Here is a 70,386-nt window from a genome sequence, read left to right on the forward strand (position 1 = left end):
GAAGTGCTGGAGTACCTGGTGGCATGAAATAAGGGGCTGACAGTGGGAGGAGGGAACAGTGGTTGTTTACTGGGGCTAGAAACGCTCGTACGAGGTGCAAACCTCATCCAGCAGCAGGAATACTTGCTACATGAACAAGATTTACTGCCAGACTCCATCTGTGCCTTCCCACCAAACAAGGTCACTCAGTCAGATCCTAGGAAGCCTGATGAGCAAAGCTGCCAAGTGTCTGCAGTGATAATGGAGGCTTGCTCTGACTTAGGCCTCAGGCACTTGCAATGTTTTTAGTACTGGAAAACAAAATAGGGTAGAGGAAAAAAGGTCATAATTTTTATCAAACCAGTCCCCCTTGAGAAATATCAGTGTGCGTGCCTGTGCATGAACATACCTGGGTATTTTTTCTTTCTTTTCCTGGTGATTTGCAGTTTACTTTACTCTTGAGGCACTCCTTCATCTTGGCCTTCATCTTGGCCATTCATCTCACATCTGCACCTTGGTTATGGAAACATCACTGTGGTGGTACCATGCCCCTTCCTTACAAAAGGCTGTATCAACAGCTTGTGTGGTGGCTCCAGAGCTGAGGGAGAGGCTTTAGCCATGGATTTTTGATGTTCATCAATTTTCTGCCTGGAGTTTCTGTGATGCAGTCTGGTCAACTTACAGGAAATATTGTGGTAGGGGACAAAAATAAATTTAGAGCATTGCACAGGCCCAGAAAAAAAGTCTCTGCTAAGAACTTTTAGTATTCACAGCTGATTTGTTCCTGTAGACAAGCTGATAGTTAAACCAAAACAACTGAACCGCAAGTACCCTGAATCCCTTGTTTTGTCTAGAATCTATTCGTGTTTATCTGTATTCCTTGGGTAAAGCAACATCCACCCATGGGCCAGCACTTTAGCTTGGATGACAATGCAGACAAAATTGCTGCCCCTTCCTGCTGCTGTAGCTGACTCCAAATCATGAGAAATGTGCCAACTCTGCCAAAGACAGGCAGACCTGGTGAGATAAAAAGAGCCAGTCTGCTGAAAAGGAGACCAAATGAATGTTTTCTAATGCCCCCTTTTCATCCTTTCCCCAGGCAAGACAGAGCAATGTCCTTCCTCCCTGTCACCGATGGTGACCCAGGCACGGGATGCAGCGCAGGGACAGAGCCCGCCGCTGCTCTCAGTGCCCTGCCCTGCCCTCCCTGCCTGCCTTGCCCGCCGAGTCCTGCTGTAACCTGCCCTTCCCTGCCGTGCCGTGCGGAGCCCGGCCAGCCCCAGGAGCCGCCCCGCCAAGCTGTGGTGCCTGGTGAACAGCCCCCGCGTCCGCTCCGTGCGCTGGGACAGCCGGGCCCAGGGGCTGCTCGTCGACCGCTCCCTCTCTGAGCGGGAGCTGCTCAGCCCGGGTCCCGCCCGCGGGGGCGGTGGCACTGGGGCGGGTCCGGTGCCGCGCCCCTTCAGGGCCGCGCAGTTCCGCAGCTTCGTCCACCAGCTCTACCGCTACAGCTTCCGCAAGGTGCCGGGCTGGCTCGGCACGGCTGCGCCGGGCGATGCCGGGGGCTGGCTGCACTACAGCAGCCCCTGCTTCCGCCGCGACCGCCCCGACCTCCTGCTCCGCGTCAGGCGCCGGAGCGCGGCCGACAGGCGGCGGCCGGCGGCGGGCCGGGAGGGCCGCAGGCACCCGCCCTGCGGCTCCCGGCAGCTCCCCGGGGCGCGGCCGCTGCCGGACGAGCGGGACCGGTGCAGGCGCTTCCAGTCGCTGCCCCGGGAGCGGCCGCTGCTCGCCCGGTGCCCGCCCTGCGGCTTCCTGCTGCTGCACAGGGACCAGCCAGTGCCGGCCCGGCGGGAGGGGCCGAGCCGCTTCCAGGAGCTCTACGGGGAACGGCCACCGCCCGCCCAGCGGGAGGTGCTCAGGGTCCAGCCCTGCAGCTTCCAGCAGCTCCACAGGGAGCAGCAGCCCCCAGCCTTCAACCCACGAGGCAGGAAAAGAGTTGTAGCCTTGTTTTTCCAAAACGTAATGAAAAGTGACGTTTGAAGTATTTTTCCACAAGGCTCTGTCATTCTCAGCCAGAAATTGTCAAGCCTATTAGGAAGAGGAACCTAGAAGGCCAAAAAATTCTCTGCCTGTTTTTTTTCCTGCATGCTTCCTGTGATGTTTGATCCAAGGCAGCAATAGAGATCTGTGTCCCAGAGCCACATTGTGGAGCCTGACCAATATGTTTGGATTCTTGCAGCCCCCCCAGGCACTTTAGCGTCCAGCACTCCAGCTGGCAGTGCTGGTTGTGCAGCATTGACAGTGTCCAGCTCCACACAGAACACACCTGGGGAAGAGCAGTCACCAGTGGATCTTGGCTTTGCCATTGAGCAAATGATCCGGGAGATCCCTGCCTGAAAGGTCTCCCTCTGCACAGGTAACTCCATTGGAGGGGAAAGTAAGAGGCTGAGCTGAGAGCTTACATGGAGAAGAAGAGAAACTGTATCCCTGATATGATTCCAAGAAAATACCAAATGATCTTGAGTTTTCTTTCTTTCCATTGTTCTTTCAAGGGCAATATTAATGTTGTGCCTGAGTCTTCTGGAGGCGAGCCTGTGAACCAGGCTGCAGCAGAGGAAGCCTCATCTGGCACTGAGAAGAACAGTTTGCCAGAGCCTGAGGAGCTTGGTAAGGACAGAGCCCCCATTGGTTTAGAGAGGTGTGAGATGGCTGCTCTGAGCCTGCCTCTGGCAGCAAGGGAGATGAGCAGAGTTGAGTTCCTGTCTGCAGGGCTGGTGCTGCCTGGTGCCTTTAGTTCAAATCCTGCACTGGCACAACCTCCCCAAGCCCTGCCCTCCACGCTTCTCCAGAGGCTCTGACACTGAGTCCACTGCTGTGGCAAGAGAGCAGGGAATAAAGCTGACCTTGTGGCAGTTGTGTCACCAAGCTGGGTGTCCCAGTTTGGTTCATAACTCAGCTCCCAGCAGCTTCAGCTTCGGCCACTTCAGTGAGGACTGAGGTCTCTCTGTCACTGAGACTGTCTGTGTTTCAAGCTCAAGCCTTTGCTGAGACTTTATCAGGATACTTAAATGCTTTACACAATTCAGTTTTGAACACTTGGAAGGATCCCTGTTCTTTAAAGAGCAGGCTTCAAATTGCCAAGTGAGAGTTTGCCTTTCGGGCCATCTTTGACAGTCCCTCATAGAAGGACAATTGGTGCTCAAGGAACACGTGCACAAGGGCCAATATTGACTCAGTGTTTCCTTTGCTTCCCAGATCCTGTGTGATCGACCTCTGCAGGAGGGCTGCCCTGTGTGGCAGGAAGAGACAGAGGGAGAGGCTGTGACCATCGGGCAGGTAGAATTCCTCTGTCTCTAGTTATATTTATAGATGCGCATAGTTATGTTTATTTATCTAGGTAGTTGTATTTATAGATTTATGTAATTATATTTATCTATATAGGTAGAGATCTGTACAGTTAATTTTTTTTTTGTTTTAGATGTATATCGTTATAGCTTTAGATGTGTTGGTGTAGTTATAGATGTGCACAGTTGCACTTATACCTGTGTATAGTTACATTTATATATATACATTTGTAAATGCATATTTATATTTGTATATGGGGGTTTAGCTAAATAGATTGATATCTGTAGACGCCTCTTTTTAACCTCTTGCCCTGCTCTGCTTCCTCCCTCACTCGTGCTTTTCCCCCTGTGCCCCCTCTGTCCCCTCTCCCTGGGCTGGGTCCAAGCTGGCGGCCGGGCCGGGCGCAGCAGCAGCTCCAGCCCCGGGTGTCCCTGGAGCGCTGGGAGCTGCCGGTGGCCCCAGGCACTGTCCCCTGAGGAGCTGCTGAAGGACGGTGAGACTGAGGGGGCTGAGGGGGCTGAGGGGGCGGTGGCGCTGAAGGGACGCTGACCCTGAGCTGCTGCTGAGGCTGAGGGCTGTGGGGCAGCCCAGGGCCATGGTGGCACTGAGGTGACAGGCAAGTGGCACAGGCTGAGGGGCTGGCGGGTCTAAGGGGATGGGATGGGTCAGAAGGGACTGAGGGAGGTGAGAGGACTGTGAGGGGCTGAAGAAGCTGAAGGGGGCTGGGGGTTTGGCGAGAGCATGGGTGGGGCTGAGGGGATGGAGGGGCCAGCAGGGAGCACAGAGGGCTCTGGGACTGCAGCTCTGCCAGGTCTTGGAACCAATTCCAGAGCCTCCACTTTTGCCACAGCTGTAAGGAAGACTACGAGGACAGCCGGAGACTGCCAGGAGCCAGCAGGGAGAAGCTGAGTGCCAGCAGCAGGAGCAGTGAGCAGGGCCCTGCTGCTGCCAGCCTGGAGAGAGCCCGGGTGAGGCCCCATGGCCGGGGAGGCAGGGTGGGCTGAGGCTGGCGTGGGCTGTGGCCGTGGGCCCTGCCCGTGCTGGGGCTGCTCAGCGCAGCTGCCCCGGCTGGCACAGGGGCTGTCCTTGGGCAAGGCAGCTGTGCCGGCAGGGCCCGGGAGCTGTGCCGGCTCTGCCGGGCTGCCGGGGCTGCGGGACGGTCCCGCCGCGGCTGTGCTCGCCACAGCCCAGCCCGCTCGGCTGCTTTCTCTTTCTGACCCTCCTGGGGAGGCTCTGACATTTCCTCTTCCCTGATGGAAGTGCAGCTGCTGCCAAGGGAAACGTCCCCATACTGACTCAGTGTTCCCTTTGCTTCCCAGATGTCCCATCTGCTGTCCCTGTCCAGGAGATGTGCCGAACTTCATCTGCAGGATCAGAAGAACCAGTGTCCTTTGGCCTCCCCCAGTTCCCACTGAGGACGAGAGCACCTGCAGAGCAGAGGAGACCAGCTGCAGCTCCAGGCCCAGGTCTTGCTGGTCACAGCTGAGCCTGTGTGAAAAGGTTTCTTAAGTTATAGGTTAAAATTCAACACATAATTCTACAAGCTAAAATTTAAATGCTGAATTCATATTGCTAACTCAAGGGAGCTCCAAAAATCTCTATTTCAAAAGCAACAAACCTTTGAAAGGTTAAACCTCAACAGAGCTGTGATCCTCCATCAATACCTCCTTCTTCCACTTGCTTAAAATCTCTTTGTTCTGGGCACTCACTAAGGCCTTTTTCCTGGAAGCTCTCTGGCTGTCTTGAATGCTTATGGAGTAACAGGTAACCCCTGATCTATTTTCAACTCTCTGCCCAGAGACTTCTGGAAGGGAGGTAGGACTGGTACTGGGGACCTGGCAGCTTGTCCAGGAATCAAAATTATTGAAATAATGGTAATGTGGACAAGGCATGCAAGTCCAGGTGGTGAGCTCAAATATGCAAGTACTTGCAGTTTCCCCTCAGCACTTGACAGCTAAGGGGTATGGTCTCTTCTTATTTCTGTCTCTTAATCCTCAATCCTTGCCACACTCCTTCAACATCTTTTGCATTGTCATCTTCCCTGTTTTCTCCCTCCCTTCTTCTTTCTGTGACTTTCTGTACACGACAGACTATCTGTCACACTCTGTCAGCTTGCTCAGTCACCCGAGCAGTGATAATGATGGTGTAGAAATTGTAGGTGCACAGGAGGCAAAGGTGTCATGCTTCTGTGTGCCCTCTGCAGGCAAAGCTGCTTCCCGAAGCTTCAGTCAAACTTGGAACAAAGGCTTGTCCCCACTGCAGGGACAAGAGAGGTAGGAAACTGGGCTCATAAAACATGCTTCTTCTGCTTCAACAAAAAACCGTGACTTCCCTTCACAGAGAAGGATGTAAACTTTTTCTTGAAGGGAATAAACAAATCTCTTTATGTCCTGATCTTTTACCAGTCTGAAATTATTTAAAAATGTCGTAAATTTTGTTTGTTTGTTTGTTTCTTTGTGGTGTTTTTTTTTGTTTGTTTTGGGGGTTTTTTGGGTTTGTTTTTTTTTTGTTTGTTTGTTTGTTTTGTTTTGTCTTGTTTTGGTTTTTTTGGGGGTTTTTTTGGTTGTTTTTGGTTTTTTGGGTTTTTTTTTTTTTGTTGTTGTTGTTCTGGGGTTGGGTCTGCATTTCAAGCCTGTTCTCCCAGCAGTCAGGGACCTGCACAGCTGCTGTGGGTGGGGCAGGTGCTCAGGTAATTACCAACAGGTAATTACTAACAGCCAGGTGAGAAGTTGGCTTGTGCCTGGTTGAGGGCTTGAGGACTGTGCTGAGAGAAGGGCTAGGGAGTGGAGTGGAAAATACAATTTACACAAGCAGGTATAGGTGGATGTCTGGGGTGTAGGTGGGAGTTAACTGGTTTAGGTACTGCATTTATGAAGAATTGAACATTTAACTCTGAGATAGGACTATTTAGTTGCTACTCTAAGTGCTGCATTTACTAACACGTAATGTAATTTCTGCTGCTGTGGCAGAACCTGCTGTCCCCTGCGCTCGGAACAGGCGTGGAGGGTCCCCAAGGCATCCTCAGAATGGGCTTTGCCCTCACCTTGGCTTGTGCTGCTGCAGATTTTGGAGACAATTGTGCATAAGAACGGGCACTAGAACCAGACTTGGGGCTGGCATGCTCTGCATTTCCAGAATGGCTCATGGACAGGGTAAGGTGGTATCAGTGCACTCTGGGTGAAGCTGTGATTCTATGGATACTTCAGTAAGAGAGGTTTTTTCAGGGTGATTAAACTTTCGTCCTTGCTGTGCTTTCTATGACATTTGCATCTCTATTTTGTAAAACTTCAGAAATCTGAATCCTCTTTGGCCCTGTGAAATGTTAAAAACGTCAGCAAAAGCCATCATAGTTTGCATGCGAAAATACATAATTTTTTACATTTGGGAATTGGAAATTCTAAAAATTTAAAACTGATTTCTGTTGCTGATGATACAGAAAGGGGGCACGTTGGTGCCCTGGGGCTTATGTCTGCTACTGTTGACTGAAAAAAATAATTTGAAGTAGCACCCTATGACTGTGGATGGCCAGAACGGAGGTCCAGGAGGCTTGACAGGTGTTTACTACTGAGTCCTTGACCTTTCCTGCCAAGCAAAAATTATAATTTCTTAGAACTATGTATTTATAAAAGAAAAGTATAAAGGAGAGATGTTGTACACTCTGTGTGTGTCCCATCTTGAACATATGACATTATAAAAACACACTCTCCAAACATCCATTCTTTTGTATGACCAGGTACATGCCAGGTAAAAGTGATTTCTTTGTTCAGAAGTATCTCACCTACTGACAACAATTAGAATTGCTTACAGGGCCTCAGTTGCAAATGCAAAACATTCAAAACTCAAACTAACTGGTTACATTAGAAAGCACGTTTTGCTTTTCTCAAGGGGCTGATTGTGAGCTATTTGATGAGCTATTCATGAACATATCCTGGGGCTGTTTGCATCAAACACTGGGATTTTGTTAGCAGTAAAAGAGGGAAAGTGCACCATGTGTGGGAAAGTAATTCCTTCCCAAAATATGTGCTTGGAGGCTACTTGGGTCAAAAGAATTTATTTTTAATTCAGTGGGCTGAAGAACTGCCCACCATCTGCTTTTTCAGAAAAAGAGGGTTAAGTCTTTGGCCCCTTTCAGAGCGTTAAATTACCAAAGCCGAAGGGATTTGCCCCAAAAAGCAAGGAGTGTGTGAGGCTCATGGCCATAGCTGTCTGCAGAAGTGAGCATGGGCCAAGGGAAGGTCCTGCTGCAGAGCCAGCCCGAGGTGTCCCTGAGGATGTGTCACATCCTCTGCCTCCTCTGGCAGTGCTGCCACAGAGCACAGCAGGAGGGATTCCAGGGATTTGTCAGCACGGGGAGGCAGAGCATGAGCTCCTGCTGACATTTCCATCCAGGGCTGGCACTTTCAGGCCAGCAGTGACAAATTCTGCGGCTCTGGCTGCACAGTTGCTGTTGGCAGTGCTGTGACAGCCTCTGCCACCAAGCCAGAGCCTCTGCAGGGGTTCCCATGACGTGCTTGGCATTTGGTTTCATCTGGGCACAATGCTCCTTCTTCCTTGATGTATCTGTTTGAGGACAGCACATGGTCTGTCTTGTTCTGGGGACAGTACAGAGTAACTCTGTAAACTGCAGGCCAGGTTGTCCAGTTCCCACAGGAGAATGTCATGGCATTGTTCAGCCAGCAATCTTTCTACAGTTTAGTGGACCCATTTTCTGCATGGCCAGAGGATTTTCCTTGTCACAAAAAAAACAAAACAAAAAAAAAAAAACAAAAAACAAAAAAAAAAAAACAAACCAAACAAAAAACCCCAAAACAACAACAACAAGAAGCCTAAATAATTACCTCAAGTAATAATAAGAGAAAAACTACTAAGATTCGGAATTCCCTGATTCCTTTTGGAATGTCATCAGATACAGATCTTCATTTCATAGCTGAAACTGCAAAAGTTATGTAAAACACTCCCAGTTAAATGGGACCTACTCAGCCCATGGAGGTCATTCCCAGCAGCAAGGCTGAGAGAACAAAGCAGAGTCTAAAAGCAGAAATTAGTAAATATGGCCAGGAAAACTCACTGAAGTGCCCACCAGTGCTTCCCCTTGCACTCTTGAGGTTCAGAATTCCAGTGGCTTCTAAAGAAAAAGTGAGCCCATCGGAAATGCCCTGTGGAAGGCACTACAAATTCCAATCCTTTCTAGAGAAAGTCTTATGATAGGAATAATTTCAGTCCCTTTTTATCTTCTTTGTGGAAAGTGCTCTCATCTTTCCACAAATTTCTGACCATCCCTGGTGCCTCAGGCACTTCCTCATCAACCTGGGGACTGTGTCTTATGTCAGAAAGCAGAGTAAAAAGGCACTTAAAGAAAAGTGGAAAGGACCATTTGAAGTGTTCCTAAGCACTCCTGCAGCAATAAAAGGGGATGGGATCAGTACATTGATACATCTGCCCCCAAGGGAAGCCAGCCCCAACACATAAGGGACTGGAGGGGAAAATATAGATGAGAATTTGAAGCTTCAATTTGTTAAAGCATGGAAATAAAATTTTCTAATGCAGTGTAGAGTGAGTTAGAAGAAATCCCATCAAGGGAAAGATATGTCATGAAGGGGTAACTATGAAAAGTCCTCAGTGTCAGCCCACCCTGGGCAGCAGCACTCTGGCACGCTCTGTCAAGCAGCAGCAGCCAGCAAACCCAGGGGAGGCAGCCCAGCACAATTCACCCCATGCCCCCCACGGCAGCGCCCCTGGGGCTGCTGCACTGCAGAGCTGGAGGAGCACCCCTGAGCCAGGCAAAAATGGACCCAAGTCTCAGGGTTTAGGAGGTGACATTTCTTGAACTTGGCTTGAAGGAGAACAGAAGGGCAACAACGGCTCAGGTGTTCAATCACAAAACACCCCAAGGGCTCTCACATACAGGGACTCAATATCGTTGTCTTGGGGACAATGGAGGAATTTGTAGAATACTCTGCAAGGAAGAAAGGGGCATTCCCAGCCACCTTTGAGTGTTCCCAAATATTATCCTCCCTCAGACAATTTCATATCCTTTCCCAAGAGAAGATTATGGTCTTGTTGCTAACATGTCCTCTTTTTCAGCTGAATAAATAAATGGCAGGAAATTTAGGAAAAGAACTAGACATCAAAGTCCCCATTGGTCTGTGCAGGAATCAACATCTGTGTCTCTCTAGAAAGACAGGTTGTGACTGACTAGTTTGGAGAAATCTACAAAACTGATAGCGATCCTGAAGGGACACTTGAACGGAATTTCTCTTTTTAAACCAATTGATGTACCTTGCCTCCAACGCTTTTCCATGTCTTTTACAAAACCCTTACAGAGATCTGGATCTTCCCCGGCTCATGACAAGGTGAGGCCATGATCTGCCAGCAGTCCTGAGAGCTGCTTCAGCTGACAGCTTAGAGCAGCCCATGTGCACTCCTCTGCAACCCTCCACAACAAGGTCATTTGGGGTGGAGGTTGTCCTCTACCCTTTCCATCCCTTAAGGCAAAGATTTTAAATTAACAAGTAAATCAGAAAACAGGCTTATTCTTGTCATAAAGAAATTCCATTTGCTACAATATTTTCTTAATATGTGCACAATTTTATAATAAAGGTACTGGGCTTCCATTCTCTACTGATAAGTTTCATTCAGTGGACAGAGCTAAGTCTTGAAGAGAAGAATTGACCAGAAGAAAGACTCTCCAAATATGATAAAACTGATGATAAGAGAAGGAGTTAACAATAATGCAACTTTTTTATTGCTAAAGTTCAATACTAAAGTCTCTAATCGTAGACTAACTAATCCTACATTTTAAACAAATAATCATCTCCTTATTACTAACTTGAAGAAACCTAAAAAGCTAATCATCTTTTAAAATAAAACAGCTGGAGCTCATAGATGATCCTTTGCTGAAGCAGAAGACTGGTGCCAGGACTCCAGGACTTGCTGCTTGCCAAATTCAGATACTCATTGCTGAATGTGGGACAGCTTTTTGTGGAGCTACTGCTCCTGTGGCACCTGCTCTTCATCTCGGAGTAGCTGGGGCTACCCTATGAAGGAGAAATCAAAAGAAAATCAGTGCATGCCAACATTTCTGCAGAGTTTAGAATTTCCTGACCTTTCCTACAAAATAGCCTTGAGGCACACTCAGCTAGTCCAGTCTGGCTTTATTCATGTAAAACAGAAAATATACACTGAGTTTATCTTTTGAGCTATTTTTCTCTGTGAGCACCACTCTTGAGGGAACATGGCAAACTGAGGCAGTTATAATGCAGACCAAAAAACAAACTCTAGACAAGTCAGAAACTACAACAACAAAAACCCAAAGCGCGTCAGCTCCTCAGGAGGGCAAAACTCATTAATGCTCAAAGCCACCGATGGGAGTCAAACCTTCTTCATTCCCTTCTCCCTCAAATCAACAGGTGTGAGGTTTATCAAGCTCATGATACAAATCCAAGATGAAGTGGCAATGAGAATAATAGATGCCACTTCCCAGCACTCTCACACCAATGCTTCTGCTCCTCTAGGCCTTAAGGTCTGGTTCTTATTGGATGAAAAAAACTCCCTCCACATCAGGCAGTTTTTCCTTCAATTCCTTCAAACCACCCTGAGATTAATATTTACAAGCAGTAAATTGCTAACAAGTTGAAATTCAGTAGCAGGACAGACAACAACTTGTGCCAAGGATGCATGCCAGGCCTGATACACCTCAGTAGTATGCAGGATAGTTTTGAAAAGAAAACCACAGATGCCTTTCCACATTTTGGGTGGTCCCGGAGCAATGTGAGCCGGGGCCCTGCCGCGCCTGCTCCAAAGGCCGCAGCTGCCCCAGAGCCCCAGAGCTGCAGGAGGCCTGGCTGCCCCTGCCAACACCACTGCCCTGACACAAGCTGTGAGCAATTTCCAGGGCTTTAGACCACACACACACTTCTCCCTCCCCTCCTGCAAATGCCATGAGGGGATGCAGCAGCACTGCTGCAGCTGAGCCTGTGCAGCTGCACTGCAGGAAGGGAGGGCCCGTCCGGGCCTCACCCACCTCGGTGTTCATCTCTGCACTTCCCCCCACCTGGCCCATCTCCTCCTTTACCTTTCTAGCTCCCTAGTTCACATTTACTTGTAAACAACATCTGTAGTATTAACTCTGAAATATGGTCTTGGTTGCACCAAAATTCGGGCAGAGGCTTCTCTTAATAATCAAATTTTACTCCATCATTGTCCACACTGGAGTTGGGAAAAGCAGCACATTAATACCTTCATTGAAATCCAAGGGACACTACTGCTTCAGCCTCCCCAGCTCTCTTCACATCTTTTTGGACATGCTAGTCCTCTACACAACTGCTGGCATTCTAGAACTCCAACATTTGTCTTTTTCTTGAACCTAAAGGGTGCAGGGGAAATGGAGCCCAGACTTGGAGACAAGGTGCTGGCTTTGACATCCCATTCTACAGGGATGGCTTTGACATCCCCATAGAATGGAATGTTAAAGCCAGCACCCAGGAAGAAGAGTGGCCACCAGCTGCTGCCTGGATGTAACTGGGCTACTGCTCAGTTCTCTGCTTCTTGCTCCTGACAGGACTGATAAAGCCAGAAGCCCAAGGCCGTATCTGCAACAACAACAAAATAATTCATTCTTCTATGATCACAATCAGGTTTTGCTCTCCATTCTAAAAAAGCAGCATCTGTGAATTGGCAAAGTTTTAAAATGCACTATTTTTAATTAAAAATAACTGTCAAACCTGGAAGACCTGCAGGTAAATATCTGCTCTTCTGCATTCCTACTTTCTCATCTTAGCACTTAGCAAGACCTTCTCCAAGTCTACTGCTAAAAGGCTTTGGGAAGTAGACGCTCCCTTCAGCAGCTCCAGCAAAGCTTCCCCAAAATGGGGATGCCAGGTAACTTTTGTCTAGGTCCCAATTACTGCTTGCACACACCAGGAAAAGACTCAGCTTTTGCTATCAAACACCCACATAATTTATTACAGAGGAACCTGGCTGTTTTGGAGTTTTATGCATTAAAAACAAGATTAATGCTTCACTATTACAACCCATGAGTACAGGATGTTGTGGTTGGTTGTGAATTCTCATCAGGATGAACACAGACACCAGTCACATGTCCAGAAACTCTTGTGCATTTAGGTACAGCTGTCTTAAATCCAGCAGGCTCACCCACTCCGCAGACTCAAAAGCTGTTGGCTAACAAGCCTTTAAACTTGTACAAGAGAGTTTCACAAGTGGTTACCAAGGAGCCCTTGCTGTTGCTCAGGGCCCTTCAGTCATCTCTCAGCTCCTCCCAAGGAGCTTCTCAAAGGTGCTGCCTCACGAGCCACAACACACGGCCACAGCTCCCCACAGGCACAGCAAACCTCAGGGCCAGGGATGGAGTAGAACAGGACAGCCGTGCTGTGCCCAGGCAGAGGGAGGGAGGAGAGAAATTAAGGCAGAGGAGGGAGTGAGGGAATAGCACCATTCTGTAGGTGCTGTGTTTTGTCCAGCCATGTGGATAGTGCAGAGCTGGGGTCAACAATGAGAGTGACAGAGAGACAGAGGGAGAAGAGAGCAAGAGGGCCCCATCTGCCCCAGCCTGGTGCAGCCTCTTATGCACAGGAGATTTCTCATGCAGTTCTGTCACACAAGCAGAGCCAGCCATTTGAGCCCTTCTCCAGGGAATGAGTTGAGGGTGGGGACTGAGCTCAAGTCTCCAGGCAGAGCAGAAAGTTGGATCAGGACAATGCTGCTCCACCCCTGCTGGATCCTCTCTTCTTATCATAACCTTGAGGTCACAGCAGTGTGTGGCAAAACATGCCTAGGCCTGATCCTGCACATTCCCATCACAGCTTCTACATCACCAGCAAGTCTGCTAAAATTTACTATACAATGCAGAATATTAAAAATGCACAAAATACCTGAGCAGGTCTTGCTGGAGCATCTGTCTCAGAAGGCCTTGGAGATGTTGCTTGGCTGCTGCTGGTGGGGTTCTGAGATGGAGCTGATTTTCTGTATGGATGGTCCAAGAGTTCATGTTACAAAGCCTAAATATCAACTGTCATAGTTCTTTCCTTGCAGGGAAAACAGACCTTCAGTGTCAGGACTCAAGGAAAAAACATGAAGCAGAGTTGAGGGAACTTTAGGCAGGACATCAGGAAAACATTCATGGCCCAGAGGGTGCTTGAGCACTGCAACAGGCTCCCCAGGCCAGTGATCACTGCAGCAAGGGCTCAAGAACAGTTTGGACAACTCTCTTGGGCACAGGGTGTGATTCTCGTGGTGTCTGTGCAGGGCCAGGAGTTGGATTCCATGACCCTGATGGGCCTCTGCTGGTGCAGCATATTCTAAGAATCTAGGCTTCATTTCCCAGGGCTTTTTTTCTAAAAAGGCTCTTTTCCTTCCCCAAGAGACTGAACTTACCTAGAAAGTATTGACTTCAAACTCTTTCTTTCGATTTTACTGTAGCCAGGCCAATCACTCTGAAGGGTTTGAAACAGATGTTCCTTCAGACTAAAGGAATTCTCCTTTGCATTCACGTTGGCTACCTACAGGCAGACGTTTAGGAAAACAAATCTTCATTATACCTATATGCAAACTATAGAAATCTAAAGGAGCTACTTCAGCTGGGATGGCAGAACATGGCTCTCATTATGTTGTGAATGTCTGCAGCGTGAAAAAGCCCTGCCACTACCCTGGGCAAACACAGCAACAAACTTTGCAGGTTCAGGGAATGAGTTCTTAAAAGTCACTGTGGGATCAACTAAAACTGTATCGACGTTGAATTTGAGTCCTTTGCCTAGGCTCCAAAACTATTTTCTTAGCTAAAGAGGAAATAATCCAATTTAATATAATAATGCTTGCATAATTCAGCAACAGCACCATTCAGGTGCATGGGGAATATTTAAAAAGGAAAGAAGGAGCTACTGCATCTTTCCATGGGTGTGCCTCTGATGAAAGCCTATCAGAAAGAAATACCAGTGGAACTTACCTTGAAGGAGTATTGGGAAAGTCTCTAATTTGAACAGGTGAGGAAGTAGTAAAATTATGAACAGCAGAACAGCATGATGGAAGAATTGGTGGTACAAGCTCCATGATCTCACCTGCTGAAGGATCTTTCCAAGGGAATCCTTGTCCTTTGGCCTGACTCCATCTCTCTGCAGCCGAGCAAGTAACTCTGGCTCCTTGTAATCCCTCAGAGCAAGCAGATGAATCACCCTGTCCCTGTAGGGTCGGCTGTAAACAGCAGCGCAGCTGCTCCAGTCGATGTCTGCAAGTCTCATAGGCACCATCCTCTTCTTCTCAGGCACAGGACCTGGATTGTTTTGTTGGGCTCCTCTGACCTCTGCTTCTTCTCCTAAAGTGAGGGAAAACCAGAAACAGAGAGTTCAAATTGCAGGTTTGCAGAAGGCAAGGTAGTTGATTCCAAAGGATGCACCAAGAATGTTGAACCTCCATTGGCTGGGCATTTACAAATATAAAAGAATCCAAATAGTAAAGCATTAAAAAGAAACAGTTAGTAAAATGCCTGGTAAAGGAGTGATACTGGATGGGAGGTTTTAATGAAAACTTCTTTTTATGCATGGTGCTTTTATATGATTTCCCCAGTTTGTAAGCTCAAGCGTTGGCTATGTCAAGAATGGCATGGACAGTGGGAATATGTGCACTCTCAGCAAGTTTGCCAGCACCAGAGGCATGGGATGCCATCCACAGGGACCAGGACAAGCTTGGGAATTGGGGCCCTGGGAACCTCATTGGTTTCAACTAGGCCAAGTGCAAAGTGCTGCATCTCTGGGGTTGGGACATGCCCTGGCACCGAGGCCCGCCTGGGGATGAAGGTGGGGAGGACTTGGAGGTGCTGGTGGATGAGAGGCTGGATATGGGCATAAAAACATATAGATATCCAGTAAAAAAATGAAATGGAAGCATATCTGAAAGGAGTCCATCAGTTTAATACCCTTTGCACTTGGATTGTGTGACTCCTTTTCTGCCTGGGTCCTGAGCTCTCTGCTCTTCTCTTTGGCTTTGAGCATGGCAAGCATTTCATAAAAATCCAAAGGATGGGATTTTTTTACCCTCTCTCATTCTGTTTACTCACCTTTGGACTTGGGAGTCTTCCCCTGCACCCTGGCAGACACTGGGAATCCAGAATGTGTCAGAACCTTATTTTTCAGTTGTACTTCGGTGGAAACGGAAATGGATCTGACACTTGGAGACATGTTCAAAATTGAACAGGATCTGGAAGGCAGGTCCAAGAAAGAAGGAGAGTGGCCACCAGCTGCTGGCTGGACATCACTGGGCTCTTGGTCAATCCTCTGCTTCTTGCCCATCACAGGACTGAGAAAGTCAGAATCCAGAGGCCGTTTCTGCAAAGATGATCCCGATTAGTTTTCCTCCCATTCTGAACAAACAGCATTTCTGAACTGGCGATGGTTGAAAACACACCTTTCTTACCTAAAACAGCCTTTCAAACAAGGAGTGCTGCAGCTAAATATGTTCTCTATTTCATCCCTACTTTCTCACCCCAGTATTCAGCAAGTCTTTCTCCTAGTCTGTAGCTCAAAGGCTTTGGGACAAAGACACTCCCTTCAGCACCTCTATCAAAGGCTTCCCCAAAATGGGGAGCTCAAGTTGGTTTTATCTTGCTCCCTGTTTCTCCTTAGACACACCAGGAAAACACTCAGCTCTTGCTGTCACACACCCACATGATTCCCTAAAGCAGCCCCAAGGAGCCACCGGTGTGGTGCCGATCACAGCGTGTCCAAAGCAGAGATGATAACAACAGAGGGAAGGCCCAGTCTGGCTGCAGGTCTCATTCCTGCTGTTCTCCAGAGGAAACCCTGGATCACAGCCTCTTCCCTACCGAGCAAACACTGCTCCTATCCGTGCACATCAGCAGCTCAGAACAGGAGTGCCAGACACAGCTCTGTGCCTGCCTGCTGACAGAAATCCTGTGGGCAAGGAGGCAGGACTTAAGAGGATGCTGGGCCCTGCAACATTTCCTACTGTGGCTGGGAAAAGAGTAGGGAAAAACAGAGCTGTGTCCTCCCTCCTCTATTTAAAGAGTATTTTTAATCTTTAGGAAACTAACCTTTTCATGCAATGTTTTCCAAGATTCTTTCAAAAAGACCATGCTCTGATTTTAAGCCTAACAAGTCCGAGCTATTCCATGATGATTCAGAGTTCCCTCCTCTCACATGGGATAGTCTGAATCAAAATGGGAGCCTAAATGCTGCTTAGGACAGAAAAACAAGTTTCCTACAAATGCCTTACTACTGGAATTTGTCCTTATTCTAGACTTCCCTTAGATTTCTCTTCAAACAGTAGCACTGGCATGACCGTGCATGTTTTAAGTACTAGAGCTGCCATATCATCAAGAACCCTGCACAGACACAGCCAGGTACCAGAAACATGTCCACATCTTGTCCTTAGCAGAGTTTCCTACGCACCATGAGAAACAAGTCATGTGTGCAAGCTTGTTGCAGGCTTTGACATTGCAACCATCTGGAAAACTATACAGGAATCCCATTGGAAGTACACGCCTCAGGTTCATACAATATAAAGAGAGCACTACTGCTTCATATCACAGCTTGGACACCAGGAGCAAGTGGGATAAAACATCATTCATAGTAGAGAATGTTTAAAAAATTCACAAAATACCTGAGCAGTTCTGGGTGGAGTATCTCCTTCAGAAGGTCCCAGAGATGGTGACTGGCTGGTGCTGGTGGAATTCTGAGATGGAGTTGGTTTTCTGTAAGGATGGTCCAACATTTCAGGTTACAAAGCAAAACTATCAACAGTTATCGTTCTTTTCTCACAGGGAAAACAGACCTTCATTTCCCAGAGGGTTTTTTGAAATGGTTGTTGTCCTGACTGAACTTACTGAGAAAGGGTCACCTCCAATGTCTGTCTATCTCTTTCAGTGTAGCCAGGCCAATCTTCCTGGATGTCTTTAAAGAAATGTTCCTTCAGGCTGAAAGAATTCTCATTTGCATCCAGGTTGGCTACCTAAGGACAGACATTTAAAACATAAATGTTCATTTCACCTAAAGGCAGACTATAGATGTCAAACTGATACTGCAAAGCTAAAGCAAAGGTGAAAAGAAATCATGCACCAGTTTTCCTGGACTTTTGTTCAATGTGAAGAACAATGCAGCTGACATGTAAGAGGTAACAATATTAAAGAGGTGTGGTCCATTTGGGCTCTAGAAATTGGGAGGTAAATAAATGCCAAAGTGCTGCAAGCATGGAGGAAATGGATGCTATGAAAACCTCTCCCTGCAGCAGGGATCCAGGTTTTTTGGTCTTTAACACAGCTTTGAGAGTCAAAGTCCCCTATGCCACAGCTCTCAATCTTCACCATTTGAAATACAAGGAGAGGCCAGGCTTTTCCTTTCTGTTTCCTTATCTTTTGAGTAAGACCTGAAGAACATCATCTCCATGGGCAAATCCATATTTTTCCACCCTCAGGAACACATTGGCTACCCTCTTGTTTCACCCAGCTGCATTGCCATGGCAGAGCACAGCCTGGGCCTCTAACGGGGCATGCTTTCACCATCCCATGAAGCTCCACAGGATGCTGGCATTTGTCTCTGCAAACAGAACTGCTTTTCTTTCTCAAGTGCTTGCTCAGAGGAAACTACAGGTTCCTATGGAACACTTGTGGGAGATAACCTACCTAGAGCTACACTTCAACAGCTAAAAAGTAACCAAGATACCCAGAATCAGGAATTTACTTCTTAAAAGCACAACTAAGTCTGTGTTGGAAGAGAAGGAAGGCTGTGAGTGTAAGAGCTCAGCAAATTCACCCTACTGGTTTTTCATCTATACCCAAAAACAATGCCACCTGCTGCGAAGTTAAGAAAAATGTGAATAATAGTTTTCAGGATGAAGTGCTGTTCACACAGCCCTTTCAGAATGCAAACTAGTACCTTGAGGCAGTTCACACTGCAAACATGAAACTACTCCTTCAAAATCTCCTTAAACATTGACAAGAAGAAAAGGGAAAGGAGATTTTTCCACCTCTTACCTTCTAAGGAGCTGAGCTTTGAAATCCTATAATCCCTTCTTTCATAGCTAAAAAGGAAATATTGCTGCATGATATGCTATTTAATGATAGCATAATTCAGTAACAGCCTACATGGACGGGGAATATGGAAAAGGAAGGAAACAGCCACTGAATCCTTCCATAAATGTGAATTGTAGGAATGATAAAGAAATACCAGTGGAACTAAACAAACACCTGGAAAAGTTACTGAATAATAATAGGTGCCAAGGAATTTGAAGACTTGATACACAGGACAACAAAGAACCCCTGTGCTCAAAGCTGGGAACCATCTCTATCATGGAGGATTTTCCTGGAACACCCTCCCCTGGAAAGCAATCCCCACAGATCCCAGCAGCAGTCAAGTACCATCGAGTGGCCACCAAATCCCTTCAAGTGAAATACTGCCCTAGGCAGCTACCAAAATTCTCTCCTCTGAAACTTGTCCCAGGATTTTAAGGACCTCAACTAAGTGTTTCATCCAGTTGAGACTTTCACCCTCTGAAGTTCCTCCATGAAGCAGTTAAAGAGTCCAAGGAAAAGAGAGAGGATTACAAAAAGGCACGAGAAGCAAGCATGTTACAAAGAATTTATCATTGCCAGCCATTCTAGAAAAACAACAATGCCTCCCAAGTTTGGAAGGTTTCTTTCTTTCCTCACATGGGCTTGCCATTGGGGGGAACTGGGTAAAGCTGATGGAAAAATCTAAACCAGGAGCATTTCCCAAGCCTCTCATTAGTTTCTAATTGAAACCCTGAAGTAAGACAGCTGAGAGTTAGCATTGCTGGCAGCGACTCCAGGATCTCACCTCCTGAAGGATCTTTCCAAGAGATTCCTTGTCCTTTTGCACAACTCCCTCTCTTTCTAAGTGGGAAAGTAGCTCTGGCTTCTTGTAATTCTTGAGAGCCAGTAAATGAATCACCCTGTCTCTGATGGGTCGTTGGGAAACAGTCCTGGAAAGTCTCTGGAAGAATTTGGCAGGGTTCGTGGGCATCGTTCTCTTCCTCTCAGGCACAAGATCTGGAGAGCTGCATGGGGCTCTCCTGAGCTCTGGTATTTTCACTTCAGTAAAGGAAAAACAGAAAAAGAGTTGTCAAATGGGGGGTTGGGAGAAGGCAAGGAAGTTGATTCAAAAGGATGTACCGAGACTGCTGAAATTCTGTTTGTTCAGCATTGATAGATCAGTAAGAATCCAAACAGTAAAGCATTGGGAAGAAACAATCCTTAAAAATACCTGGTAAACGAATGATATTGGAGGGATGGTATTAATGAAAAATTACTTTTATGCATGGTGCTTTTGTATGATTTTCCCAGTTTGTAAGCTCAAGCAGTGAGCTATGTCAGGAATGGCATGGACAGTTGGATTAAATGCAAGCTTGGCAAGTTTGCCAACACCAGAGGCATGGGATGCCATCCAGAAGGACCAGGACAAGCTTGGGAAGTGGGGCCCTGGGAACCTCCTGCGATTCAACAAAGCCAAGTGCAAAGTGCTGCATCTTTGGGGTTGGGACATACCCTGGCACTGAGACATGCTTGGGGATGAAGGTGGGGAGGACTTGGAGGTGCTGGTGGATGAGAGGCCGGGCATGAGCTGGCACCGTGTGCCGGCAGCCCAGAAAGGCAACCGTGTGCTGGGCTGCACCAGGGGAAGCGTGGCCAGCAGGTCGAGGGAGGGGATATGACACACCAGGCACTGCTTTGAAACCAGGAACTCGTGCTTGGTGTCTGATGGAGACTCTCTGAGTCCTGGTGAGACATCCGGGAGCTTTGTCTCTCCCATCACACACACACAGACTGACCTTTCTTTACACGCTCCTTCAATCTTTCAATGTAGGTCAAACTTTTAATGCCTTTCTCCACTTCCTGTTCTTTGGACCATGCCTCTCTGATATGTGCCTGCAAACCTAATGACACAAACATCACACACTTCAATTACTTAGAACAAGGTAAACATGCCAGTTATTGAGTGGGGGCACTGCTGGTGTTTTGAGAAGCTCAATCCGATGTAGGTACAGAGACTTCCCACAGCATTCAAGCAAAAGACCTCCCAAAATGATACCCCTGAATGACTTCTAATGAAAATTACCTGAAACCATAACCAAGCATCAGGATGAAAAGTAGGTAAGAGTTCTTCACCACAGGGTAGTCAGGCATTGGGACAGGCTCCCTTAGTGGGCTCAGGGCACCAAGTCCAGCAGAGCTCATGAAGCATTTGGACAAGGTCCACAGGTACCTGGTGGGATTCTTGGGGACAGAGCTGCACTTGCATGTCCTTGTGGATCCCTTCCAAATCACATATTCTCTGATTCTGTGACAAACACCAGTCCCAAACTGATACTGCATGGAGCACGTTGCAAAGGCACGCTCTACCCTATCAGCAACCAGAGCTGTCTCACCTGAGATTCTCTGTGCCAGCCCAAAGTAGAAGTGGCCCCAAGTTCCACAATCGTCTCACTACTGCCAGTCCTCAGACCCCAGTTACTGAATGTTAAATATTCCCTTAGGATTTATGTAGACCACCACCAAGAATCACACAAATCTTCATTCACATGTGAAACAGAATGTCCTGAATGAGGAATTCAGAAGTTTAGCGTTGTCTCTCCAAAAAGCCACCAAGGGTGCTGCCTTAAAATGCTCTGCACTAGGCTAAGGCAGAGCAAGAGCTGCATGTGCAGGGGCAGAGATGTCCCTGCAGGCAGGTGACTGCAGCCACAGCCAGGTGAGAGCCTGTTTTTCTCAGGGCAGCTGGCTGTACCTGGCTCAGGTAGCACCTCACTGCTGCAGGCAGCACCACAGAGTGCCTGCAAGGAGAATGTGCACCTGGTGTCTGCCTGGAGCCAGGCTCCTTGGGGAAACAGCACTCAGAACAGGTTAACAACAAATGGCAGCCCCTAAGCACATTGTGCTTTGTGGGAAGTGATGGAATCCACTGGGAAGATGACACCAATGCCTTCCTTCCAATTTCCTTGAAAAGAACCCAACACAGTAATATGATAACAGTGACTTATTAATGACCAAGACCAAAAAAATTAAATCAAGCATGGTTCTCCACAATGACTTTATGGAAATTCTCCATGCGACTTCCTCTCAGTCATTTTTTCTTTCAATTTGCAATTAATTCTTATGGATAGGCACAATGCCTAGGTACTCCAAAATCTAATTGTAAATCAAAAACATTAGCTACCAAAACTGTGAATTTAAGTGCATAAGGTGGTCCAAATCTTGACCTCCATGCTCCAAATTCCAGCCCATCAAGGAGTATGGGAACAAGGAAGGACTGGCAGGCTTTCTCAGGGGAAAACAAACCAGTGCCTGAATGAACTGACAAGAGACTGCAAGGCTGACCTGAGGCCAAACCACCTCCAGCTGAGAGCTCTGAACACAAGAGATTCCCTCTCCCAAAAATATGCTGCAAAAATGAATTGCCAAGGTGAAAATCTTACAGACATTGAGCAAAATATGAAAGGCAACCATACCTCCAAGTGGGTTATACAATTTGACATCCTGCACACTTCCATTGTGCGACACCTCGCTGGCATTTGGCTAAAAGGAAGAAGAAATTTTCTGTAAAATCTTCAGCCTACTCTCCATCACTGCTGATTAACTAAGCCCTTCATTTTAAACAAGAGCTGCACTTGCAAAGGTTTGCTGTTCCATCACTCAAAAGGGCTGCTTTGACACAGTTCTCCCTCTGAAAGCAACCAGCTACAAAAGTGCCCTGAGAGAGCGACCCTCACTTAGCCTCTAATGCAGCCAAGCCTTCAAGTAGCAGGTCATCCTTTCCCAATTGCTGGAATTTATAGGCACAGGCTTCCCCTGAAATCAAGTGCCTGAGTACAGTTGAACTGGTCAGTGCTCAGCTAACAATCCAGGTGAGAGTGGTTCACAAAAAGATTAAGAATTCAGAGCAGGACCCAACACTGGGATTTATCTGGCACTATGGAAGTACATCGTAGAGTCAGCTCCAAGAAGAATTTCATCTGCATGAGGTGAATTTCGACTCTCAAGAGGCATGAAAACCCTTTCTCTTTTCCTCAGCTCTAGATGCAATTCTTCATAGATGTGAAGAGGAAAGAGTTTCTCCTCGGTAAGTCAGATATACCAAATTTGGGTTACTTGGCTGATCTCATAATTTAGTACAGAAAGTGTCACATTCCAGTAGAACTTAAAAATCTCTAAAATGTTTTTCAGCCTAAGTACATTTTTTAACAAAAACAACTACTGCCATCCAACTGCTTCATTCTGAAGGCACAATTGGCTGAGATAAAATCTAAAAAGGTATGATAAATGGACTGGAAAATGTGGACTAATTAGCATGAGAAAGGAGACATCAATCCCAAATAGAGGATAGCATATTACTTAGTGGAATTGTACTTTAGAACCAATTAAGGTTAATTTCTATGTTTGCTAAAACTGTATCAAAGAGTGGAAAAGCTTTGAAAATGATGTGCATGTGGCTGGAGTTCTCCACTAGGCATCACAGCTGGGAATATACTAATACATCCTCCTAATACTAGAAAATACTGTCAGAGAGTTTCCTTTACCCTGACATGTTCGGTGAGTGCAGTACAACGTGGAACAATGAGAAATCCATGCATTTTGGCCAAGAGCCATGCCCAGGCATGAATTTCCCAAGTGTCCCAGCATGGAGAACATGTGACTTTCACTGGCACCTCCTCAGTGTCATCCCTGAGTGCCACATCCATCAGAGAACCTCCCACTTCCTCTGGCACCTCCTGCGGGTCATCCCTGTGAGTGGTTCCCACCCGGGCAGCTGCCTCCAAGGGGCCCTGGAGCAGCCGTGGGGCCCCAGCCCTGCCCAACAGGTCCCGCGGGCTCAGCAGCACCTGACACCAACACCATGGCCAAGCCCCCACCTGCTGCCGACCCGCAGAGCCCCACAGCTGCCCCTCACCTGTTGGTCCTGGGGCCTCTGGGTCACCCTGACGGGCACGGCAGTGCTGCTGGGGGCCCTGCGGGACGCAGCGCGCGCTGGGGCCCTGCGGAACACACTGGATCCTGCCCAGGCCCGCAGCTCCGCCATCCCGCTCTGCCTCGGCTGCTCCCGCTGCCACAGACACTGATCCTGCTGCAAAGGCTGCAAAATGCAAAATCCTTCTTAGCAAAATGTGTTCCTGGATGTTTGGCCTTGGTGGCTTTCAAGGCTCATCAAGAAGAAGGGAGATCACCCCCATGAAACAAGAAGCAGCCACCAAGCTCAAAGGGATGGCCCGGCCTTTGAAAGGCAGGTTACTTGTTGGCTCAATTGCCTTGGTGAGGTGCAGGGCTTGACAGCCTTCAGTGACCTCGACACAGGGGAGGTTAGCAAGGCTTGGGAAGAACGATGCACCTCTGATGGTGGACACAAAGAATGCAGGATTTATGGGCACAAGGACATTTGGCAGAACCCCCGAGAAAAGGAACAAACTGATGAAGCCAACACAGCAACTGTGCTGCATCAGCTGTGACAGGGTAAAAGGCCATTCCAGCAGGAGCAGACCATGGCCACCCACTCCAGAAACCTCACTGTGAATAAGGGGGAGACTGAGCATGCAGACTATTGACCAGGAGAAGTGAGAGGAAATTACCCAACAGCAGACATAATACTAATTATGAAAAGAACTAGGAGACTTGCAGTCAATGAACACTAATTCCTTTCTTTGCTCAATTGTATAAATACTAAGACACTCTGGTTCTTGTGGTGCTGGCTTTGTGAATTTGCCCCTGAGCCCCCCCTTTCTGCCCAGAGCTGTAAATAATTACCTCCACTCAGTGTGTGGATCGGCCTCTTGAACAACGAGTGCTGGAACCACCAAAGCTGGAACAACACTCGCTGTCGCTCTGACACCTCCGCTCTGGCTGCAGCCGCCGAAGGGTCTGAGCGGTCCTGCCGTGTGCCGGTGACAATGGCCACGTGTCCTTGGAAACGGGGAGTTCCATGTTCCAGGCTGGGCGGGATGTCACTGAGGAGCGGGACGTGTCACAGTCGGGGCAGAGGGAATTCACAATGGGCACAGGTGGGGAATGCCCTGCCTGGCCCATGACTGACTCAGCTCATTTCCAAGTGCAGAAAGGGGCACTCCACCAACCCCAGGTGCTGCAGCTGTGCAAACCAGGCCTAGTGAAGGGTTTCTGCTCTAACGTGCTGCACTTGGCTCTCTCGGAGGCGAAGGAGCAGCTTAACACCTCTTACCAGGGCAGCAAGGTGCAGCCCTCCCAGCACTGGGCACTCCTGTCCTGGGCCCTTCAGTCTGTGAGGCTTCCAGCACGTACACGGTCACTCAAACATCATCTCTTTGACAAAATCCCCCGACCTTTCCTCATCCCAGTCCCCTAAAAGGAAACAAGCCAGCAGCATGCCCAGGCCCCCACAGCCTCTGCAGGAGGAGCTGACATGGAAAGGCCAGTGCTGGCCCCGAGCAAAATTCTAGGCTGACATTTGTGCTGACTGCAAGTGGCCATTGAAGTTATTGACACATGTAGAAAAACATTTTATATTCAATTTATGATGGTTTTATTGTCATTTCCCCCATACCCAAGATTAGTCCAGATTTCAGTCAGCTGGCACCAAAAATAAGTGCTAGCCATAAGTTGTCCAGGCATTACAGGGAGAAATAATAAAGCATGTAGGTTAAAATGTGTTGAATATTACCATCCAAAGTTCATTTTCAATGATATCTTGTGTTAGTTTTGAAGTCCATGTCTATATCTACCCATGTCTCATCTCCTGGCTGCCACACTCACAAGGACAGTGTAGTCTGGGGACACAAAGGGAGGAATCAATTTGTCAAACACCAGAGCCCAGATCTGTAAAAGAACTGCGTGCCTTTTTGGGAATGACTGGTTTGTGTTGATTATGGAGCCCCAGTTAGGGACTGTTGGAAAAGTCTTTGTATGAACCATGAAAGGAATCCATGGAGGTTGTTACACTGGACTCGAATGTCCAACAGCCTTTCCATACCTTTTAAAGGTTATTGATGACAACCCCTGCTCTGGAGTTACCAGATTTGATGGAACCCTTTGCACTGTTCATCCATGAGTGCCTTTGCCCTGCACAGTAGCCCCATATTTAGCTCAAAGAATGGGAACGAAGGAAGAAACCCTGTGGTATTTTGGGCGTATTTCTCAAAAAATAACTAAAAAATGTACTCAAGGCATGGTCAGTGCACCTCAGAGCAGGAACCACCATGGTCCTGATTGATAGAATATACTTGAAAATAAATGGGAAAGAAAAGTGATAGTTTATGTGCCCAACATGGTTACGTCTGGTTCAGCACAAAAAGGAGGTCACTGGTTATCCCTGAACAGAAACTGAAAGTAACAGGTGGTACTCCTGGAACAAAAGACGTGGTGCTAAAGACAGCTACTGCCTTGAGCCCTGAGTAAAGGTTACAAATTGCTGGATTTGTTACAAGAATGCTGGTTGATTTGATATCCAGCAATCTGGCATATCATCAGTCAGAAAAAGGAGTGTAAGAATGGGAGAAGACTAGAAGTCCCCACTCTAGGTGGAACTGGCTTTCCTCATGGCTACCAGACCTTTAAAGGCTTACAGAAGTATTTCTAACCCGTGCTGGAATTGTGACTGTTTGCATTTTTTTCTGCGTGATAATTCATTGTATTTCAGCTTTCATGAGATGGTTTGCAAATATTTGTAATAACAAACATTCTTATCCTAGAAAAGAAAATTAGTTTTAGAAGTGAGACTTCCAAGACAAATCTTGAAAGGATCTCTGTGAGGGATTGTTGCAAATAGCTTATGAGGGAGGAGTGGGTAGTGGAACACTGAAAGCTCTGAAACCCTCTATGTCCCAAGCCAAGCCAGAACAACACAGTTTCTTCCAGAACACATTCTGCTGCTCAGACAACCAAGATGAAAATGACTACTATATGGAAGACCACAATGAAAGGTCAACAAAAGGCCAAAAGCTCAGTGAACACCCAGGGTCTCTAAAGATCCCCAGTAGACCCTCAGAAACTAACTGTGCAGACTCAAGCAATTTATACATATTTAATGATTTCTGAGAAACGGAATGCCTGTGTGCTGCATACTGCAGTAAAGCACAGCAAGCTCACCCCAAAGTGTGCGTGTCCCCGCGGTGCCTGTGCGCCAGCAGCAGGTGTCACTTGGGGTCTGCCCGGTATCTGCGTCTCTCTGCTCCCCCAGGGTTTCCCTGGCTCAGGAGATCCCCCGTTCTCCACGCTTGACTGCTCCACTCTTGGCTGTGCCTCTCAGAAACAGGGCTCCTATTGCATGAGTGAATGCCTTGAGAGCCAGCCCCTCAAACACTTCCTTTGTCCTTGCTGCACATGTGCCTAGAGCAACATGTGGGTCACCTTCCTGCCACTTCAGCATGTGCAGAACTGCACTTAAGTGCCACTTCTGTTCAAAGTTTTCTGGAGGCAAAAAGGGAGCTGGGGCGGGGCAGAGGGGCTGATGTCAGTAAGTGAGAGGTTGTCCTCAAGTCCCTTTTGCTGGGGCAGATGCCATGGGGGTCTGTCACCCAGAGCAAGAGCCAGGACCCGCAGGAAGGATCCTGTGTCCTGGATCCGGCCAGGAGGGTGATCTTTGCAGCAGCTCGGAGGAGCACGGCCAGGACCTTGGGGTAACTGGATACCACCTGCCACGTGGCAGGGGCAAATGGAAGGGTTTGTTCTTCCTCCACCTGTGTGCTGCAAGTCATGGGCTGTGCCAAGTTCTGTGTGGAGAACGATCACGTGTGACTCGTTCGCCTCTTGTATGCTCTCCTTTTAGTGTTGTTATTACCGTTTGTGTTCTTTTTTCACTGCTCTTTCTAGTAAATTGTTCTTATCTCAACCCGTGATCTTTACCTATTTGTGCTCTTCTCTCCATCCTGCCACAGGGAAAGTGGTGGGGAAGTCAGTGAGGGGCACGTGCTCTGAGGGGTATCAGCGTGAGCACTCAACTGGGGAATACCATTCCTACACTGCAACAATGTGTAAAACTCAGTTTCCTAAGGTACTTTCCTTGGCTAGTCCTACAGGAAAATCAGCCTGCTGAAAAGCAACTGCTGTCATTGAACTGAAAGCCTGCTAGGTAACACTTGTTTTAAACTACAGATTTAATAAAGTTACACAAGCAGCAAAAATTAAATATTGCCAAACCGTCTTTATAATAACATTTTAAATTATTTTAAAATCCAAGATGGGAGAAACTCCTGTGAACTTTTTCCAATCCCACAGTGGCAAAGAATACAAAGAAAGTAAAGCAAATTACAACTGAATATTTTCAGCCCCTAAAAAAAAAGTTAAGCAAAATAGCAGAAAGAGTTACATTTGAGCTGCATTTCCAAAGCAGATGGTTGACTTTAATGCTTAAGGCTACAGAAGAGGAAATGAGAGAATCTGTGTGTTGAAAAAAAACAACCTGTAATGGAACTGTGCAAATGCATTCTCCTCCTCCCTGAAATGAAAATTCTCATATTCAAAATATCATTAAAAGTTGAGGCCAAAATTTCAAGTGACTTGATGTCAATGAGCTGTGTTAAATCTTTGAAAAGAGCATTGCTGGTCTGGCTTCACAGGCGCCTGAATGAATGATGAACAGAAGATCTGTACATTCCAAATTATACTTTCTTGGATAAGCCAGATTTTCCAAAGATTCAGGAAACAGATTTGGGTTTGGTTTATTTTCTCCCACTAAAAAGAGCTAAAAGAGTTCATGCACTCGCTTAGTCAGGTCAAGGTTCTGAAGGTCACTCGGCCAGTATTGAGGTCACAGACAGCGGATTCCAGAAAGATGTCCTTGATTTTCAGACTTTTCACAGACAAAATACCAAGAAAGAAAAAATTGAAATCAATTGAATTCAGACACTGCTTTGCTCTCCATGAAACCACAAGCCCACACTTTACTCTTCTCATTAATACAAACACAGAAACACCGGCAGCCTTGGTTGGCAGAAGATGGAAAACTGTCATTTCCAGACACTCACTGAGAGCAGGCAATGTGAAAGCCCCGCCCTGGGTTTCACAGCCACTCCCCTCCTGTGCCCATCCCTTCAGGGCAGGCCCAGCATCAGGACGAGCTGTGGGAAGAGCTGGTGACAGTGGCAGGTCCCTGTGCCCAGGGCAGAAGGCACAGCACCTCTGCTCCTGGCTGGAAAAGGGGCCACTTGCCCAGCTAGACCTGGTGTCCCAAAAAGAGGAGGGGCCCTGGCCCCAGGGCTCTCCCCAGCCCTGCAAGAGGCCAAGCCACCAGCAGCTCTAGCAGGGCTCTTGCAACTCTTTACTCAAGGAAAAGGAAATCAATTGGTATTTCCCTCACACACTCCCTAGACACTGGTTTCTCTCCCTCCTAATGCCCTTCCCCTTCCCCTTGTGCCCCACCGTGGGTGACACTCCTGTGCTGGGGGCACAGCCAAGGGCCCCTGCAGTCGAGGGCCGTGGCAGCAGTGCTGCCTCTTCCCACAGGAAATCCTGCTGCAGCTGCCACACCTGCACCATATCAGATGCCAAAGGCAGAGCGGGCAGCAGGAGCATCTGCTCTCTCACAGGACCATGCCCTCAATATTCCTATCCAAACATCTGGATACACAGTGACTCCACAGCCCGAGGTAATCCAATCGGGGGCACTCCCCTCTGATGTTCCAGCCCAGAAGGTAAAACTAATTTCAGTCACCCGAGCTTTGGAATTGAGTAGAGGAAAATGAGTTAACATTTGAACTGATTCATAATATACCTTTGGAGTGCTACGTGCACATGGGATTTCTGGAAAGAAAGGGACCTTTTGACCTCTCAAGGCACATCAATCAAAAATGGAAAAGAAATATTGGGCACACTTGAAAGTATCCAGAAACCAGAGGAAGTTGCCATCAGGCATTGCAGAGCACACCAAGTGGCTAAGACCAAACTGGAATTGGGGAAACATTTAGCCAACGAGGCTGCAGAAAAAGACATGTTAGAAAACAAAGCTTTATCTTTAATACCCTTGCCAGAGATACCTCTCCCAGTAGAAAAAACAGAGTATAATGCTAGGGACTGTCAATTAACTGCAACTGTAGAATTGTGATTTGATCCACAGGGTTAGACAGTTATCCCAACTGGGCAAAGAATAGTCCCAGAATCACTCCTGTGTGAAAAAATGGATTGCAAACACAAAGCCACTCATTGGAGTACTAAAAAACTTTGGAAACATTTGCAAAAATCTGTAACTGGGTGTGAAATGGCTCAGATTGTACAATCAAGACTCCAAAAGTGTATAGTTTGTAAAAGAGACAACTGTAGCACAGCTCACAATGTAGTGCTAAGAGCCATAAAATCTGAAGGTGTTCCAAGGGAATAGTGCCTGATGGATTTCACTCAATTTCCCAGAAAATGGGGGTATCAATCCCTCCTACATCTGGTGGATACCTTTGCCGGGTGGCCAGAAGACTTCCCTTGTCTTACCAACCAGTCTAGGGAAGTGGCTAAAATACTGTTGAATCAAATAATACCTAGATTTGGGGTACCTTTGGGAATGTCATCAGATAGAGGTTCCCACTTTCTTGCAGAAGAGGTACAAGAGATTAGGAAAGCCTTGGGAATAGCTTGGGATCTTTGTGCTCCTTATAGGCCCCATGCTAGCGACAAAGGAGAGAGAATGAATTATACAATCCAATTGAACTTGGGTAAAATACGTCAGGAAACCTCCTTGACATGGTTCCAAGCCTTACCCGTGGCTCTGCTTTGAATTAGGATTCAGACATGGGGCACCAGCAAAATCTGGCCCTGTAAGCTGCTGTATGGTTGACCCTACCAAGTACCACACATTTCAGGAAACACACACATATAAGGAGAGGTTGATTTGAATAATTACCTCATTTCTCTTAGCAAAACTTTACAGGACTTACAGCAAGCAGTGGCGATCTCCAGACCAACAGGACTGGACATACCAGTGCACAAGTTCCACCCAAGAGCTTGGGTGTACTTGAAAGGCTGGGGAAGCTGTTCTGCTACAGCCAAAGCAGGGCCTTCTCAACTTCTGTAGACAATATTGCTGCATTGAAATGGATAGGATAAAATCGTGGATACATTATTCCAGAATCAAAAGAGCCAAAGCCTCTTAGCTCAAGACAACATTTCCTTGGGATTTGAAGAAATCTGGGCCAAGCTTACTTCATGGTTACCCAGCTGGACTTGGTTAAAACATCGGTCTGTAGCTGTTGTAGTGCCTTATCCTGTAAGATGAAATTATAGCTATTAAGAAACTAGTTCCCATAATGAACTTTGTCTCAAGAAAAGGGGGCACATGATAAGGACCATAGGACAGAGCAGCACAGCCTTGAAGAAGTGGATGAAGGATGTAACTTCTTTGGCACGTAGAAGTCATGAAAAACACAAGCAGGATGCCAGCTCATTTCTGCAAGGCTGACAAAGCAGAAGTTGCTGTGCAAAAAATGATACTGTGCTTAGTGCAAAGTGGGGGTGAGGAACAGCCACCTAAAAAGGACATCGGATGTTGAAGACAGACCCCAAAGAATCATATGAGGACTATTGAGGGGGCTTCCAGCCGGGCTGTGCCCGGTGGGCTGCCTTGGCCAGGATAGCTCAGTGGTGCTCAGCACAGCGTCCGAGTTCCCAAGCAGCTGCCAGCCGCAGGCAACCTAAGCAAGCTCAAGTGATATCAGCTCTTAGTGATTATCAGCTCTTTGTGATTTCAGCTCTTTAGCCTGCTGGTGCCACAGCAGACACTGGGAGAGAGAGGGGAAGCGCTGTGTGATGTTCCAAAGAATTCTTTATTGGTGTCTTCTATGAAGGTTCTCAGTGACAGCTCTTCTACTAGACCAGGCAGAAGTTGGGGTTTATATACCTTACAGGGGTTTTGGAAATTGTCCAATAGTAAGGGTCAAGGGAAAGTGACCTATGGGCTTACAGAGAGATAAGCAGGGTCCGAAAGGCAGAAGAGAGGGGCTGCTAAGGCTCAGTCATCATGTCCTGGCCTTTCCTAGCTCAGGCTTGTGGCCTCCAAGGAAGCCTTGCAGGCCCTGGACCTGCTGTGGTGGTTCAATAACGTGACATGAGGGAGTTCCCCCAGGGCAACTGGGATGCCTGAAAGAAGTGAACAGCCTCACCACAGCCTGGCATGCTCAGCTGCTTTTCCTTCTGATCCTCCTGGGGAGGCTCTGACATTTCCTTTTCCCTGCTGGAAGTGTAGCTGCTGCCAAGGGAAATGTCCCCATACTGATTCAGTGTTCCGGACAGATTGATGTCATTGGCAAAATTCCCTCTCTTCCAAAGGATTTTAATTTTCTTTGGCTGTACTTTGTATGGCTGCAGGTCACATCTCCCTTGATTTAAGGAAGTATCTTGGCAGTTCTTGAAGAAATTGCCTTTGGAGGAATTACTCAGTTCTGCAGTCCTCATTGTATGCCCTGTTCTAAAAAACTGTTATGCTATTTTCCCACTCTCTGTGTTTTCACACTCGTTCAACAAGGTTTCCTTTCTAAGAATATTGATCACAATATCCCAGAGGCTTAAAGTGCTTGGGTATTTTTTATCTAAGTATTTACAAAAGAGCAATTTTTTAAAAACTGTATAAATACTGGACATAAAATGCAAATGCAAATGCAAATGCAAAAAAAAAAAAAAACCAACAAAAAAAAAAAAAACCCAAAACAACCCAAACAAAAAACAAACAAACAAACAAAAAAACAAACCAAAACAAAAAACTTCACCTTTCTCCCAAAAACCTTAAAAAAACCCCCATGTACTCTATAAAACCAGATAATTCAACTACAGAATACAAAAAGAATACAAAAAGTTCCAGAAGATAAAACTTGTACCACAGTGCTGCACAGAATGATATTATTTCAAGCTTTTTGCACTTCAGGGGCAGTATCATTCTTTGAACTGCAATGCTCTGAGCATGTTCTGCTTACCATGGCAGCTTTCTGCTCTCCCCTGGTGCAGATCATTGTCAGAACCCAGGGCACAGGGAATATTTCTCTGCCTGTCCTCAGGAGTCCTGATCCCCAGGAGAACACTGCTTTTAACCTTTGTCCATGGAGAAAGCTTCCAAGACTTTGGGATGAATTGGGATCTATGAGTGTGTGAAATAGATAGTTGCGTAGTTTATCACAGGGTAAAAAACTTAGAGTTTTGGGTTTTTAGTGTGGAGGTAGATAGAACACAAGATGGAGTGTTTTTGGGCATTGTCTGATCTCCTTCTTGTTCTTCATCTACTCCATTTTCTGCACTGTTGCAAGCACAGAGTGATTGGTTAGAAAGAGCTGCAATGCAGATGTTGCATGAACAGACAAATAATTATTGATAGAAAGGTAGAAATAAAATATGTTTTAAGAGTTAATTGGACAAAATAATTTTAAAAGACCCTGAACCTGTGTGCCTTGTGACTTTTTGGTGCGTCTCTCTTTGTACACTAAGTCTTGTGTGCAGAGTGTGCTGAACTGTTGATAAGAGAAAAAATCAACAACCTGAAGACTGAAAACTCAAAAGTCCTGTTTCATCTCTCAATCCTGGCACAGAACGTTTTAGGGGTCTCTCCATCAGGTGATCCATGGGGGAGTTTCCACAGATCATCCTCCCAGCCAAGGCTGAGTGCAGCCACCACAGCTCGCAGCACCTTCCCACACAGCAAGAACCTGAATGAGAGAGATGGCTTCCCCCAACTGCTGTGTGTTCTAACACTGCCACCTCGCAGCTGCTGAAAGCCTCAATTTCTGTGCCCCTTCTTCCTTCCCCAATTGTTACATTCTGCACTCCAAACCTGCAAACCATTCCTCTCATCAAGGAGGAATGTCTACCCCACCTGTATTTCAATGCCACCACTTGGCTCAGCCTCCTTTCCTTAGACCTACAAGTTTTTTCCCAGTGTGTGAAATGCCTCCTCTTTAGAAAGGCATATTCCAGAACCTGGCAAAACAGCAGGGGTGATGGATGGATTGAGAGCAGCCCTGTGAAGAAGGACTGGGCCATCCTTGAGAAAGGAAATACTGGATATGAGCTGGCACTGTGTGCTTGCAGCCCTGACACCCCTCTGTACCTGTGCCTAAACAGGGATGTCCAACAAGTCAAGGGAGGGAATTCTGCCCCTCTGCTGGAGTGAAAGCCAGGAAAAGGATGCCTGTGAATGTTGTGGATGTCCCATCATTGGTAGTGTTCAGGGTCAGGTTGGATGAGGGTCTGAGGAATGTGGTCTAGTGAAAAGTGTCCCTGACCATGGCAGAGAGAGAAAGGCCCCAGACCCTGAGGAGTCTCCCCACCCCTGCCAGAGTCCCCCCTGCCAGTAGCACCAGCAAGGCTCCTTCAGCCCCTTATTTCAGAGACAAGAAAGAAATAGTTGTTATTTCCCCCACAGAGTCTCTGGGCTCTGCTTCCTCAGCCTTCCCCTTGTGCCCCACCACGGGTGGCACCCATGTCCTGTGGGGCACAGCCTTAGGCCCAGGGCCATGGGGGCAGCACCTTTTCCCACAGGAAATCCAAGGCTCCAATCTCTCTGGATCTCTCTGCATGGCATCTTGTTGTTGTGGTGGGTTTTCATTTTCTTTATTTGCTATATTTTATTGCTTGATTTGTGGTTTTTTTTAATCCCTCTGTGTTTTTCTCCCCGCCTTTGGAGTAGCACAGGTTCCCCATTTTGTATCTTATGTTGCTAAATTTAGACTCGCTCCCTCGTTGTTATTCAGCTTGGTTAACTGTCTTTGTGTTTGTTGCCTGGCCACTCCCTGCCAAATTGTCAATCCCTCTTGTCCCTACTCTTTTTCCCCCAACACCTTCCCTGCTCCTTCCCTCCTCAGATGTCAATCCTTCCCTAAGCCTGCCTTTTTCTCCAGAACCTTCTTTGTCAGTTCTCTATCCTTTGAAACCCCATTGGTTTACTTAAGCCTTTCCCCTCCCTTCAGATCCTCTATTGGTTTACAGATTGTATTTCCCCACCTTGTGTTCCACCGTCAGTCCTCTCAATTGGTTAACAATTGTATTCTCCCCCAAGACCATCCCTGTTTATATAAGTTAGTACCTGTCCTTGGTTCAGGGTCTTGGGACTTTGGACTTGGGGAGTTTACCATCAAATAAAGCTACCCCTGTTGCGACTCCAAGACCCGTGCTGCTTTGTTCATCTGTGCCAAACCTCTGCTAGCAGCTGGAATTCTGCGGGGTCTGCCAGGGGGATCTGTCACACCCCTGTTCTCTCTGTCGCTGGGCTGGGCACACATATCCTCTACACCGCAACATCTTGTCCCTCAAGAGAGTCAACAGCCCCTCCCAGTTTGAGATCAGCAGCAGCCTTGAATTGGGACATTTAACTGCGGCATCCCAATCTTTGAAAAATCCCAACCTTCTCCTCCAGCCGAGCTTCCAGCTGTCCCTCACTTGGTCAGTTCCTATGAGGTGTCCCACAACAACACAGCGAGGCCCACAAGACCCTGCTGGCAGCCTGGCTGCCCTGATTCAGACACATTTTCCTTTCTTCCCACAGTTCTGCAGCTTGAACAATGGGAAGGGGCCCTTGTTTAGTCAGCAGTGAAGTGTCAGACTGCACCTTGCTGGCTCAGTGCCCTTCCCAGGCTTCAGGATTCAGGTGGGGAGGACAACTCAGCACAGGCAGGAGGAGAAAAGTTGAGCTGCACCCCTGGGGCACCATTTGTGTATTTGCAGATTTCCTTTGTTCAGGGGCCTACATGCTGTCCTTGTCACCTCAGCGGTGCTGCCAGCATGGAGGCCTGGCCTTGTCATTGTGCAGATGAAAGAACTGCTGCCAAAACAAAAGGCAGAATTCCTTCCTGGGTTTGGAGCCCCCTAGACAGGACCCATTCTACTGAGCAAGCAAGGCTGAACAGTCCCACAGCCCTAAACACAGCTGCAAAGTGTCCTTGTGCCCATCACCCTCGATCCAGAAGGGCTGCAGAGAGGACAAACTCTGAGCTTTAAACCAAAAGGGACAAAATCATGCACAGGGCCTGGCCTGGAAGGCCTGGATGTGATGGCCGCTCCCAGGGAGGGAGGCCCTGTGAGTAGAGACCAGGACTGTTCCCAGGAAACCATGGCAAGGTGTCAGGAGCAGGCATTAGAGACAGGGCCAGGGAGATGTGATGCAGGTGGCTGAGGGAGAGCATCATGGAGATGAAACTAGGAAATTAAAACTAGGAAACAGGATTTCCTTTGTTCTCTGACAACATGTGCCTGCAGGGATGGAAGGCCTCCTGTGTAATCACAGTGTTAGAAATGAACTTTTAGATACAAATAAATGGAGAGACAGTGTTGTGGAGGCAAAAGAAATCTGTTTATTAGTAACAATTCACCTGAGCTGCAGGTATGCCCTCTTTCCCTCAAGAGCCAAACACACACACCCTCCAAAAAAGGACTACATTTTATCCCCTTTCCTGGCCAGGGGCGATCCCTGTCCCCTTTCCCATTGCCTGGGTACTTGGGAATTCCTATTCTCTCCTCACTACCTTCTTTTCTGTCCCCACTCCTCTGATCCTACTTCCTTTTTGGTCATGTCTTTAACTTGGCTGTTTTCCCAGCTCACAGCAACAAATTAACTGGAGCAATTCCAAACCAGAAGTTACAACACACAGAATGAACGACTTTCATTTTTTTACCTAATAACCTTTTAGGTTCAGCAAAATATTACCTTATCGCTGACAACAGGGTAGAGGACTCTGATGTCACCAACCTCTGGATGATGACATCAGGAATTGCTGGATTGTGACCTCACCTTCTCTCCCTGCTTATCTTGGGGTTCCAAGGAGTTTCAGTGCTTTTTGTGCTGTCACAGGGGTTGGAGGCTGGTGTCAGAGAGCAGTGGGCTGTGACATCACAGGGGGATGCATTGTGACATTATGCCCCTCAGTTCCAAGGGATACTTCTGAAAAATACCTCCCAAAGTAAATCTTTCTCCAAGCAGATGGACTGGCAAAACCCATGTATGATCAAGTGATAAGACAGTTTGTACTCTCACAAATTTGTTTTTCTTCCTCACACCTCTGAAAACCTCTAATTTTTTTGGATTTTCTTTCTTCTTTAGAATCTGTGAGCAGAAGACCGGAATACTTTTGCCTGTTGGAAAAATGCCAAAGCAACGTGCTCTTGACTAGACATTCTCTTGTCCTTACCATAAAGAAAAAGACACTGAACAAACTGAAACATCAGGGATTTTGTGGGAGCAGAAAGCAGAGACAAAATCTGTTTCATTCTTTAAGTTGTCTGGAAAAATTCTGCAAGTTTGCAAAGTGCACAGAGATGCAGTCACTAGAATGAGGCCGTTACTCACATCTGGCATCCCTAAGCCTTTGCCTCAGTTTTCAGAGAGTTTGTAAGTGAGGGATACATGCAAGATTTGTCTAATTAGTAAAGGTAAAGATTCACTTAGGGTTTGATGTGTGGGGATCTCTGCAGTCCCAGAAGGCATGCTGAGACCAATTTCTTTGGTTTCATTCCCTCACAGCAAAAAAAAAAAAAAAAAAAAAAGGAAAAAAAAAAACCCAATGAGGCTCTTTCTGTGCCACGCTGTGGCAGCTCTGCCCTCTCACCTTTGCCTTGAGCCCTTTGGTTCTTTTCCCTGAGCCCCTGAGCCCTGATTCCCATCCTCAGCCAAGGGCCCCTGGAGCCCTTTCCGGGACTGCAGGAAAAGCTCCCTCAGCCATGACCACAGAAGAGCTTCTGGAAAAGTTTATTGTCTCTTGCTGTGTCTTAGTCAGAACTGGTATATATCAACTTGGAGTTCTAGAGGAACAAATTTTCAGGGACTATTCCTCTTCAAATCTGTTTTGTTCTAACCCAGAAGGAAGACAAAGAGGAGGTTCTCTGCTGGTGCTAAGTTACTTGCAATTAGTGTAATAGTAGTCATTAAGTTGGGGAAAGCAACAAGAGCAGTGCAGTGAGCACTTCACGCATTACAAGTTAGGACCCAGTCCAAAAGATCCCAGAGTTGATGCAGTTTCACACCTTGGTTTTGCCCAGGAAGTTTGTCTTGTTTGCTGTTTCTAGGAACACCCCCACTTCCCTGCTGAAGATCAGCAGAACCAGTCTGGGAGCGGGGCAGCTGCCAGCAGTTTTAAATTGAGATGTGATGATCGTTTTTCACTTAGGCTCTGTCACCTTTGGCTTAGATACAAGAGGCTTTCCTTCTTTTTCATAATGGGTATGTCGTGGGTCAAATTTCCTTCTTCCTTTTTAAAGAAACCTTCCTAGAGTTGAGATGGAGCTGTGGGAGAACCAATGCAATTTTGAATTGCCACAGTTGCTTCTATTGACAATTTACTAATGTTTGTGACTTGTCTGCATTCTCATCACAAGTGACATGTTGAGAGACCAAATATGAGTCAAAGAACTTCATTTTATTTTTTTAAATGAAAAACAAAAAAAGCGGTGTAGGAAAACTCCTATAGATGTCTAATTTTTCTCAACATAAATTTCTACATATTTGAAATCATGTTAACCTTCCCAGCACTGCCTTGGGAAGCTTCAGAATTGTTATGATCTGGCTACATTTTTCAGATTTCATAATAAGGAACTAAAGAATCCTAACAGAAAACAAAAATGTCCCATGAGGAATGGTTCCCTTCACCTTCCCCAACTCCTTTTTGCCTGCAATGCTGTCACCCCAGCAGCAGTGCCATCGCGGCAGTGAGTCTGAGAGGTGGCAGCTCTCTGGCCCACACGGTGCTGCTGGCAGAGCCGGATGCTGCCTACTCAAGGCTCAGGCAGGCCCCTGAGCTGCCGAGCTGCACGGCCAGAGCCATCTCGATGCTGCAGTGCAGGCCAGAGGCGCCGCTCAGCCGGAAGCTGCAGGACTTGCCGGAGGGCAGCGCCGTGAGCTGGCAGTGGCGCGACTGCAGCAGAAGCGGCCAGGCCGACAGCACCAACATCTGCACCCAGTGGGTGACTTTCTGCAGGTCCAAGTAGGAGCCCGTGCAGAGGGTGTCCAGCAGGTACCACTCCTGATCCATGGGCAGCTGGCCACCAGCGGCGTGCAGGAAGCACGTGTGCCCCAGCAGCTGCTCCCCGGAGCACAGGCACTCCAGCGCCACACGGATGCGCCTGGCTGGCGGCCGCTTGGTGCTCTCCGGGCTGAAGGAGTGGCCGGGGGGTGGCCGCAGGATGACCAGCGTGCGGTAGCTGCTGCTGCTCTCCTGGACGCTGCAGGCTGCGGGGCTGGTGTCCGTCCCGGCAGCTGGGTGCAGCTCCGGCATGAAGCTCCTCCAGGAGAGCACTCGGCAGACACCCAGGAGCTCGTCCACCAGCTCCTGCAGCACCTTCGTGCTGGGCAGGCCCTGCTGCAGAATCACAGAATCACAGAACAGCTGGGCTTGGCAGTGAGCTTTAAGGACTGTCCAGTGTGACCCCACAGCAATGAGCAGGGACATTCCAATGAGATCAGTTTGCTCACAGCCCCCTCCAGCCCTATCCCAGATGTGCCCAGTGGTGATGGGCTGGGCACAGCCAAAATGCTGCCACCCCTGTCTGCACCCTTGTTCTTCTCATGCTCACTCACCTTCTCCTTGCTGCTGAACTTCACCCTGACAATACTCATCTTGCTGATGGATTCCTCCTGCGTGCTGTGTCTGGCAGAGCCACACTTCCATCTCGTGACCAGCCAAAAGGCAAGAGAGAGCAGAGGCAGCCACAGCAGCTGCCATAGACAAAGGAAAAGGCTTTCCATGATGGAATTGTTGCCATCAATCTCCTGCAGGAGCTGAGTAATTTCCCAAAGCAGATACTCCTCGTGTTCCTGCATCCGTTTAGCTTCATTCTTTTCAATTTCTGGATTCCCTTTCTGCCCAGCTATGGTCAGCCAAGGCAGCCACAGCAGCTGTCGTACAGAAAGGAGCAGGCTTTCCATGATGGAATTGTTGTCATCCACCTCCTGCAGGAGCCGAGTCATCTCCCGATGCAGAAATTCCTCACGCTCCTGGATCCGCCTGACCGCATCTTTATCAATTTTCATGTCCGCTTTCAACCCACTGGGGGTGAATAACAGGGCCAGGATGAAGGCCAGTGTTGGAGACATGGCCTGGTGGGAGAAAGGGGGCTCAGCATGTCTGGCTGGGAGGGACCAGGGAGCTGGTGACACCTGCAATGTCCCCAGAGCCTCTCTGGGCACCTGCCACATTGAGAGCCCCAAGCCCCACTTCCCTCAGCCCTGGGGACAGTGCCCTGCCCTGAGGGTCCCAGCTCTCACTCTGGCTTTAAATCCCCAGGGCACCTTTCCCAGCCCCCCTCCAGCCCAGCATTTTCCCTGCATGTGCACTCACTGGCTGCCAGAATCCAACTGCCCAGAGCTGCTCCTGACACAGATGTCAGCGTGACCTCTCCTCTGTGATGTCACAGCCAGCAGAACCATGTCACTCAGCTGCCAAACTGGCCGTGCCCCTGCTCACAGCTCCCACTGTGACCCCTGCCCTGGCATGTCCCAGCCCCCAGAGCCACACCTGCCCGGCCACGAGCCCCAGCCTTGGTCCCCACTGCCGGCCTCCGTGGCTCCTGGCCATCCTCACCCTGAGTGCAAAGCCAGCCCCAGGAGCCCCCCAGGGTGCTCTGGATCCAGGCTGAGACACCCTCAAGCCATCACTGAAAGGGACATGGATGGGGACTGCAGCTGGATCTTCCAGTGCTCACCACCCCTGACTGTGCTCCAGGTGAACCCAAACCTCAGCTGCAGCAACTTCAGAAGTTTATAAGACTTTGTGTTCTACATGTGTGAATTTCATGCAAAGATATATACCAATGTGCAATTGCTCAAACATATTCAAGTCATCTAATAATTAATTTTTTTATAGGCATGGTTTCTTTTATAGCTATTTTTGTGACCTTTTAAGAATGCTTTCTGTTTTCAACATTCTGTTATATTCTAACAGCACAACTGTAGTTAGAAGACCCCAGTAAATTTGTCTTAAGAATATCAAGTCTTTAAAACCATTGGATAGCAGAGAGGTAAAACCCTCTAACAGCCTTACTAAAAGGATGTGTAACTAAATAAAATTTTGTCTCTCTGTGTACTCTGGACGTAACAAATCTGTGAATTGAAATTTGCAAATACTCAGTGTTTACTAAATCTTGCAGCCTATCACAATTTAATTTTTTCTTGCCAATGTATTCTATTTACAGGTTGTTCTCTGAGAAATTACCTCCGAGGGAGCCCTGCTCGCCCATGAAGCCTCTTGGAAACCTTACTCCCCACCAGCAAATAAATGGTGCCATGGTCAAAACACCCTGTGACTTGGGAAGCCTGCTCTGCTAGCACCTAGCATTACCATAATTTGTGACCAAAAAAATTAAGCACAACAGATTTGTCCATCAGTTTAAATCTGGCTGCAGAAACAATATTGATTTTTGAGGCAGAATAAAGAAAATAGCAGCCTCAGTATTGATCCCTGGGGTTACTGCTGCAAAAACTTAAAAAAATAAATGCTAAGAGAATCGAAAGTGCTCGCTCAGTAAGCAAACCAGTGCTACCTCCTAAGCACTGAGTGAGCTGCTACCAAATGTTAATAACACCAAGCATGTAACACTCTAAAACCAGCAGCAATACACTTTTCACTGGTCACCATGGACACAGCTGCCACAACTTTGAAAGGATGTACTGCTTCAAATTTCTTCACACCCAACATCCATCCATGTAAACATCCAGAGCTGAGGGAGCAAGGACTTTTTAAGGACTTAAAAGTTAAGAAGAACCCAGATGGCATCAATGAACTTTTCAGACAATGGGGGTTGACAGGATAGGTTTCATCATTTGTTAGAGGAATTTTTCGGGTTGCAATCATTGTTTTTACTCATGTTTCCCTGTTTAGTTAAGTGCCTGCAGAGGTCCACTGGGGAAATCTTCATAGTAAGTAAAAACAGGGGAGTTGTGGAATCCTCTGACTCCTCCCCCTCAAGGAAGATCATATCACAGAGTTTTCTCAACCTAGGCTGATAGAGAAGACTTAACCCCTGACGCTCTGCAGCACTTCTGCCAATCCACATCAGATTGCCTCCCCCACTGGCCAGCTGACACCGCCCACCCCAATTATTCATCCCTCATCCCCCCTACAGGTTGCTGCCCTTGGCCCTGCCTGTGCCCGCCCCTGTGCCCTCAGGTCACCGGTCACTGACCCCACACTGAAGTCCTGCAGACAACAGGCTTTGGTCTTTTGTCTCTGGTCCCTCTGGCGTGCTGGATGCAGTAAAACCCTTGCTGGAATATGCCATGCAAAGACCCTTCCTGCCTTCCTGTGCTGAGCTGTCTGTGGCGTGTGCATGTGCATGGACTGGAAATGGCTGTTCTCGTAGCCTTCCTCGGAGCGGCTTCTGAAGGAGACGCCTCCAAGAAGGTTGCAGCATTTCTACCACCCTGCAGCGCTGCAACACTAAATAAATACACAAAAATCAACTTAGGTTAAAAATATGAAATTTTTTATAAATTGCTACACTGGCGATGTCAACATACAAATATCAATTTAAGGTTGCAAAACAAATTTATTGTTACTATCATGCAATGTAAATATATAGAAATATCAAATACAGTTTAAAAAATCTAATGTACTGAAACCCTCTACAAACACTCATTAGAAACAAATATCAATCAAAGTTTAACAATTAAATTTATTACAAATTACTACAACTGAACAGCCCATATACAAACACAGGAATATCAATATTCCTCTCTAAACAACCCTAGCCTAGAACTAAATTAACACAATTTCAGAACTGTACAAATCCATACGCGTTTCAATAGAATTAAATACACCACAGCAATGTGCAGTGTAAATATATATTAAGTGTTACATATGACATATAGTAAGACATATGTAAACATATTCTTAAGAATCCTATCTATAAATACAAATATCAGTGTACCAATAGAAAAATCCATCTAACTGTAACAGTGGAACTATAGAGCTGTACAACTGTACACATATGTGAATATAACAAAGCAGGGACATAAAGTGAACATAGGTACACATATATATAACTACATACATATCTATATTTTTATATATGTTTACACACACACAAACACACATATATACATACATAACATACATCCATAAATGCAAGTAGATACACATTCATAATATCCCTATACAAATATCAGTCAATGTATGTAAATATCCCTACACTTGTAACTATCCAAGTCTAACTCTGCCCATCCATAAACAGAACCAGATCAGCAGGGATTGCAGCCCCCCATGTTCCCAGGCTCTCCCTCGGTCTCCTCCTCCCGTGCAGAGCAGCTCTCCTGGACAGGGACAGCAGATGGGACATGTGGGAAGCAAAGGGAACACTGAGTCAGTATGGGGACGTTTCCCTTGGCAGCAGCTGCACTTCCAGCAGGGAAGAGGAAATGTCAGAGCCTCCCCAGGAGGGTCAGAAGGAAAAGCAGCCGAGCGGGCCAGGCTGTGCTGAGCTGTTCACTTCTTTCAGGCATCCCAGTTGCTCTGGGGGAACTCCCTCATGTCACGTTATTGAACCACCTCTGCACTTACCAAGACTGTGGCCCCCAAATCAAGCAGTATTTCTGTCTCCAGCTGCTTGCACCAGTGACAGGGAACGTCCTCTGACAGTGCTGGGGCACAAAGTTACCTTCCACAGCTCATCTGACAGGGCCTTGCTCTTCCTCTGCTTCCTGTCTTTCTCCTTATCTTCCACTTGGAATTTTCACTGAATTTTTTTTTTTCTTTCTTTCCCTTTGATCAGTGCTAAAATGAATGTTTCTCTTCCAAGCTTGAGTTTGTTCAGTGATCCTGTGGAGTGTTTTCTCAGAAGCCTTTATCATGGAATTGAGTGTTAATTTCAGCAGTTTTGGTGATTTTCTGTGTGATTTACACAAATCTCCTTTTAGTTAAGGCACCACTTGGGAAGGTATAAAGAGAAGAAGGATGTTTCTGTATGTCAGTCCACTAGTGGAATATTCATGGAGAGAGAGAGTGATTAGCTGCATTTTACATGTACTCCTACCCTGAAAGTGCAACAGATAACTTGGGGAGAAATTAAAGCCAGATCTCTCCTTCTACCAGCCTGTATTCAAATGTAAAGTAAATAGAGCAGGGTGAGAATGTTAGTGTTGAGTTCCTAATGTGCCTTATTAAGGTGTTCTTAAAGTAATGCAGATAAAATCTGGGTTGGCATTCCTAATTTCCAGACACTCCTTGTCAGTTTCATTGACTCTGAAAACACCAGAGGTGTGCCCATCCTACCTTATTAATCGATTTGGGGAGGTTTTAGGTTCAGATTCTCTGAGGCTTTAGCTTTTTAGATCTCTAGACAATGCTTCCAGGAATCTAAATGGCTTTCAGAAATTAAACTTTGCTCCTTTTTTCCCTCAGTCTGGTGCACTTGTGTGCACCAGAAACCTTCAGTGAATGGATTCCACTCTAATACAACTCCAAGCTGAATCTCTCAGCTCTCTTTGTAGTTGTGGTTTACTCTCCTGCAGTGCAATTTTAAAATCTTCATTCCTTTTTATCTGTCTTTCTTTTTCTGTTTTAGCTTGCAAATGCATGCAGATGTATCAGAAATTATACATTTAATTTCTGATACATCACTTCCAGTCTAGTAATTTCATTTTATCCTGTTCTGATGTTATGCTAGCCTTGTATGTTTTATTCTAAGTGCACTCATGTTTTCTTGAATGTGGAAGTTTTAGAATGCAATGTTCTCATACATCTCCTTTCACGAAACCCTTCACTAACATCAGCAGAAGTAACTGTGTGGTTCCTTTCTGCTTTGTAGAAGATTTTGGGAAAGTCCTGCTCAGCTCCAAAAACCATTTATGATGCTAGGTAATTCTCCTAAGAGCTGAAGTTAATGGTAAAGCAACGGCAGCTGCTTGTTCACTTGACAGAAATTGGGAGAAAGCACACTGCAGATACTGAGGAATGCAGTGCAAGGATGGTGGGCATCCCTCAGTCATCCCAGCAGATTGATATCACTGGCAAAATTCCCTCTTTTCCAAAGGGTTTTCATTTGCTTTGGCTGTACTTTGTATGGCTGCAGGTCACATTTCCCTTGATTTCAGGAAGTATCTTGGCAGTAACTCTTGGTAATATACCTTGCTAATTCCCCCCTTGGAGGAATTACTCAGTTCTGCAGTCCTCATTATATGCCCTGTTTTAAAAGACTTTTATGCTATTTTCCCTCTCTCGGTGTCTTCACACTTGTTCAACAAGGTTCTCTTTCTGAAGATATAAATCACAATATCCCAAAGGATTAAAAATGCTTGCGTATTTGTTCCCTAAGTACTTACAAAAGAACAATAAGAAAAATCCGTATAAATGCTGGATGTAAAATGTAAATAAAAATAAACTTGAGAGTTCTCCCAAAACCCTTATGAAAAAGCCCCAATGTATTCTATAAATCCTGATAATTTGTCTACAGAATACAAAAAGGGACATGTCCTAGAAGAGAAAATTTGTACCACAGTGCTGCACAGAATTCTATGCTTTCAAGCTTTTTGCACTTCAGGGGCAGTATCATTCTCTGCACTGCAGTGCTCTGAGCATGTTCTGCTCACCATGGCAGCTTTCTGCTCTCCCTGGTACAGATGATCCTCCCAGCCAAGGCTGAGTGCAGCCACCACAGCTCGCAGCACCTTCCCGCACAGCAAGAGCTGAGAGATGGCTTCCCCCAACTGCTGCGTGCTCTAACACTGCCACCTCGCAGCTGCTGAGAGCCTCAATTCCTGGGTTGCGGCGTGTTAGTTTATTGAGTCCAATGTTCTATTAGCTTGTCGTATGTTCAGGTGTTCCCCGAGTTATCACAGTTAGTTTCTCCCCTGCCTTATGCCCTCCTACCCAACTGGCCCTCCAGGAATCCCCTCCCTCCTTCCCAGATTTTTCCCTGTCTGTCAAAACAACCCGGCCCCTTTGCCCTGTCCATCAGCTCAAACCTTGCCCTTTGTTCCAGAAAGTTCCCTGTCCCTCACCCTAAGATCCAATCCCTATCCCAACCCTCTGTCCTCCCCTTGTTCTGATTTGTTGCAGCCCTCAAAACCACACCCTGGGACTTGTTTATTGGTTACTATATGGTGCCTGCGCCCTGTTTTAAGAGTTTTTAAAAACAGATCATCCTCCCAGCCAAGGCTGAGTGCAGCCACCACAGCTCGCAGCACCTTCGCAGACAGCAAGAGCCGAGCGAGAGCTCGGCTTGTGTTCCCGTTTGGCAGTTCTGTCCTGTGTAACCTGTCCTTGCCTCTCCTAATAAATTTGCTGGATTTTGCACTGCAGAAGAGCCTCCTCTGCCTCTTTCACTCGGTGCTTGTGGCTCCTCCAGGGTCTCTACTGCCAGGCTGGCTTAGAGGTTCTGGCTCAGGCAAAACCCCAGTCTAGCCACTTCCCTGCTCTCGCCATTGCCCCTGGAGCATCACAGAGCTAGCCAGGGCTCCGGAGGACAGTGGCAGTGAGCCATGCCCTGGCATGTCCCAGCTCCCAGAGCCACACCTGCCAGGCCACGAGCCCCAGCCTTGGTCCCCACTGCCGGCCTCAGTGGCTCCTGGCCATCCTCACCCTGAGTGCAAAGCCAGCCCCAGGAGCCCCCCAGGGTGCTCTGGGTCCAGGCTGAGACACCCTCAAGCCATCACTGAAAGGGACATGGATGGGGACCGCAGCTGGATCTTCCAGTGCTCACCACCCGTGACTGTGCTCCAGGTGAACCCAAGCCTCAGCTGCTGCACCTTGAGCACATTGATCCTTCTTGCCCACCCTGGAACGTGGTATTCCCACATCATACATGAGCCCTTTGCAGGGAGTGACCAGCTCCCAGCTGATCTGCTACCTTGGCATTCTTTTGTGTTTCCCAGCAATGAACTTAATGGATCCACTCATGAGAATCCCAGCACATCATTTGCTTCTCAGAGCTCTTAGGAAAAAACCTCCACTCATCACTAGTTTTTGCACAGAGAAGGAGGTGCTGACAAGCATAAGGCACAGACAGGGCCCTGACATAAGAATTCCTGAGCCATAGGATTCTACACATTGCTGATGCCAGCTGCTTGGTTCATATTTCATAGCCAGTTGTGGATGGGGGTTGCTGCTGACAGGGTAGGAAAATTTGGAGAAATGAAGGTGCAGAAGACAAGCAAAACCAAGAAGCAAGAGGGAAGACACTTAGAAATACAGAGCACAAGAGAAGACCTTGGAGATGGCTCAATAGAAAATGCCAGCAGCAGCGCCCAGAGCCCGGAGCTGCTCACTGCCACCACAGGGGCTCCTCAGTGCCCTGCTGGTTTGTGTCTGATCCCTGCTGGGCTCCCTCTGCCCCTCCAGCAGACACAGCCCTGCCTGCAAAGGGCTCCGTGCTCTGGTGTTCTCAGCTTGCTGCAGGCTACATTCTTAGCAGCGCTGAAAGAGGAGGTGAAACAAAGAGCCCTTTTCTGTGCTGCCTGCAGCTCGGAGTGCCCGGAGCCCGGGCCCGTGAAGAGCTGCTCCTGGCGCTGGCTGTGCTCAGCCCGCTGTGCCGAGCAGCCGCGGCCATGGAGACACAGGCGGGAGCTCTGCCCGAGGCCGGCAGCGTCGAGGCCCGGCTCGCAGCTGCGAGGACGCCGGCAGCCTGTGCCTGAGCCGAGGCCATGCGGGGGGTTTGCGGGCAGGGCTTTTGCGAGCCGGCCGGAATGTGCCGCCTCCCGTGTGGGCCCGGCTGCGGCAGAGGCAGCGGGAGTGCGGCGGGGCCGGCAGCGGCGGGCAGAGGCCGCGGAGAGCAGCAGCCCGGCCAGGCCCGCTGCGGACCGGCACGGAGCTCCCGGGCAGCCCTCGGCCGTGTCTGTGCCCGCCGGGCAGGAGCCGCGGCAGGAGCCGGCCATAGCGGCAGCTCGCCGTGCCCGGGGCCGCGGCCGCAGCTCTCCCCGCCCGGCCGCAGCAGCAGCCGCTCGCCTCCGAGGCTCCGGCGCTTCCCAAAGAGGACGGGCCTGGCCCCCGGGACGCGCTGGAGCCCCGCAGCGAGAGGAGCCGCCGGCGCCGCAAACGGCAGCGTGGATGGCGCGGCCTGAGGAGGAGCAGATGAGGCTCTTGCTGGGCCACGCTGTGGCAGCTCTGCCCTCTCGCCTTCACCTTGAGCCCGTTGCTGCTTTTCCCTGAGCCCTGATCCCCGTCCTTGGCCAAGGGCTCCCGGAGCCCTTTCCAGGGCTGCAGGGAAAGTTCCCTCAGTCACAGAATCACAGAATCACTGGGTTGGAAGACACCTTCAAGATCATGGAGTCCAACCCATACCTTAACACCTCAAGTAAACCATGGCACCCAGTGCCACATCCAGTCTTTTCTGAAACACTTCCAGGGATGGTGACTTCACCAGCTGTCTGGAGGGGTCTGTCCCAGGAAGAACCAAGATAGCACTGGGGCCTTCTACCTCCCCCCCAGTAGTGCTTGGAGCTCTGGAGGTTTGTCTTTCTGCTTAGGGAAAGGCCGTGGAAAAGTATTGGGAAAACTAGTCACTAATAGAGTAGCTTACAGAGCTACAAATATATGTGCAAAGAATACAGAAAACATAGAAAAGAAAAATGGCAAAACCCAAACAGCATGAGCGTGGTCTTGGGCATGATCACATAGATCCAAATGGTCTTCTCAGCCCTATATCTGTTGTATTTCTGAGAACCAAAGGAATCCTGCTGGAGCCTGTGGGGAGATGGGTTTGGGAGGTACAAGTTCATTCATTTTTTTTCTCCTTGGGGCAGCTCCTGTTCCTAACATCAGCCGAGCCTGTCTCCAGCCTGATGCCTCTGATGGTTGCAGCCAAACAATTCATGGCAGGCAGAAGACATGACTTTCTCCAGTGCTATCTGTGAGTGGGAGTCAGAATAAAAACTACAGAACCCACAGCTCCATTGGAAAATTCCCTTCCTTTTCATTCTGTAAATAAGTTCTGTGTCCACTTCTGAATTGTCAGTTATTTGTTAAGGATGGGAAGTTCTCTTTTACAAATTTTTTAATGTGGTTTGCAATTGGATAAGGGTCTCCTTCCTTCACAAACTCCAGCCCAAACTGCCTTTGGAATATGGCCCACTGGGCAGTTTTTGCCAAGCCATGGTATGTCTGGATAAGAAAGCAAGGGCAATGGTATTTGCAGCTAAAAGCCAACAAAGCCTGGGACAGCCAAAGCATCCTGTGGAGATCCAGGCCTCCAGCTGTTACTAGAAATCAGCAGAGTTCCAGCCAAATGGTTCTGTGTCACTAAGTGCAATCTCTTTGCCTGGATCAGAGCCTTGGTCAACAGAAAAAGCAGAAAGATCAGCAAGGGTGATCCCAAAGGCCCACAACAGCATTGTTATGTTGTTATTTTGCTCATCTTGTTTAAGTTTGCAACTAAATGTTGAGCTGATGGGGGGGGGGGGGGGGGTTGGGGGGGGCGTGGGTAAGAAAAGAAAAGAGGCTTATGACAGGGCCATGACATTCTACAAGAGGAATCACTGGTGTGCCTGGTGTACATTTCCTGGACCTGTCTCAATTGCATTAAAGAATTGTAGCCCTGATTTAAAACAGACAGGTAGGAAACTACCTTTGAGAGCCAGAGGCTAAAATGGCTTGTGGATTTTTTTTAAGAACGAGGACATAAAAATTACCAACTGCAATAAATAAAGAGTTAAAAAAGAAGTATTTTGGTATATGAATAATTAGAAACACAAAAATGTGGAGATGGGAATGCATGTTTTCATGAAAATAATGAAATTATAGACCAAAAACACAGGGCTGTTGACATTTATCTCTCCTCCTGTGGCATTCTTGAGTGCTCTAACCACCTCTCCAAAAGACCTAGAAACAAAAGAGAAGCAGTGAAATGAGAAGCTGTTTAGCTCTTGGAGTGAAAGCCAGCCCACACAGGAGATGTCTCCTGCAAATGCCCAGAACCTGCAGGATGCAGGAGGGCTCTGCCAGAAGGCAGATGATGCATTTTCCTCTCAAGTGCATGGGCACTGCGCCTGTTCCTGAAGCACTGGGGTTCACTGCCTCAGCTCCTAAAGGGAGTTTATTCTTTCATCTTGGGTTTCAGTTTCTAAACTGTGTGGTTCCTATCCTAACCACAGATTATTTCCTTCAGCAAACCATGGGAAAGAAATGTTCCTGAGAACTGTTATCTGACAGCTTTGATAAGGGGGTTGCCCTTTCAGGCAAGCAAGATTCTTCTTTTTTCATTAGTGTGTCAGTATGATTGTGAGACATACAGAAATGCTAAAGAAATTAACACAGAGCTGTCCTACACTTGAGAGACAAGGAGATCTTCCAGGTCCTGCTCCTTGATGCAGGCAAGACCTCGGCAGCATGAAGATGTCTCTGACAAAGCCTTCTGAGCACACTCACAAATTCTGAGCAGCACTGAGAGATGGGACAATCTATCCTCAGGGTGTGAAGATGTTTCCAGCTGGCCTGACTTCATGCTGGATAGACATTTCCACCAGAAAAACTCCTGGCCCATGGTTGTGTAGAAGTAACTGCATTTGGACTCACCCGCTGCCAATACGTCCCCTTTCTGTGTATTTAATCACAGGGTTTTCCATGGTCACCATTCTCTCCGAGGGAAACAAAATACAAGATGCTCACTTTTAAGCAGAGATCCGAGCTTCCAGGAGATACAAAAGGCAGCCCCACTGTCTGGGGCTCTGAGCCCTTTGTGGTCAGCTGGGTAACAATAGTAACAACCACAATAGCAAAAACAAACCAAAAGAAAACAAACAAACCCCACAAAAATAAGCAAAACAAAACAACAACCCTTCCCCCTCAACCAAAATGACAAAAATAAATCCCCAGCCAAAAAGACAAAACTCCAAAACCAGTCAACTTCTGTGAGGTTTGTTTGCTCTGATGACTATTTGGGAGTCAGGAATCTAAGGAGAATTTAAGAAGCTAAAAATTGTGTTCAGTTTGGCCACTAGCACACAGGACTTGTCCAGATGAGTTGCTTGTCCACAGCCTTCATCTGGTTCAAAAACAATCGCTGCTTCAGCCTTTAGCAGAGAGGGAAGCTCAGGCAAAGCCAAGCCAGTCCAAGCTGCCCGCAGAGGCAGCAGGAACACCCAGAGCGCTCCCTCGCTGCCTCAGAGCACAGCACTTCCTCTGGGGAGTCCTGAATGTCCCCAGTGGGACACCAGACTCAGGAGGAGCATTTGGTACAGCTGTGCTGACACCTGCACAGAGTACACTGTCCCTCAGACAAGAAATACGCCACACTAACCCAGTATCTCCAGGTACTTCTCAATCTCCGGTTTCGGAGCAGCCATGCTGATGTCAGACCTGGAGATGAACAAACTGCCCCAGCTCGAATTCCCAGGTTCAACAGAATAGATTCCCCCAGGTAATGCTGCAGCAGCAGGTTTAGTGCCAGAGTCCATGTAGGTGTGCTGAACCTGTAGCACTTCTGGTGGGGACAGTTCCTGTGCCTCACGCCAACCTTGGGGCCCTTCATTGCCCGTTGTTTGCTGGAAGTCTTTGCGGTCTGCCAGGTGAGATGTCGACACTTGCACCTCAAGTCAGAGAACAAAGCAATCAGAGACTACAGCTTGTCCCTATCAGCCAAGAGTCATTGACTGTGAGCAAAGGGAAAGAACAGATATACAAGGGATACAGACAGCTTGTTTCAATCCTCCTCTGGGTCACCATGTTCCCCTGTAAAGAAACAGAGAGAGCAGGAACATGCCAGCAGGAATCAATTTGGATGATTGCTGGCCAAAAGCCAAAGAACAAGTCCCACTGTCCAGGGCAGCACTTGAGATCCAGCAGGAAATGTCCTTCAGAGTGACTGTGATATATACTAGAGCAGGATGGCACTCAGAGGCACGGCCCCACTCCCTGCTGCTCTGCACTGAAAGGCAAGAAGGGCAGAAAGCATCAGTTTGGTGACTGCAGTGGCTGTCCCTCCTTCACTCACTTGCTTTTGTAGAGCCTGAGGGAGGTGATTAACTTTCTCTCTGATGATTTTCATTTCTTCTTCCAGCCTCTTCTCCCTTGCCTTGTTCCTAGCTTCAGATTCCTGCAGCTCTGCCTGCACATCTTCCTTGATGGTTTGTAAACAACAATGGAGAGGAAGTTTCATGAGTGGAGTGGCTGCCACTCTTTCTCTCACCTGGTTTTGTTGATCGCCCCTGTGCTGATGGAGATTCATCTCCTCTTGAATTCTTCTCATGTCTTCCTTGTTCTTTCTCTTCACTGCCATGATGGCACTCTGAGCTTCGGGCAGCTCTGCTTGTGGCTCTGCCTTGATGTTCTGTACACACAAATGCAGAGCAAGTGACTGGGAGCTGCCATCATGCTCAGCTTTTTCCTCTTGCAGCCTCAAAATCACATCTATTCAGCCACGTCTTTCTGCTTCCCTACCCACCTCTGCTTCCACTGCAAACCTCCTGTCCCAGTGCTGATCTCTGCAGATTCCAAGGCTCTGTGCTTTCAGTGCCTGTGGGACTCCTGGCCTCCTCAGTCCCAAGAGCTGTTTTATCCCCCTCTTCCTGCCCTTCCCTCTGTCACCTGGCCAGTCAGGCTTACCTGGCCATTCTGCTATGGCTCTTCCACCTGCTGCCTGAGCTGCTCTTCCTGCTCTCGGGCTGGGAACAGCTCTCCCTGAGCCTGGCATGGCATCTCTGATAAGCAGTCTGCCCCTGCTCTTTCTCTAGAAAGACCTTCACAGAAAGCAAGAGAAAATGGGTTTCAACTTCCCATGTGATATTTGTGAGCCAAGACTCAAAGACTGATGGGCTCACACATTCCCAAAGCTCTGTGCTGCTGCTCTCCTGGGTCATTCTCTGCCCGTGGGGAGGCACAGATTCCAAAGTGACCCTGGCACTACAATCAGGGGCCATCTGGCACTGAAGCTCCAACAGCCTCTCAGGCAGCTGACAGGGAAGGTGTGGCATTCCTCAAGGCTCTGGTGAGGGCCTCCCTCTGCTCCTGCCATGTCCTCTTTGTCTTTCAGTAGTGACTGACACCCAGCCCTGTCCCACAGCTCCATCCTGGCTCTGCAGGTGGCTTCCTGGCTGACCTCAGCCCTTGGGAGAGACACTTCTGCAGTTCACGTTCTCCTCGGGCCTGCACCAGCATTCCTGCCTTTCTGACATCTACACTCTTGTTAGAAATCCTGGTCATTCAGGAGATAGGGATGCGTGCAAAGATACTTTGATGTATGTCACAGAGCCTCTACAGCCGCCTCAGTATATGGAAGAGGACCAAGGTGTTTTTTCTCCCTCTTTTGTCAACTGAGAATTCTGACCAGCAGTAACAGAGACTCTCATAAGGCCCCAATTAACGAATGCACTTACACACCCCTGGGGATGCCAGTGAAGGAAACCATGTGTCATGTAATGCATGTATGAGCAGAGTCACCAAACAGCACCTAACCATGGAATTGTTCCACCTCTCTAGGACAGGCAGAAATTTAAAGAATTAAGTGGGGACTTCAGGGCAGAAGAGGCCGGAGAAGGAAAACAGCTTTGAGGGGGAAAAACCCCATATCTGGAGGGGGAAACATCTCTGCCTGCTCAGAACTGGTACACGGAACATGTCTCTAATCCTCTCCTGAAAGGGATGCTTTAGGTGAGGTTTGCACCTCCAACATCCTTGGCCCAGAGATGGGAAGATTCAATTATGTAAAAGTTACATAGATAGATAGATAGATAGAAGATAGATAGACAGACAGACAGACAGACAGGTAGATCTCACTACTATAATCTGTCTTTACTGTCCTCTCTCACATCAAAACTTGGTAGGCAGTGCCCCCACTCAGCAGCAATCCTGAGATTGCTGTTCTGTTGCTTCAATAAACCACACTCTTGGGGAATTTGGAGCTTGTAGGTACTTATGGAAAACGATCTGACCCAGAGCATTGCACTGAGAACTGCACTCTTTCTGCATCTGTGCTTGAGCAAGTTCTTCTCTTGGACTCAACCACACTGACACTGCTGAAGTGGATGAAATCAGAAATGCTGCCCAGCCCCTCCCAGCTCCTCTGATCTCTGAGGACCGGTTGGAATAAAAGGCCGTTGATATCCTGCTCAATTCCCGAACACAAAACAAATTGATTCCCTGGGCTGCAAAAAGCCACAGGCGTTGATAACCTGAAAGTGATCTCAAATGCCATACTGGCTGGCCAAGAAATACACAGTTTCATCTGCACCAAGGTGCTAGCACTGAATGATGTCTTGTCATGCAAAACTATTTCATTCTACAGCAGTGACACCTTAGAAATTAAAATTCTAGCAGAACCAGTACCAGTCCTGTAAAAGGACAGAAAATAATGAGGAAAAGCAGCATGGATGGGAAAAAAAGAAAATGAAGAAACCTCATTCTCCAAGCAAAGACAAAATAGCAGTTAAAAAAAAGGGGGGGAAAAAGTAACTACAAAAAGTGGCTAAAATAGTTCAATGGAGAGAGTAGAAGCTGAAGGTCCCCTCACGAGCCACCCGTTGTCCAGACTAAAGCTCCCTCAGCACCTCGTCACTGGGCTTGTGCTCCACACCCTTGATCAGCTCCCGTGTCCTTCTCTGCACCCGCTCCAGCCCCTCAGTGACATTCTGCTTCACAGGGGCCACAACTGCACACAGCAGTCACTGCAGCTGTGGCCGCAGCGCTGCCCAGCACAGGTCAACGCTCAGTGCCCTGCTCCTGCTGCCCCTCTGCTGCTGACACAGCCCACCATGCCCTTGGCCTTCTTGGCCACCTGGCCACAGGCTGCCTCACGTTCAGCTACTCTGGACGGGCAGCACCCCTGGCTCCTTTTGGCCTACGCAGCTGGCCAGCCAAAAAGTTGCCCATCTGACTTCAAATACTGCATCCTCCATTTCAATACGTCCCTCCTGTGCAGAGCAACACAAGAGAGCACTCAAGGACTTGCAGCTTCACCCTCACTCCAGGCTCCAAGGCACTTTCCAAAGCTGCAGACTTCACCATGGAACAGAGCCACAGAAATTCGCCACTTCTGCCTTTTGCCTGACAAGAAGGCTTCGCAACTGCGCAGTTCCTTTCCTTGGCCACACGGGACAGAAATGGCCCCCCACAGCTTCAGGGACAGCGCAGTCATCTCCTTGCAGCTTATCAAAAGCCAAAAGACAGCTGGGCCAAAAGAGTCTGTACAAGTGAAGAACTCCTCAGGAATACTGCAGAACACTTCCACAAGCCAAACACACCTTTCCACGATGGAAAAACCAACATAGCCCTGGGATCTCCAGCACTGCCATGTGTGCCCTTGGACAAAGCACTGCAGAAGCCCAGAAATAGAGCTTCACTGAGTCAGGCAGCCAAAGGGTCATCCAGAGCCCCCAGCTCTTCGGTGCCTCAGCATGACAGGTTAAAGGCCAATTTTGAGCTGTCACTGCCCACAGGAAATGGCTACATCCTGCAGGACTCCAGCACTTGGCATCCTCGGCCAGCAACAGCAAGTGCTGGCTGCTCAGAAACTTGCACCTCTGCCTTGCACTAAAGACAGCAGCACCCACAACTGGCACTTAGTCTCTTGGAATGATTGGGCTGTGCTGTGAGCACAGCTGGACGCATGTGGTTGTCCTGCTCATTTTGCTCCTTTTTGGCTTCTTGTCCAGGAGCAGAAGGAGCCAGGGGAGAGATGGCTGTTGCTTTTGTCGTCTGTGGCAAGAGAGAAGCATGAGGGACAGGCTGTTACCTATCATTTCTAACCTCATTTCTCCTTGCATCTACAACCACATCTTCTAAGAGAACTCATCAACTGTGTCACAATGGCCCCTTGGTTCCATGACACCCCAAAGCATCATAATGGTCTCCACAGTTCTATGAGGCCCCTTGGTGTCACAATGGACCCTCTGTAGATGGGGCCTCACAGTGTCACAATGGTCCCTAGTGTCCATGGAACCATACAGCTTTAGTATGGTCCCCCTGTTCCATGAGGCGAGCGAAATATCACAGTGCTCTCCATGATTCCATGAAGCCCCACGGTGTAACAATGGTCCCTTGGTCTCACTGGTCCCCACAGTGTCACAATGGTCCCTTGGTGTCACAAGGCCTCACGGTGTCACAATGGTCCATGCATTCCATGAGCCCTGTGCTGCTGCATTCCCCCCTCCCCTTCTCAGGCCGCCCTGCCAGCTGAGAAATGCTCCTTGGGCCTCGGCCTTGGCCAACAGCCCCTGGGCTCAGCTCCTCTGTGTAGGAATCCATAAAATCAGAGGGTTTTGGGAAAGCTGCAAAAGGCAAGCCTCAGAGACAGGAGAACTGTGATTAGAGCTAAGCAGTAGCCATAAGATAGGTCAGCAGAAAATTATGTAAGAAGTACAAAAATAAGCACAAGTAGAACAATGGTCTGTGTATTAATGCTGGGCTAAAATAACTCCCTAAGCTCCAGAGAAGTATATCTAGTGAGATATTAGGAAGTTCTAAGCTTAATAATGGAGATCTGTGCCTTGTATTTTAAGGCTTACAAGCAGGTAATGTATTTGAAATAAGCAAGCATTCTTTATGTTATGCTGCAAGCTGAGAAATGCTCCTTGGGCCTTGGCCTTGGCCAACAGCCCCTGGGCTCAGCTCCTCTGCAGCTCAGCACAAACACTGTCTGCTCCAGGCACTGCTGCTGCCCAACCAGCTCCTGGTTGCTGTAGCAGCAGCACTGGGAACTGTTTTTGTTCCCTCAGTGGCACAACATCCCTGTTCGCACACTGCCAAAGAAAGCTGTTGATGCCAAGTGCGGCCAGGATGAACCATTGCTGTGACTGCAGCCCCTCTCTAGGGGCCCTACAAACAGCGCTGCAAAAGGAGCCCCTTGGAGCTCTCCTGGGCCAGCGACTCCCTCTGAGTGGGGCCTCTCCCAGCCGGGAACTCTCCCGTTTCCTGCACTTGGGGATCCTGAACAACGATGGAGCCTGGGCTGATCCCCCCACTCCTCCAGGCTCAACCCTTCACCCACTGGGGAGATGCCAAAGCATCCACAGGGAGCATTTCCTGCCCTCAGGGGAATTTCTCACAGGAGCCTTGCACTGACTCTTTGTGTCTGTGTGCACACAGGAGTGCCTGTGCTGGGGAAATGTGGCAGAAATGCTGCTCTCGGAGGGGTTGGAGTGCCTTGGATAGCTGAGTCAGTCAGGCCTGTAAGTGAGGTTAAGTCATGATGTCTAAGCTAAGTTGTTATAAGAGGTGCTGCTAAGAGTTGTACTTCTGTTAAGTTTAATGTAAGTTATAAGCTGATATAAATATTGTTAATGTTATTCCACTGTTATATTGCAATATCATAGGTTATAAGTAAGGTTAAATAGTGTTAAGTGCTGTTCTTTTGCTAAATTGTGAAGTTTAAGGCAGAAATTAAGGTTAAGGTATAAGTTAAGTCCTGTTAAGTTTGAGCTCTGTTAAGCTTTTGGGTTGTATTCCTTTTGTCCTTGCCGTCACTGTCCTTTTGTCACAGACAGACACACACAGGGACAGTTCACGCTTCAATTCTCGTTTGACTGCCTAGATTTTGTTTGGCCTAGTTGTTGTTCATTTGATTGCTGTGCCTGAAGTGTCCAGTCAGGAGCAGAGTGACTCTTGCCAAGGAACTTTGTGGTGCTGTCCCTTAATATTAAATCTGGTTTTTGCTGATCCCTAGCCAGGGATTTTTCAGAGCTCTCAAGCCCTCGTTCAGAACAGGGTGAAGGAGCCCTGGCCCAGGCTCTGGCCCTGGGGGACACGGGGACGCTGCCGGGGGGTCCCTGTCCCCCTGTCCCACCCCCCAGGGCCCCGGCCCCCCCTCCCCGTGTCAGGCTCTGGGGTCGATCTTGTGGAACATCCTCTGGGGGAGGCTGCGGCGCCGGGGCGGGAGGACCCGGGGGGACAGGGGACCCCGCTGTGCACGAGCAGCGTTGGACTGCTCTGGGGGAACTGTGAGGGGGCCTGGGGCAGAGTGACCTCCCCAGTGACCTCACACAGCCCCTCTGATGTCACACAGCACCTGTGATGTCACACAGCCTCCTGTTATATCACAGCCCACTCTGGGATGTCACCCTGTGATGTCATACAGCTGCTCTGTGATGTCACAGAAGACTCTGTGGTGTCACAAAGTCACCCTGTGATGTCACTGTCTGTTCTGTGATGTCACAGCCTCCTCTATGATGTTTCACAGCCATCTGGTGATGTCACAACCCACTCTCTGATGTCACAGAGCCACCCTCTATGATGGAAGAGTCTGCTCTATAGCCTCACACCCTACCCTGTCCTGTCACAGCTGTTATAAATTTGAACAAGGCCAAATTTCAGAAGAGAGGTTGAAACAGGCTCTCATTTATTAAAAATAAGTCAAAGAGAACAGAAGACCCAGGATAAGCCCAGGTCTTTCACAACAGCTCAAAATTCCAAAAGCAGTGTGCTTCTCACACGCTGGGTTCTTTCAAAAATACACGAACACCAACACGAACAAACCCGAAAGAACCCCGAAGAACTGAAAACCCCCCTTTTTATAACAGTCCCTGGTCCAGGATTGGTGGGTTTTGGATCCACGCACCGATTGGTGGAATTCGGGCGCTTTGCTTGGTCCTTACTGATGTTCATTCTGGACCAATCATTTCCCCAGGGCGTCGAGTGATTGGTCGGTGCCCTGGTCCAATCACCATCCACCTCCAGCCCCCACCAAGTCCTGGACGCTTCCCTTCCCCCACAACGAGCAACCCCCATTCTTCCCCAACTTTATTAAAACAAAACTCATAACAACTCCCCCTCTAAAACTTTGATCAGGCTTTAGCCCTCATCAACCCGCATCAACTCCCACTCAGTCTTTAGTTTAAACAGTCTTTTTAAATAGTCTCTTAACAGTTCATTTCTGAGCTGTTTTTAACAGTTTCTCCAAACAGTTCATTTTGAACTGTTTTTAAATAGTTTCTTCTTTGATAGTGTACAATTCTCTTAATTTCTGGTATCTTCTGTAAGTCTCTGCCGCAGTTTCATCATTCTCTGCCACTGGGTTGGGTTCCATCCCTTGTCCTTGTAACATTAAAATGTTGTTAGCATCTTTGTCTTTTTCTCCACTTTTGAGGGTGAGTTCGAGGGAGTTGATCACAGTTCTCGTAACGACCCGGATGAGGCATGGGATCATACATGGAAGAAACATGATACTTATTAGGGCACCACCTAAGACAATCAGTACTTTCTTCCACCTATCACCTTTTAATAAGTTATTCCACCAATTTCCCCAATCAGTCTGTATCAATGGGGTCCACCTTTGAACAGGGACGTGGGCTAATTTTCTGATGTTAGTCATGATATTGGTAATTACTTCACTGTGATCATCTATTTCAATACAGCATTCCGAGGAATTAAATTTCCCACATACCACTCCTTCTTTCGGCTAGAAGGTAGTCTAAAGCTAGCCGGTTTTGGTATATCATGGTTCTCATCTGCCTCGATTGGGCATTGAGGAGGTCTATTGTTAGTGTGGATTGGTTGGAAATAATTTCTAATAAAGCTTGTAACCTGATTATTCTGTTTAGCATGTAAATAGGAGTCCTATATCCCCATGACCCATCTTGAGCCCAAGTAGCTGGGCCGTAGGTGGCAATGATACGTTCTGGTGGCCATTCTTCCTCTCCCCATTGTTGAGTGCCTCCTATGGACAACTCTCGCTTTTTCCGGCTAACTCATCATAGAGAGGTACCCCTAAATGATGCCCTTCTATCCTGGGGAGGAGAAAGAAGGAGGGTCTTATTACGCCCAGGGTACAACTCCCAGCCCATCCTTTTGGCAGGACTACATACGCTCTTTTTCCACACAGCCAATATAAATTTTTTGGAGCTCTCCAAAACTGAAGTTGGCTTTCTAAGTTATAGTTGGTTTTGTTCCAAAATTTGGCAATTTGGGGTGCATCCCAGAATGGATTGGGCTCTCTGGTAGGGCATTCATATAACTTTTCTCTTTCTATATAAGAGCATTGGGATCTTTTGGACCTTGACCAATATAAGTGCGGACGTTTGGGAATCCACCACTGATAGGTTTTATTCATGACTAAATAACTCTTACAATGGATCTCACCCAAATACACGGTGTACTCTGGATGCCTCCTCCAAAGGCACTCTTCACCAATCATTTCGGATCGTAGGTTCCATGCCTCTTCCTCCGGTCGGTTGTCTCGCTCGGATCCTTCTTTGTCTAGAATTCTAAGTACGTCCTGTGGACTCATGGGGATTCCCTCCCATGGCCAAATTTCAGCCATACAAGTATCTCCACAAATCCAGCAGTTAGAGATGTTAAATTCGTGACTTATCTTTTCCGCTAGGTCGAGGAATAGATTTTTCCCTCCCAGAGTTGGGATTTTCGGTCCCTTTTTAATCACCCATTTTATTTCTTTTTCTTTTATCAAATCGGGTTCATAATCCTCATATCCTACTTGTCCTTCAATGGGTTTCTTCTCAGAACAGACCCACTTCTCTTTCATAGGGCATTCCCCCAACAATTTTTGTTTAAAATTTCCTATATTTTCGAATAGCCAATATGTTTTTCCATCCTCCATACAAGTTGTTACTGACAAAAAGTTGATACAATTAGGACTCGGGTTAGTGTGTGTCCTGAGGACGGCAGTCCGAGACTCTCCTGCATACAAAGGGTAGTAACACTTCTCGCATGGTTCTGTCTCTCCCTTGTCGATGATCATAAGTAGGAGGATTCCTAGGAATGGGGGTCCGGTACAAGCCACTCTCCCAATCATGTCTCCCCTCCGCAGAGGATCAGCAACTCTTTGTGGCAAGAGTGTAACTTGATCCGGTCTTGCCCCCCTCTCGCTCTTTTTCTTAACGTGTTACTCTTACCAGTTACTGTTGCAGGAGTTCACTTTCCCTTTTTTTATCAACTTGTTTCTTCTGTTCTTTTTAGGGCCAGATTGCTAGATGTGTGGGAGAATGCTCTATTTCTTTCCTTTGATCTTCTGATCTGAAACAAGAGATACCAGAAATTAATATATTTTACAATTTTACATCTTTCACACTAAACATTAAATTTCATTAAAAACATATTAACAACTTTTCACTTAAACATTTATATAACAATTTTTAGGAATTATAGCTTATGGGTCTCTTGGCGGTGTGTCTGAGGTCTCTTTAGACTTTGTTAAAGTCGGTGGTGGTTCCTTAGGTGCAGAAACCAGCCCTTTTACTCTGGTTATATGTGTCCATCCTCGTTCTTGGGTTCGCACAGCAGTTTCAGTAGTCAATAGTACTTGAAAAGGGCCTTCCCATTTTGGGACTAAGGGTTGTTCTTTCCAGGCTCTGATTAACACCCAGTCACCGGGCTGAAATTTATGAATTTTAAAATCAATAGGAGTGGATTGAGGAAGGTATCCTTTAACTCTTAGTTCTTCTAAGGTGCTGGTGATAGTCTTTATATATTTTCTTACACTCATTTCTCCTTCTTCGTATGTTCCTGCATGTCCTAGGGTTGTTAAAAACGGTAGCCCAAACATCATTTCTTATGGGGATACTCCTACATCTGCTCTCAGTCTTGTCCTTATTCTTAGTAAAGCTAAAGGGAGACATTTCAGCCAATTCATTTTCGTTTCCCCTGTTAATTTGGTAAGTGTATTCTTAAGAGTTTGATTCATTCGTTCTACTCTTCCAGAACTCTGGGGTCTCCAAGGTGTATGAAATCTCCACGTGATGTTTAGGGCTTCTACAAGCTGTTGTATTATTTTAGCTGTGAAATGAGGACCTCTATCTGAATCGATGGTATTTATGATTCCGTACCAGGGTATGATTTGTTCTAATAGGATCTTACTTACAGTTTCTGCAGTTTCTCTGGTGGTCGGATATGCTTCTACCCAATGGGTTAGATGGTCTATTATTACTAATAGGTACTTGTATCTCTGCACTTGAGGCAGTTCTGTGAAATCTATTTGGACGCTTTGGAACGGTCTTTTTGCTAACTCTCTTCCTCCTTGAGGTGGTTTTCTCATCACTTTTCTATTTATTCTCTGACATATCATACAGTCCCTCATTATTATTCTTGCAATTTCCCATACTCCGATACATGCATAGGTCCTCATGAAATGGTCATGTAACGCTTGGGTCCCCCAATGGGTTGATGCATGCAGGTCTTCTAATTTCTTTCTTGTGAGTGCTTTGTTTAGTATTTGCCTCCCATCTGGCATTTCCCATTTTCCTGTTTCTTTTAATATTGCACCATGTTTTTGTAACTCTTCCTGTTCTTTTTCATCAAAGATTGGAACTTCCTCTAGACTCATTATACCTGCCCCCTTCTCCTCCTGCTAATCCATTGCTTCCAAATCCTGCACTCTCCCTTGCTACTGCCACCATCATTTTCGCCTTGGTTCTTGTCTTCCCTTCATCTCTCCTCAAATATACCTTCTGTGCTTCTCTTAACAATTCATTCATTCCCTTGTCTTGCCAATCATCTATCTTTTCTAGTTCCTTCTTATATCAACCCATGCTTTTGTCACAAATTGTATCTTAACCAACACTTGTCCCTCTGGGCTGTCTGGGTCTACACTTGAATATAGCTGGAAATTTCTCTTTAACCTCTCTAACCAGGCACTTGGTGACTCTTCCTTTTGCTGGTGACTGTCAAAAGCTAACCTTGCGTTATTGGTTCTCGGTACTGCCTTCCGTATTGCCGTTATTATTAAGGTCCGGTATTGTCTCATATTTGTTCTTCCTTCCTCTTCATTTGGGTCACAGTCAGGGGCGTTAAGAGGCATTTTATCTTCCCCTCTAGGACCACCTCGATTTTCCCTCTCCCAGATTCTCATACCTGCTGCCCTGATCATTTGTATTTCCTCGGAAGAAAATAATATAACCAGGATTGAGTTTAGCTCCTCCCACACGTAAATGTTAGGTCCCAAAAACTGATCTAATTGCTGGGAAATACCTAGTGGGTCTTCCAAAAGGGGTTTAATATCTGTCTTAAAATTTCTAATCTTGGAGGCGGTTAAGGGTGCATTCACAAAGCCTATACCTCCTCTGGCTCCACCCATAGGTACTTCCCTTGAAGGAAATAATTTTTCAGCTTTTTTTAGATTTTCTTGTATTTTCTTGGCCTGGAACCTAGTATTGTATGGGTGACTCTCAACATATTTGTCTTTCTCGTTTATTTTATGTTCTTCCTTATTTCTACAGCAGCAAGCTCTTTCGGTTGTTGGATGTTCTTTCCCTGTTTGACTTTTGGGGTTTTGGGGTACATGGGGTATATAAAAAGGAGTACCAAAAATGGGAGAAGACACGTTTTGAGGGATTGGCTGGAATATAGAAGAAAAATTAAAAGGAGGATTTTGGAAGGTTTTAGGAACTACAATTGGGGTAGGGGTACTTTGAGTAGAATTTGATGCACTCGGCGAAATTGGAGATAAATTTGAGTGCTCAGGCTCATGTGTCACTGGGAGGGGAGATGGCACAGAGGAAGATACATCTGCAATATGTTGTTCTTTATTTGAGGAGGGAGGTGATTTTGTTGTTTCTACATTTAGGTCTTGTCTTAATTTTTCCTTTGGGGTTGGTATTGTGGAGTATAATTCCGGAGGAGATGGTGGCAAATCATTTACTGGTGCTGTTGAGGGAGGAGGAGGTAATGGGAGGTATTCTATTGGATCTGGAGGAGGAGGAAGATGGTCTAAGGGGTCCCACCTCCTTTCTGGCAACTTATCAACTTCTCTTTTTCTTTCGAGACTTTATATATCTTTACTTCTCTTTCTTGTTTCTTTTGTTCCATCCAACATCTTGCGTATTTAATTTCTTGTTGGCATGGATCTAGTCGGGTGTTAACGTACCTATTTAGGGCCTCACATAACCATTTTTCCTCTGTTCCATACCACGGCCAATACACTGGACCTTCCGCAATACTCTCCTGAGGCCAAACCTCAGTACAGTATTTTATCATCTGTATTCTATTTAAACTCTTCAATCCTTCATCATCATCCCAACTATCCAGCATCTTCCCTAATGGACTATTAGGTGGTATATTCTTAAGGGTCTGTTTCACTTTCTGTTTCTTAACTGCACTCTTTCCTGTACCCTGCCCCATGCTTAGAATTTAAACTGTGCCTCTTACTCTATAACACACAACAACAACACTGTTTAAAGAGATCAAATATAACCAAATATAGGAGACACCAAGTGTGGGAAATGAGATGAAATAAATATGATGACTTAAGATGGGAACTGAAATAAAGATGGCAGATTTTATAGAAATTAAATAAAATATGATGATTTAAATAAAATAAATCGGATAGTGGGGTGTGGGAGTTAAAATAAAGATGGCGGGAATTGAAATAAAAATAGCAGGTTTAACTGATTGTGGGAAACTCTAAGTGGGGGAATTGAAATAAAGATGGCGGATTTTAATGGAACTGAAATAAAATAAATATGGCGTCTAATGATGAGAATCAAAATAAAGTGGCAGATTTTATAGAAATAAATACTACAGCTTAAATATAACTGATATAGGATGATAAATTAAAATAGCGGGACGTGGAAGTTAAAATAAAGGTGGCTAATATAAATCAGTAAATTGAAATAGTAAAATATAGGAATTGTAATAAAAATAACAAATCTTAAGGAAATCAATTGTATTTGGACCTATAAGGATTTAAAGTAAATAGCAGCTCTAAGGTAATAAACTAGAAATAACTCAACTAAAGAAATTAATCTGCTTTAAAAGAAGTAAATATTCAAAAATATTCTGAAAAGAAATTTTAACTAACAATTTTATTAAACTTATACTGAGCACTGTTTCGCTTACTTAAAATGGCCGCTGCTCGGCCCACAATCACCACACAGTAAAAGAACACACAACACAGTACGCACCCAAAATGGCCACCACTCGGCCCTCGACCACAATACGACAAAAACTTACAATGGCTGACTCACAGCCTCCACGCAACACTATTTCACCAACTTAAAATGACCGCCACTCGGCCCACAACCACACAGCACCATAAAAGAGAACTTAAAATGGCTGCCTCGCAGCCCTCACACAGCACTACTTTACCAACTTAAAATGGCCGCCACTCGGCCCACAACTTAAAGCCACCGAGATAAAACTTAAAATGGCTTCCACTTGGCCAATCACTTAAAACAACACTCAAAGTAAACTTAAAATGGCCACCACCTGGCCAATTACTTAAAAACACTGCTTGGGAGCTGTCTGGGGACTTTTGGGCTAGCCCTCACCCCAGAACCTCCCTCCTTATATTTTCAAACTCAATTTAAACACAAACAAAACAAGTTTCGTACACAAACCAAAAATTTTCCCTAACCTCAGGTCAGTTCTAACCTCCTTTCCAGCCCTAGCGACTGGAAAGGCCCTTTCACAGCCGGTGGCCCGCCTTCACCCTGTGGGTCACCGCTCCTGTGAAGATATTTTCGGCTACCCCTACGACCCTCTTTAGCTAGGATCCTGGCTCGGGGTAGCCTACTTTCTCCCTATGACCCCTTTCCACTGGGGTCCTAGTTCAGAGGTCCCTACTATTTCCCTCAGGTGGGGCACCCTCCCCTTCCCTGGCCTGGAAAAAGGGGCACTCTCCCGCACGGTGGCTGCTTTAAGCTGCAGTCTCCGTGTGGGAGTATTTTCTCCCACACCTGAGGTCCTAATGCCTCAGAAGTCAGACTTCTCTCAGTCTGCCTCTGAGGAACAGCCCTCCAGGTGGTCTTAGTTAGTGGGCAGAGACCCCCCACTGGGCAAATCTGCCTCACCAACCCCCACCCAGACACTTCTATGACCCCCTTTAACTGAGGTCCTAGTTCAGAGTGCCAGGCGTGCCCCCCTGTATGACCCCCTTCAACTGGGGTCCTAGTTCGAGGGGAGCAATTCGGGCCACTGACTAAGACCACTCCTAGGAGCCTCCACTCTCAGGAGGAACAGGAGCCTATGTGGGTAAGGGCAACGAACGGGTAGGTACTCCCCGTCTCCCCTACTCCCGGGGGTCCCTAGGGGTACACTCACTCCTCAAGACTCGCTTCCCTCCTATCCCAGCCGGCCCCCTCGCGGGAGTCCGGAACCGCAGTACTAGGAGGTCCACACTCGCTTCGGGAGTCTGTACTAACAGCCTCAGTCTCGCTCACACACACGCACTTCGCACCCCCGATGCCTTAAACCCCACTCGTGTGGCTCATGGACCACACGAGCCCCGCTCCTTCTCAGAGGGCTTACCCTTTGAGCTGTTGTCGTTTTCTCTGACCTCGGGAGTCAGCACGTTCCCCTCCTCGGTCCAACGTAGTCCAAGATCCGAGCAGCCGAAAAATGTGGCTGGAAACGTCTTCTCGGGCCCGGGCTATCCCGGACCGCTTCAGGGTCGTGGCTGACCCCGGACGAGTCCCCAAAGATGTTATAAATCGAACAAGGCAAAATTTTAGAAGAGAGGTTGAAACAGGCTCTCATTTATTAAAAATAAGTCAAAGAGAACAGAAGACCCAAGATAAGCCCAGGTCTTTCACAACAGCTCAAAATTCCAAAAGCAGTGTGCTTCTCACACGCTGGGTTCTTTCAAAAATACATGAACACCAACACGAACAAACCCGAAAGAACCCCGAAGACCTGAAAACCCCCCTTTTTATAACAGTCCCTGGTCCAGGATTGGTGGGTTTTGGATCCACGCACCGATTGGTGGAATTCGGGCGCTTTGCTTGGTCCTTACTGATGTTCATTCTGGACCAATCATTTCCCCAGGGCGTTGAGTGATTGGTCGGTGCCCTGGTCCAATCACCATCCACCTCCAGCCCCCACCAAGTCCTGGACGCTTCCCTTCCCCCACAACAAGCAACCCCCATTCTTCCCCAACTTCATTAAAACAAAACTCATAACAATTGCCAGCTCTGTGATGTCACAAGCCCTTCAGTGATGTCATAAAACCCTCTCTGTGATGTCATACTGCCACTCTGTAATGTCACAGCACATACTTTGACCTGACAGTCTGCTCTATGGTGTCATACAGATATGCCATGATGTCACAGCCTGCTGTGTGATGTCACAGAGTCCCCTCTATGATGTCATAGCTGCTCAATGACCTCACACAAGAAACTATGTGATGTCACACACTCCCATCTATGATGTCATAGCTGCTCAGTGACCTCACACAATAAACTCTGTGGTCTCATAGCCCAGTCTGTGACCTCACACAGCCCACTCTGTGCTGTCACACAGTCCACTCTGTGCTGTCACACAGTCTCTTTCTGACATCACAGCTGCTCTGTGCCTCCATGACACAGCCACAGAGGTGCCGCTGTGACACAGCCCCCTCTGGGACATCCCCCAGCCCCTGCCAGTGCTGAGCCCCTGTCAGCTCTGGCTGTGCCCTGCTGGTGTCCCTGAGCTGCCCTGGCAGTGCCCCAGCCCTGCTGGGCTGAGCACAGGAGCTGCTCCTGGCCAGAGCTGTCTCTCTGCAGTGCTGCCCTTGCCAGGAGCTGCCTCTGGGCCAGGAGCCCGGCCCAGCTCAGCAGCACAGACACAGCACCAGGACTTTAATGACCCTCTGGGGCTTTGGTGCTCTTTGCATCAGACTCAGTCCCTCAGAGTGTGCTCAAAAAAACTTCTCAAGAACTCCTAATCAGATTCAAACTTCAAACTTTCTTTAACTTCTAATGGGTCCCAGTGAGAGACACAACTCATGTGAAAGTGTCCCCAGGTTCCAGATAGAGCAGAACACTGGAGGCAGTGATGACAGCTGGGGACAAACAAGGCAAAGGTGTCTCTGGTGCTGAGCAAACCTGGATGTGTTTCAGGAATGCAAAGGGCCAAGGCCTGAGCCCCAGGCCCTGGCCAGGCAGATCCTGTCCCTCCCTCCTTGCTCAGGGCTCTTCCCGGGATGGGCTCTGGGATGTGGGGATGTGCAATGCCAAGGGCAGCACCATGGGGCGGCCCCTGCCAGGCTGCTGAGCAGGGACAAGGAGGCAATGAGGCCCCAGGCCTGCAAGGGTCACTTGTCTCCTGCTCCTGCCTCAGGCCCAGGGCCAGCAGCCATGGCCAAAGTGCTGCCCAAGTTGGCTCTGTCAGGGCCTTGCAGCTGCTGCCCATCCCTGTGCCCTGTGCAGCCCAGGCTGTCCTACGGTGTCCCTGCCCTGTGCCTCTGTCCCTGCAGGCTGTTGTCATCCCCCGGCTGCCCCACCTGGCTGGCCCCTTCCTTTGCTGACAGCTCTGCCTCCTGCCTGCCTCTGCCTGCCCACACAAAGCCTTGGGCTTGATACCAAAAGGGTTAATTCAATTCTTACCATGCCTGCGAACTTTTAGCACAGGAACAAAGCATGCAGGGGCTGCTTTCCTGGCAAGGGTGGTTGGAAGAGAAGAAGAAGACATCTGGCTCAAGAATGCAGCGACAGAAAAAGCGAGGACTGAACTGGGAACTTGGGGTGGATTTTACGGAAATGGGTAAATAACCATACACACATAGTGACTGTACATAAGTGATACACTTGTGGAATCACGTGTCCCTGTAAGGTTAGGAATTATCCCCTCCTGGACCTCAGGCCTGAATAAATGATGCTCTCTAAAACACCAAATTAGTGTCAAGGAGTTGTGTTCTGATATTTTGGACATTTGGTGACAGCAGAAGGTCCCGGCATCAAGGAGCCAGCTGTGACATTTGGAACCTATGGAACAAAGGGTCCATTGTGGTGCAGTGGAACCTCATGGAACCAAAAGTCCATTGTATCAGAGCAAGGCCTCATGGAACCCGGGAGACCATTGTTGACAGAATAGAAGTTCATGGAGCCGTGGGGTCATTGTGAGTGTTTGGGGCTGCATGGAACCAACGGTCCATTGGCTCCCTGCAGAACCTTCTGGAACCAAGGTGGTCATGTTATGCTCTGGAACCTCATGGAACAAAGGATCCATGGTGATACTGCGGAACTCAGACCATTGTTGACGGTGCGAAAGCTCATGGAACCAAAAGCCCATTGTGACACAGCATGGCCTCCTGGAACCAAGGGTCCATTGTGGCTCTGTAGGGCTTCACAGAACAAAGGAGACCATTTTGACACAGTGGGGCCTCATGGAACCACCTGCAACTGTGACACAGCAGGGCCACATGGAGCCAAGGGGCCGCTGAGACACTGAGGAACGTCATGGAACCAAAGGTCCATTGTTACACTGTGGGCCCCTGTGGATCCAATGGGACCATGGTGACACAGTGGTTCTACATGGAACCAAGGAGTCATTCTGATTCTGCTTTGCCTCATAGAACCAAGGGGCCACTATGACACTTCAGGGCCTCTAAGTCAAACTAAGGCAGCCTTGTGATACTGTGGGCCCCATTGGAAGCAAGGGTCCATTGGGATATTGTGGGGCCTCATGGAAGCATGGAGACCATTCTGACCCTTCAGAACCCATTGTAACCAAGAGGCCATTGCAGCATGGCAGGGCCTCATGGAATCAAGGGGCCCATAGTGACACTGTGGGGCTCCATGGGACAAAGGGGCCATTCTGACACCGTGGAAGCAAGGAGACCATTGCTATACTATGGGGCATCATGGTACCAAGGAGGCCATTGTGATACTACAAGGCCTCATGGAAGCAAGGAGTCCATTGTGACACTATGAGGCCCTGTTGGGCCAAAAGGCAATTGTGGCACTGTGTGGTACCACTGAACCAAGGAGACCATTGTGACAGTACAAGGCCCCATGGAACTAAGGATTAATGGAACAATGTGGGACTCATGGAATCAAAGGTTCATTGTGACATTGCAGGGCCTCATGGAATACTGGAGACCATTGTGCCACTTCAAAGCCTCCCTGAACCAAGGGTCAATTGTGATAGTGTGGTAGCAAGGAGAGCACTGTGACATGGCAAGGCCTCATGGAAGCAAGAGGGGACAATTTTGAGTCTACCTGGCCCAATGGAAGTAAGGGGCTAGTGTGCCACAGTTGAGCCTCATGCAGCCAAGGGGCCACTGGGATCCTGAGGACCCCAAAAGAACCAAAGGGGCCATTGTGGCACTCTGCAGCCTCATGGAGCCAAGGGGGCCATTGTGTCATTGTGCAGCTCCATGGAACCAAGGAAACCATTTTGGCACTGCAAGGCCTCATGGAAGCAAGGGGCCATTGTGACATTACGGGGCCCCATGGAAACAAGGGGCCAGTGTGACACAGGGGGGCCTCGTGGTACCAAGGATCCAGTATGACACCCCCAGTGTGACACTGCTGGGCCTCATGGATCCAAGGGAACAGGGAACAGGTCTGCTTGGCTTGGCCTGACTGCCTCAAATTACCTCGGCATGTTGGGGGTCTGTTGTCATGTGCCTCTGAAACAGTAGGGCTCAGTGCTTTCCTTTCTGTGGGAAGAACCATCTCTCCTGCCCAGGCACCGATGGGCAAAATTGGTACTTCTCCAAAATTCCCTATATGCCAGGGTTTCTCCCAGACAAAAGCTGCCAGGACACACAGGCCTAGCTCGCTTTGGCCTCTGGTGGTCGCCTCTAATGTGCCCTGGAAACTCTGGGGCTCTCTGCTTTCCTTCCTATGGGGAAGAACCATACACTTTTCCAGGTACCCACAGCAAAAATGGATACTCCCCCTGAAAAATTCCCTACATGCAAGGCCTCCCCTTGACATAGCTGCCAGGACAGAGAGCTCTGTCTGGCCTTGGCCTCGGGTGGTCACCCCTCATCTCAAGGAAGCCCTGAGGAAAGTATTTGAACAGGTTTGACTAGTGGAACATCAATGAGTCTCTCACCCTCTGAAAAACTCAAATGCTCTTCTGATCATATGTGTCTTTTTTTCTCATTATATATTATGCATGAAATATTATTTTCAGCTAAAAAAATATTATCACTCTAGCAGTGTTATCTGACACAAGACACCTCATCTACATATGGATCCAGGTCACCTGTATAAGCAAACACAAGAAAGAATCCAGCAGGAATAATTTGTCTTTGCTCCCATCCGTTGCATCTCCTCTGGAGCTGGAGGTGAAGCCCCAGCACTTGGCAGGGCTCAAAGGGTCACAAGCTCAGCTGCCACACAGAAAACTTGCAGACCCTGGGGTGCTCTCCTTGGCCCCTGCACGCTCAGCCAGGCTGAGATGGACACTGATGGTTTCTGTGGCAGGCTCTCTGAGCCCAGCCCAGCTCCCTGCAAGCTCTGCCAGCTGCCCTGAGCTCTGGGCAGCACCAAGGGCCTCTCTCCAGCCCAGCCCAGCCGGCTCTGGCCCCACAGCTCTGCTCAGGCCAGGCTGCTCTGGCCACTGGCCCCACGGCCTCAGCCCCTGCCAAGGGCACAGCAGCAG

The 70,386-nt window shown here is 47.8% G+C and overlaps 1 protein-coding gene and 3 long non-coding RNA genes across 7 annotated transcripts; 1 reads left to right on the forward strand and 3 right to left on the reverse strand.

The window, feature by feature from the left end:
- The first annotated feature begins 1,869 nt into the window (after nucleotides 1-1,869).
- Nucleotides 1,870-9,935, forward strand: LOC135291933 (uncharacterized). The gene is made up of 7 exons (XR_010354574.1): nucleotides 1,870-2,392; nucleotides 2,529-2,643; nucleotides 3,232-3,814; nucleotides 4,172-4,289; nucleotides 4,641-6,135; nucleotides 6,291-6,473; nucleotides 9,645-9,935. It is a non-coding gene; the product is annotated as an uncharacterized LOC135291933 (long non-coding RNA).
- On the reverse strand, nucleotides 9,784-26,967 carry LOC135291932 (RNA polymerase II elongation factor ELL2-like). Of its 4 annotated transcripts, XR_010354573.1 has the most exons (12): nucleotides 24,098-26,965; nucleotides 21,811-21,877; nucleotides 20,134-20,238; nucleotides 19,143-19,396; nucleotides 17,174-17,298; nucleotides 16,951-17,041; nucleotides 15,389-15,656; nucleotides 14,394-14,647; nucleotides 13,714-13,838; nucleotides 13,212-13,302; nucleotides 11,560-11,912; nucleotides 9,784-10,358 (listed from the first exon to the last, which is right to left on the reverse strand). XR_010354573.1 is itself a non-coding variant. In XM_064406177.1 (9 exons), the coding sequence occupies exons 1-9, from the start codon at nucleotides 20,252-20,254 to the stop codon at nucleotides 11,847-11,849; spliced, it is 1,395 nt and encodes a 464-aa protein (XP_064262247.1). In that variant the 5' UTR covers nucleotides 20,255-23,019; the 3' UTR covers nucleotides 11,179-11,846. The 4 variants fall into 4 exon arrangements, 1 of the variants encoding a protein (XP_064262247.1); XR_010354572.1 differs by having other exon boundaries at nucleotides 9,785-10,358; nucleotides 20,134-21,877; nucleotides 24,098-26,967; XR_010354571.1 differs by lacking the exon at nucleotides 24,098-26,965 and having other exon boundaries at nucleotides 9,785-10,358; nucleotides 20,134-23,019.
- A 24,205-nt stretch (nucleotides 26,968-51,172) lies between these two features.
- Nucleotides 51,173-55,171, reverse strand: LOC135291935 (uncharacterized). Its single transcript, XR_010354576.1, has 3 exons — nucleotides 54,877-55,171; nucleotides 51,739-51,872; nucleotides 51,173-51,463 (listed from the first exon to the last, which is right to left on the reverse strand). It is a non-coding gene; the product is annotated as an uncharacterized LOC135291935 (long non-coding RNA).
- Nucleotides 55,172-57,432: 2,261 nt separating this feature from the next.
- LOC135291934 (uncharacterized) lies at nucleotides 57,433-65,897 on the reverse strand. The gene is made up of 2 exons (XR_010354575.1): nucleotides 65,323-65,897; nucleotides 57,433-60,096 (listed from the first exon to the last, which is right to left on the reverse strand). It is a non-coding gene; the product is annotated as an uncharacterized LOC135291934 (long non-coding RNA).
- Nucleotides 65,898-70,386: the final 4,489 nt, after the last annotated feature.

This window comes from Passer domesticus, unplaced genomic scaffold, assembly GCF_036417665.1.
Source record: "Passer domesticus isolate bPasDom1 unplaced genomic scaffold, bPasDom1.hap1 HAP1_SCAFFOLD_155, whole genome shotgun sequence".
Lineage (NCBI taxonomy): Eukaryota > Metazoa > Chordata > Aves > Passeriformes > Passeridae > Passer > Passer domesticus.

Coding starts and splice junctions, on each gene's coding strand:
- LOC135291932 (XM_064406177.1), bottom strand. CDS start 20,254: ATGTTTGTGTCATTAGGTTTGCAGGCACATATCAGAGAGGCATGGTCC. Junction 17,299..19,142: donor TTGGAAAGATCCTTCAGGAG/GTGAGATCCTGG, acceptor GTCTGTCCTTAG/GTAGCCAACCTGGATGCAAA. Junction 14,648..15,388: donor GAAGACTCCCAAGTCCAAAG/GTGAGTAAACAG, acceptor CCCTCACTTTAG/GAGAAGAAGCAGAGGTCAGA.